Here is a 72,089-nt window from a genome sequence, read left to right as displayed (position 1 = left end):
AGGTTCCATTTCTGAAGCACCAGCATAATAAATGCACAGCATCTTCCAATAGAAGGCGATTTCAGAGATGTTTGCGTGGTTTTGGGTAGACAACATCAGAGACAGGTGGGTGCGTTTGTGTGTGTGTGTGTGTGTGTGTGTGTGTGTGTATGCATGTGTATGTGTATGCACGTGAGGGAGGTGTTGATTTCAGAAAGATCACCCTTGAGGGCCATAATACAATGAGTTACTAATGTTGCTCTTCCAGTCATTACAGTACCCAGAACGGAAATGCATGTCCTCATCGCATCACGCTGAAGTGACACGCTGCTTCAAATCACAGACCAAGATTTTAGGATTAATATTGAGATCGTTTGCTTGTTTCAATAAGGATGATCAAAGTTTGGAATACAGTTTCAGTTGAAATGCGTGAAGATATTACCCTGAAATCGTTGGGTTCCGCATTTGAAATAAAAACGTGCAGAGTATCACAGGCAACAGGTTCTTTGGGGGTGGGTTGGGGGCGATATTTTTGTTTTCATTCACCTGAAGTCAATTCTGGAGAGAAAATGTGCGTCACAAATCCGTACATTACCACTAGAGGGCAGAGTGATTCTGTGACAAATATTGAACGTGAGGGCGAAGTGACCTTACACACAGCGTGAGCAGCTGTTCTTGTCAAAGGCTTGGTACTGAAAATAAACTTCAAGACAAAACTTATTCCGCAACTTTGAAAGAGGGCAGCATTGTGGTTGACACGAAAACAGCGTTTTTCGAGTCGTTAAACCTTTTTTTCAACAAAACTCTTATGCCTTCATGTAGCTTGATGATTCCTCAAATTTACCGAGTTCTTTTCTTGCTTTCCTCTCTGATCCACATAGCAGAAACTAGAGAAGATGAAGTAAGGCAACTTGCACAGTGGACAATTGTTAAGGAGGCAGAAAAAGCTTCCATGGAGTGCTCCAAAATACCGACATCTGGCATAGTGCATTGGTACAGAGAGTTCCCGAACCAGCCAGCCCAGCATCTGGTGATAGCCAAAACAGAAGCTAATCAACATGTGAGAATCTCCGCGTCAAGCAGTACAGAACAACAAGCACAATGTCCTAAGTGTGAGAGACACCAGACTTAATGACACCGCCATCTATCTCTGCGCCAATGGGGGCACAGTTGTGACAAACAGAGGGAGAGTCTGAACAAAAACGTACACCGCGTGGGAAGGCCGTAGTGCTGAGTATTAATGATATTATTTCAAAGCCCCACAATTCGATGTTAAGGGGAATCCAGTAACAAAACAAGAATACAGCCGAGCAAGATGCAAAGAGTGCAAGGAGTGAAGAGAATTGGAAATCTGGGCGGCGACAAAGCATGCCTATACACGTATGCTTATATTAGTGATAGATGACAGAAAGAGCAGAAATAAAGGAATAACACGTGTAGAAGATAGAATGGTGACAAACCACTGAAAGATAAATGGAAAAATAAGGAGTGTCATGTATTGATGTGAAATATTACATCATTTTAAGTCATAAATCAACCACGAAGAGAAGTAAAGAGGCCTTTCTTTAAACATCATTCACATTTCAATGGCAGTTGCATAATACAGTCGTCTAAAAAGCTAACCTTACGGTATGACCCCATCAAAACAATTGTTCATTTCCGTGTGGTGCAACATTGTAATCTACCTCCTGCAGTCAAAGCTGTAGTCCCTGTCGTCATCATGTCTTCCTTCCAAAAATATTATAGTATTTGGGTACTGCAGGCAACTCTGGCATGCATCAATAATACACCTTGAAAATATGGCAGTGAACCATTTTGTCCAGGTGCTGCATTGTATCCAGTGTAGATACCGTGGGTACATTTGCTATGGGAAAATGGAAAATTAAAGAAATGTCGATAACTATGAATCCTACAAGAAAATACAGCCAAATCGACATTCCGCTCAACTATTTAAGTAATTGAAATGAACATTTTTAAAATGGACATCATCACTGTGTTCAAAACACTTAAAGACACTGACCCTCAGCCTGGACTAAAGAAAGTTCTCAAAACGCCAGCGAGCAGTTCTCTTCACTGCAGGACTCCCGTTTCTGACACTCGAACAATGTGGTCTGTGTTCCTTCTCTGACTTCGCCTAATGGCAAATAAAACTGCGAAATGTCATTATTGGTACAAAGCCTATGGAAGACCCCATTGTCTGGCTAATAAATTCACCAATTTCCTTTCTTTTGTAGCCATCTGAAATGAAGTTCAAGGAGCATGAAGCAGATTGGTTGAATTGATGAACACAGGGGTTTGACAATCATCGATTCACACCGGATGCCTTTGTCAACAATGAACCAATGGGCAGAGAACCGGAAATGTTAGCAATTCTTGACGAAAATTATTTCAGCTTCGATCTGTTCACATTCACTCTAACCTCTCGGTAACAATGACGCCTGGAGCATTGTGTTTCTTCATCACAGCTGCAGCTGTTCTAACCGGTAGGTTGATAAGTTGAGGATCCTTCTCTTTCAGATCCGCAGCGGCAATTACATTTTACCCAGCAGTTCCATCACGTTCAGGCAGCGACACATTGTCTCCGAATGAAAATAATTGTGAGGAGCCAAACCTTCCCAGCACCAGCACTATTTAGGATGAGTTAGCAAACGACCCATTTGAAAGACAGTGGAAGATTTAGGCTGGGAATTAAGAAGGACTGGGTCCGTTTGGATATTTCAGAGAAGCGAGAGCTATAAGCACATATACCGTCTGCATTTTAACCCTCAGGATCGGGAATGAAATGGAAAAATGACCTTGTTTGACGATGTGACCTGTGAACTGGAAGTTTTATTTAATCTGGCAAAGCCCTTTACCAACACAGCCGTCAAAGTGAGCATGAAATTAATTTTTGTTTATCTTCCCTAACGTATTTCGCAGATTATTGTTCAAGGTGACAGGATGACTGTGGCATGAGAATAATGAAGCGTTTTCCGTAATTTCCGAATTCTCGTGGAGTCTCTAACTTCAAGTGCTGATCTTGCTCATATTGACCTTTGTGACATAACCTGTATGCTTCTGTCTAAGTTTGTTCTTCTCATTCTATGATCTGTATATACTTCTTTACTATGATCGGCCTACACCTCTGGTAAAGAAAGCTTTTCAGTGCACTGAAAAGCATATGACACATAGTCCATCAATTAAGCAATCAAGTAAATCGATTAATTGATTTTGCAGGACTTTGTCGAGGTGATTCTGTCTCACAGACACCGGCTTCGATCGCAGTGATTGAGGGGGACAATGTCCAGTTGTTCTGTAATTATACTTCAACAAGCAACACACCTGACCTTTTCTGGTACCTACAACATTCCAATGGTTCCATGGAGTTTCTGCTCCGGAGAAGCAAATTTGAAGCAAACGCAGAAAGGTTTCAAGGAGACCGGTTTTCCTCGGAGCTCGATCATGTGAACCGCACCATCAACCTGAAAATGGTGAAAACAGACCTGGCAGACTCTGCAATGTATTACTGTGCACTGCGCCCCACGGAGACTCAGAACTGGGCTCACCCTGAACAAAAACTGTCAGGGAGTCACTGAACATAACACTGTGTCAGGCAAACGGTGAGATCAGGAGAGGACCTGAAATGGTTCCCGAATTCCTGGAAAATCTGATTTTTTTTTCATTTGAATACATAACTTTATTCGTTATAAATATATTACTGAAATAAGCTAAAGCTGTTAGTTTAGTGAATGAAAAGTGAATACGTGATTTCATACCTTTTGGAATTTCCCGAAGTGTTCCACGTTTACTGCAATGAGCGATGTCGAAAATGCAGCAACTCGTTACGTCCAACAAAATCCAAAGCATTTGGTGAGGGAAACAATGATCGGTCACGTGATTCTGATCGGCCACGTGCATCGCTGGAGCAACCTGAATAGCATCAAATATTTTGTGCTGTATTGATTACTGTCTCTGTAGCTGTATGTTAGAACTTTCAAAATGGGGCAGAGACCGATTCGTAAGGTCCAGGAAAACGCAGGCTTGCTTTCAAGCACCAAGAAAGTGGGATGTAACTCAGACCTGAACAACACTAACAAAATAAACACACCCAACAAAGGCTGATTAATTAGTCAAAGCCAGCAGTGAAAATCTCAGTCGCATGTGCTGACTGCTTACTGGGCTGTCTGGGAATGAACATTCTTCACCAAACGCCGAAGTTTGCTGTTTGTTCCCAATCGTTCACATCTCATTATGTCAATTGTATAAAGACGAGTGGATCCTATCCTCCCTCTTGCGACATTTAAGAGAAACGGAATACTATTATGGCTACAAATTTCATTGGGGAAGTTGAAGGTGATCTGCCTCTTGGACTGCTGAACGCCTTGAGATGGAAGGAAACTCACAGTGCTGCTAGCAAGGGAGGTCAAGAATTTTGACTAAGCAACTGTGAAAGAATATATACTGCTCTGGGTAAGATGGTGACTTACTTTGAGAGAAAGTTACAGGTGGTATTGTAATCCAAACGTTCGGAATTTTCGAATCGATTTAGTTTATTCTTGGACATATGCCTCCTCCATTATTCTGTTCATCTCACAGTCTGGACACTTATCAGTGACAGCAGGGGATTTCCCTTGGGGTCATTAAACTAATGGATTGATACTGATACAAAAACTGGAGTTGCTGGAAAAGCTCAGCCGGTCTGGTGGCATGTGTGAAGAAAAATTAAAATTTACATTTTGTGTCCTGTGCTCCTTCCTCAGAATTGAGACAACATTTTCAATACAACCCCTATTTGAAGACATTGCTTGCTTGGTGGTGGGAAGGGCAATACCATGCATGCATGGTGCGCGTATGTTACAATACACTGCCCTTGAATTGGCTGCCAAGGATTTGAGACTGACACACACCTCCTGTTGGAATGTGCCTTTGCCAAGTGAGAGTGGAGGAAAATGCAATAGTTTTGTTGAGGTACATCCTGAGCAGCTCCATATGCACGACAGTCTATTCCCTCGGACGAACACCTTTATATCAAAAACATCTTGGGGACCCTCAAAACATTGAAAGACACACTTTGGTGTGGCTAAACCTTGTTCATCTTCCAGAACAAGGAATTGACCCCGATCGAGGGTTCCAAATTGTGATATTCCAATGACCAGGAGTACATGCTATGGTCCACATTAAAGCTTGGAGCAGCTCCTGCCAAGACACAGTTAGGGAAAGACCAGCCTCTGAGGTCGTCCTGCTGAAGGTAAATGAGGGTCCATTCAGTTATCGGACTCTCCTAGAGTGGCAACTCTATATAGATTGTACTGTTGCATGTGCAAGAGAGGTCTTTTTTTTGTATATAATCAAACTCGAACGTTCTGTGTATTTACTTGATATGCAACTGTGCAGAACTGCTCTTTTTTTCATTGTATGAAGATGCACAAAGAGATCTGTTTTTTTGAATAAAATATATTTTTGAAATTGAAACACGTTTAACCGAGGCGTGATTAATGCTTATTTAAAAGTCTACCCTATACACTGATGTGACGACATGAACCAAGTCAAAAGTGTGGCACTGGAAAAGCACAGCAGGTCAGGCAGATCAGGAGAGTCAACGTTTCGAGATTAAGCTCTTTATCAGGAATGATGCACTCGTCACATTCTCCCCCGACTTGAAGTAAAGTCAATCATAGCAATGTTCGAAGGTCTCTGCAAAGACTGTTTTGCGTTCACAAAAAAAACAAGTGAATTTAAATCATAAAATGCTACCACTGCATCGGAATGGTACGATGATGTAATCGTTGAGAAATGTGAAATACAATCAGAAACTAAAGAAGCTACAGAGCTTCAGCAAATCTTGCAAGATCTGTCAAAAGAAAATAGTGTTAACGTTTTGAGTCTGATATGACTCCTCTTCAAAATGTTGCCTTTTCACCTTTTGTGGCAATGGTTGAGAGAACACATCGTTAACACCAAAGTTCTTCTTGCTACTGAGGTGCATTGGTGAAAATTAATTTCGTTTAATCTGATCTCCCAATTTTCACCATGTAGGTGCAAACTGAAAGACAGAGGTGTGACATTGGCAATCTCAATTTTATTGTTCCTCTCATCATTCTAAACTGTCCGCTTCTGAATTGACTACATTTTGCTCTTTCAGATCTATCCCCAAATTCGATCGGAAGATATCCCAGCTCAACCGTTCCAGAAATATTTCAAAGTGTTGAGTACATGAGTTGGGGGTCATGTTGCGGCTTTCCATGACATTGGTTAGGCAACTGGTGGAATATTGCGTGCAATTCTGGTCTCCTTCCTATCGGAAAGACGTTGTGAAAATTGAAAGGGTTCAGCAAAGATTTACAAGGATGTTGCCAGGGTTGGAGCGTTTGAGCTATAGGAAGAGGCTGGTCAGGCTGGGGCTATTTTCTCTGGAGCGTCAGAGGCTGAGGGGTGACCTTATATGTGTTTACACAAGTTTGAGGGGCATGGATAGTGTAAATAAGCATTTTCTTTTCCCAGGTGTCGTGGAGTCCAGAACTAGAGGGCATCGGTTTATGGTGAGAGGGGAAAGACATAAAAAAGATATAAAGGGCGACATTTTCACACAGAGGGTGGTACGTGTATGGAATGAGCTGCCAGAGGAAGTGGTGGAGGCTGGTACAATTGCAACAGTTAAGAGGCATTTGGATGGGTATATGAATAGGAAGTGTTTGCAAGGATACGGGCTGGGTGCTGGCAGGTGGGAATAGATTGAGTTGGAATATCTGGTCAGTATGGACGGTTCGGACCGAAGGGTCTGTTTCCATGCTGTACATCTCTATGACTCTAAATAGTTGCAATATGTAATAGCAATTTACAGTGGGCACTGAAGCATGTCCAGTGACAGTCCAAAGAATTGTAATAACCAGAGTGTAAATCTCTCAATGTCAAAGACATTTATATATATTAGGATCAAGGATCAACAATATTAAATGATGCCGTGACATTTTTATCAAGACAGGAAGCTAATTTACAAACATTAGTTCGGCAATAAACAATTGTAAGGAGAAGTGATCTGCAGGTTCCTGGAATAGCTTATGGATGATCAAAAATCAGACCGAGAACAAAAGCCAAATTGAAATTTATCAGGAAGAATGATAGGATTGCTTTTGGATATTGGACACATTACATAGCATTGATCGAAGTAAAGTTTCTGTTGTCATTTTATTCTGTGACACACATAGTTCTGAAGCTGATCTTTCATGATTTCTGGTGTGCACCTCCTTCACTGGCTGGAGCACAATGCCAGATATTTCTACGAGTAATTCTATTGCAAGCCCTCTCATTTGCACAATGGCATAAATTTGCCAAACGCATATTTGCTTTTTACTCAAATGTATTCAGCATAAATTGAGGAGAGAGATCCTTCACGGATGCTGTACCCATTGACCACTCTGTGCTCATTATTTCATTTTATATGAACTTGGCTCATTCTGATACAAAGGTCGGAAGTAAACTTTACTCTCGACTCGACGAGCCACACTTTGCACTTTGTTCCATTGGGGCGCTGTTCTTGTACGAGGTTCAGCCTGGTTTCTGTCACTGTGTCTCTCAGTCCGCAGTAATATCCTGCGCTGTCAGACACCTGCAGCTCATAAATGGTGAAATTCCCCTCATTTTTTGACTGGTCCAAAGATGCAGAAAATCGATCGGACACCCCTTCTCCTTTGATGATATTGCCAAAGTTGTCAACGTAGATTAAGAATGTTGGAGATTTCCCTGAGTTCTGACGGTACAGTTGCAACGTATACGTGTCAGCTGTGGTCGAATATTTGAAATGAATGGTTACTGAATCTCTTTCAAATTGTATTACTGTAACCGGCTTCTGTGAGATCGAATCGGCAGAATTAACACCTGTGCAAATATAGAAAGAAAGTCAAACTAAAATGATGATGATGATGATGAAGGCTCACGAGTCAACGCCTCTACCGTAATAGAAGGAAACACAGACAAATCGAAGATTGCTGTATACATTTTAACTAGAAGGGAATATTTTACAACTCAGAAACTTGCCTGTTAAGAGCGTTGCAGTCGTGAGAAATGAGTAAATAGTAAGAGTCGACATGTTTGCGGATCAGATGGCGGCTGAGCACAAAGAGAATTGAAGTTGATTCTTTTGAGCTGGCAGTCAATGGTGTGTCATATCCGGTCTCGCTGCCGAATGGTTCACCTCTGTCAGAGTCACCATATCGCACCCAATCAGCCAGCAGCCGCTTTATTCTCCAGTCCTTGACGTCAACGTGTTGACTGCATGAAATCCACTGGGAAATAGGGGAGGCTGTTTGCTCCGACCACCCTGCTCCACTAATGAACAATATGGTGTTTGATTCATGTAATTTCCAAATTCTGCCACACTATTCAAATCTCATCTGTCTTTTTGATGCATCAATCTCCCAATATCGACCCAAAATGTTCTCCACCCCAGGGGAAGAAATACTTGCTGATCACTGAATAAAGCTGATGGGAGCACTAACTTCAATTCTCCTCTTTAACAAAGTCAGACCTTGTCATTAATGGAAAATATTTAATACTGATTGAATTCAAGAGCAGTGAGGTTCTGCTGCAATTGTGCAAGGTGTTGGTGAGTCTATACCGGGAGTATTGTGATTAGTTCTGGACTCCTTATTTGAGGCTGAATTTACTGATTTTGAAGGCGGTGCAGAGGATGTTCGCCAGAATGATTGCACGGAAGAGGGGTTTACCCCAGGAGTGGGCGTTGATCCGCCTGGGACTGCACTCCCTCGAATTTAGAAGAATGAGAAGCGACTTTGTGGTACGGACAATATTATGAAAGGGATGCATATGATCGATGGAGACAAGTTATGTCCGCTGGTGGGTGAGACTAGGACTGGAGGACATGGCTGCAAGATTACTGGGAGTGGATGTAGGGTAGCATAAAGGGAGGAACTGCATTTCCCGAAGACAGTGGAATTCCCTGCCAATGGAAGCAGTACAAGCAGCTTCATAAAATTAATTCAAGACACGTTTGAATGAGTTTTCGCATGTTCAGGAAAATAAGGGTTATGGGGATATCCAAGGCAATGGATAGCTCTTCATGAATGGCGGAGCGGGCACGGTGGGGAAAATGGACATCTCTAGCTTCTATCACTTTCTGCTATCGGCTCCACAAAACGAGAGCTGCTTACTCATCACCAGCAACTGGCACAGCGATATAAGAAGTTTTCCTGTAGAAACGTGCAACATGTGAATTGCAGAAAGAGAGATTTTGGGACCATTGATGTTTGTTGTCTCGTTTTCAATGTCTTATCAGTTGACAATCCAGCGACATATCAGAAATGTGGCTTAGGATGCAGGTAGGGAATGGAGGGTCATGTGTGTGTCTGGCTAGTTTTTGTACGGACTGACTGCAACTCTTTATCAGCGTGAGACTCAGCGCACAGTGACAGATGGCAGAGTCAGATACAAGAGCAGCAGTGATATTTAAAGGAAATATTTTCTGCTTTTTGTCCAGAGTAGAAGAGAACCTGTCAGAGAAAGCTGGAGACGTTTGTCCATCTTCCTTGTTGAATCTTTTCAGTAAATATCCCGGAGCTTCCCCGGGATACTGGATGGACCGAAAGAGCACTGCAGGAGTGGACTGTGCTGAGTAATTACATTTGAGGATTATAGTCTCTCATTCTTGAACCGTTTTTTCAAGTGGATCCTGGGAAACTGAATCTTGGCCGCTCGCATCTGCAATAAAAACAATGAAGTTGTCTAAAATTTGAAGGTCGAACTGGTGAAGCGCATCTTGACGATTTTAGGTCAAACTTACCTGTCACCACTGACATAATTATCAGTGAAGCATATAAAAAGCACATATTTCAGGTTCGGCACTTCTCACAATATTGTGACCTTTTGATCTTACATGAGGGACTGAACCCCGATCAGAATCAATCTTCACTTTCTGGACAAGTGAGACATTTTTTCCCTTGATCCAATTGGCTGGTTTCTAGATGTGACGTCACCAGTCATATAACAAAAGAAAAGACTACAGCTGACTCTCTCCAATCTCTTCCCTGGCTGTCTTGATCACCCTGATACTCTTTCCCATGCATTCAGCCATTATATCTCCTTCCACCATTGCACTATACTTTCTGCAGCGATCGATCGGCCATGCTTCAGTGAGATAGATCTTGCCCTGTAGCTAAGATAAAAGTTGAAATAATTCAAAATTATTTTATTACTCAGGTATTAATCAATGTGTACAGTCAAGATCCATGGTTAATTGTTACAGCGTGAAGCTCAGCGGGGAAACGACAAGCAGTTACCTTTTTCGAAACTGAGTCGTGGTACCAGTGCGGCTCATTGTGTTATGACAGTTTGCTGACTTTAAACAGAAACAATTTTCATCCCTTGAATTTTGAAAGTTTCAACGCATCAAACACCCCACCAACCAGATTTCAGATTATATCAGTTTTCAAAGATACTTTGGCAGCCAATCTGGAACTTTTAGAAGTGAGAATTGATTAAGTTCCTTGCTGTAGACATCTTCACACGATCGTGATGAATTGCAACAGGATGACGGTATTTAATCTTTTGAAGGGTTTTTGCAAATCAATTTGATGCATCCAAAAAACGCAAGCACACACACGCACTCACACACACACACACACTCACACACACACACACTCACACACACACACATACACACAAACACACACACACAGACACACACACATACACACACACACACACACACACACACACACACACACACACACAGAGGCGATATGGAGAACGACAAATTCATCACTGAAGGTCGAACAGTACGAGTTGATCAGCAGGAGATGTACTTGGGCACCAAAAACCTTCGGCCATGTGACTTCCTAAGATGTGGAGACAATACCGAGGATTGTGAGAGCAAATCCCTCTTGATTGCATACAATGACGTGGCTGTCTCTGCTCAAACTGTCCTGCAGGTGTGACGGGACGTGCCCAGGGAGTGTGATCGTTGTGTCTCAGAAGTTGTCTATCAGATATGATTCCATAGTTATGAATTTCTCAGGTTGATGCTTGACTAGTCTGTAAGACAGCTCTCCAACCTTGGCACTACTTCCCCAGACGTTCGAAAGGCCAACTTTGCAGAGCCCACGTTACTCTTTTTGCTGTTATTTTTTTTTGGATGCCTCACTCGATTTCATGTGGATCATGCCATTGCATGCCTTTCTTGAGACTTCAAAGTGATCGGTGGACTTCGGTGGCACGATGGCTCAGTGTTACTGCTGCCTCACAGCACCAGGGACTGGAATTCAATTCTATCCTGGGCGCCCATCTGCGTAGAATTTGCACATTTCCCGTGTTTGCATGGTTTTCTTTCGGGTGCTCTGGCTTCCTGCCACGATCGAAATATGTGCAGAATAGATGAATTGGCCATGCCAAAAATTGTCCATTGTGCTCAAGGATGTGTCACGGGTGATGTAGAGTTATGGGGTAGAGTCTGGGCTGGTTACTTTTCAGAGGGTGGTGTGGATTTGTTGAGTCAAGTGGAGGGATTTGCACACTGCAAGGATTCCATGACATCTATAAAAAGAGTAGCTTCCTTGACCAGTTCTGTGGATCTGTAGTCACAGATGTGCCAGACCAGATGAGGACAGAGGATTCTCTGAAGTACAGAATTGAATTACATCTATCAATTGATAATGTTGGCATGGTCATTGTTAGACTCTCCCAATAAGATGTTCAATTTTACTCAATTCAAATTTTATCATCTGCTTTGGTGGGATTCGAATTCCGTTCCCCAGAACATTAATAGATTCTCTGCAATAATCATCTAGCTAGTTAACTTGTCCGACGTTTGTGAACTTTCTCCAAAGCTTTCCTTTTCAAAGATCCTTCCCATTTCCTTTTGAAAGTTCCCATTGAAGGTGTATTGATCATCATTTCAGGTAATGCATTCCAGCTCATTTTAATTCGTTGGAAGGAATGAGGCAAAACTCAAACATCAGTGTGTGGGATGCACGTAGCACAAAAAGAGGAAGTTCTTGGGTACAATGCATGGTCCTTCTTCATCTAATATTCAAACAATTATCATTATGAAGAAACTTTACAGATCCATTTCACTTACTCTTCCACCTGCAATTTTACTACAGATTTTAACTAATCAATTTCAGATGTGCTTTTGCACATAAAGCAGGAAGGTAATACAAACAGCTTCATATGTTGGAGAATTGTCAAGTGTCATTTTCAAACTAGAAAGTTAAAGCTGCCAGTTTACTTTAAGTCAGCAACAAATCACAAGCACGTCCGTCTATGTGTTTCAGATCTCCAGCATCCACAATTATGTTTCATATTATGAATGTGAACGCAGCCTTGCTGAGAAAGGAATTTTAACACATCGGGAAGTTTGACAAACATTCACAGCAGGGAGATACGATGGTCAACCTGTGAGTGGGCATGGATTCAATTGATCACCTCCTAGACAGACGCAAAGACGACGTTGTCAAAGAGGAACCATGAATATGTGAGGACTGTGGCAAGGTATTCAATTACCCATCCTAACTGGAAATCTGTTGACGAAATCTATGGGAGTTGAATTTCTGGAGTTCGCTCTGAACCTTTCTGAAGCAAAACGTTGAAGCACCAATTACAATCAGCTTGTTTTCGGAATAGCATTGGTTGAAGTCAGAGAAAAAACAATAAGGATGTACATGCCACCCAGCGTGTTTGAGTTGTTCGACACAGCAAAAGAACTGTGAGTCGACTCTTATAGGAAATGCTATTCGTTTATTGGACATAATTAACATGAGAACCACAAGCAAATGAAATAACACAACGACCTACTTCTGCTTTAATTTAACTTTGTATGCTCGTATACCACCACAATCAAACTTGGCCAGGCTCCGTGTGGTGATGATTCCCTTTTCTTCAGATCGTCTTGAAGGTGCGTTCCCTTTTGGTGGTCATTCTCGAGTTACCATCCTGAGTGGTGTTTTGTGGTGACTGCTCTCCTTCCGAGTCTTCGTGCTCTTTTGGACGGATTTTGAGGTTCTGCCAACGGATTGATCAGGTTCGATTAGCATGATTTGTCAGACCCAGACACGTGTTATCACGTTGATGGAAGGGTAGCCGTTAGCCGGCAAAACGGTAGTTGTTGGGTGCAAGTAACCTCCTCCAAATAAGGGTGCTAGGTGGCTCTCTGTATAGCGAAAGACTCACTGCTCCCAATTGTCCCGAGGGCGGCATTCCATTATCTTATCCAAATCCAACTTCAGGTGTGTATTGCAGTGTCTGCAGCTGTCAGGTTTGTTTGCAAACCTTCTATGGGCAGCTGCAGCGGGTATGGATTCTGCATCATGTGGATTAGCACTGTCACTTTAGTCAAGGCTTAGTTCGATTTCCCAGCACGTTTTAATCATTGTTAATCTTTTGTAACTGCATGCTAAGTGTATTAGTGTCATCATAAAGTCATTATTTCAGGTGGCGATTCCGGCCACAGTAACCTTGCTCGTCAGACGTCCTGTTGAATAGAGTTCATAATGTCGTGCAATTTTTAATCAAGATTCAAAGTGACATCATTCATACGGCAAATAGAGTCTCAAATCTGAACAATGGAAACTATGAAAATTGGAGTGGCAAATTGTTTATGATGGATTGCCAAAATACACAACATAATTTGCAAGTACACAGGCAGTACTGAGTGATTGAAGAGGTATTATATGATCTGTAATTATTATTTGTTCCACAAAAACAGCGATGTGCAGCTGGAGAAATAAATCAGCTATGGCTAGCGAAAGATTGAAGACATGTATACTGTATGGCTTACAAGGCAGCAAAAAAGTGAGAAGCCAAATGATTGAAAGCATTTTAGAATTCAATAAAGGATTGATCAAAAGACTGATTAAATGGCAAAGGAGATGTATGGAATCTCAGAAGAATCATAAATATGAACTGTATAAGTTGCTTAGATCGATGAAATGCCGAAAAGCACTAAACATGCTGGATTTTCACCGAGGCCATCAGGTCCAATATTCACTGCCTTTTCACGAATGCACAGTTGCAGAAGTGTGGCCGCAGTATGCACTACAGGAATTCGCCAAGTGTCCTGCAAAAGAGCATTCCCATGCCCTCACCACCTAGAAAGACAAAGACATGAGTTACAAAGGAAGACTTCAGGCCACACTCGGTCGTTACTTCGACCTAAGCCACATGCTTTCATGCCCGAAACGTCGATTCTCCTATTCCTTGAATGCTGCCTGACCTGCTGCGCTTTTCCAGCAACACATTTTCAGCTCTGATCTCTTGCATCTGCAGTCCTCACTTTCTCCTCCAAGACCCTGGAACACTCTTGCTTCCAACAATGTGGTGCCCCAACTCAGCAAGTAATGCAAACATTGAAGAAGGCAGGTGGCACCACCTCCTCTCTGGCAGACAGGTTTGGTCAAAGCTTCTGTCCCTGGTTCTCTGTGTTCCAAGTGATACAGTGCTACTCCCTGCTGGCGGCTACATGCCATTGCACAGGCAGAGTGTCAAAGTCGTTGGGCATTATGTCAGAGGAATGGCAGCAACACACTTAATTGTTCAAACGGACAACATCATCTGCTCACACACTTAGACATTGTGGGGATGACAGAATTGAAAAGTGTGAATCATTGCATGTCACCTCCAGCAAATGAATGTGCCTGGAAAAGACACACGAAGAAGCAGCAAGTCCTCCAACCAGCAGTGTCAACACAGCGAACACTGTGAACAGGAGACATGAAAATGCCAGCCCAGATTTCCCTGCTACCTGTAACACAAATGTTTTGTATGCTTGGTTTCTCTACATTCAAGGAATACAGGGTAGTAGTTGTTCAAGACAGTAAGAGTTGCAACCGATTGAGTTATATATGATGAGTTCATAATTGGTTACCTGCATCTGTAATATATTTATTTGTAATCAATACTAATTTATGTTAAGTACAGAATCTGGGCCGGGCTGTCTGCTAATGTGGGACTAAAGCACAGGTAAATCCGGAATTTTGTGAACTTTGATAAATTTTGAACATTATTCCCAATTTCCCTCACTGAAGAAGGCTAGTGTGCCGAAAACCTTTTCTCTGTCCTGTCTAACTGTGACTTTAAAAGAACCGTGCACCTGAACACCAAGGTCTGTCTGTTGCACTACACTCCTTAAGGCCCTACCATCCAGCATGAAGTTCTTGCTTTGAATTGACTTTCCAAAACGCAAGGCGTGACAGTTGTCTATATCAAATCCCATTTGCGATTTCTGGCCCAATTCCCAAACTGATCAAGGCCGTGTTGTAATTTCTGACAACCTTCTTCACTGTCCAAGAAAGTTCCGATGTTATTGTCATCTACAAACTTACTGTTAATGCCTTGTACATTCTCATCCTAAGCATTGATATCAGAACATAGGATAACTGTTTAAAAATGGATGAGTTTAATCTATAAATCCTCGTTCTAGTACACCATGAATAGTAAAAAGTAGCCCTTGAAAAATTTCCAATCTGAGCCCCCTTAAAAGAGTGTGATGGTTTTTGAAATGCCTGCTTCGACAGCAGGTGGAGGAACTACATAATATTATTCAGAAGACAGCAACCAGCAGAGAACTTCGACACTGTAATATTTTCAACATCAAGCCAGAAGTAATTTCCTTTGCACACTGAGATGGACACATCCATTCACACGCAAGTGCACACACACACACACATACACACGCACACACACACACAAAACACACACACACACACACACTGACACGCACAAAGACCCGCAGACAATGATAAATACAGACACTGAGGAGACATGCTGCTTCAAATCACAGACCAGAATTTTAGGATTAATGTTGAGGTGTTTTGCTTGATTGAGGCGAGGCTGCTCGAAGGATGGAGTACAGTCTCAATTGCAATGCGTGAAGAAAATGCCCCAAAATATTTGAATGCTGTATTTGCAATAAAATCTGGAGAGCAAACCAGGCAAAGATCTTTTGGTTGAGGGTAGGGAGGGGGCGGAGGATATTTTCGTTTTCATTGACCACGATCGTGATAACTCAATTGTGGTGAGAAAACTTCCGTAGCAATTTCCGAAGATAACCACTAGAGAGCAGAGTGAATCTGTCACATATATTAAATGAGAGGGCGGAGTGACATTACACACATTGTGAGCAGCTCTGTGTGCGAAAGGCCTGGAACGGAAAGATAAACTCGAAGACATAACTTATTTCACAACTTCTAAAGAAGGCAGCACTGTGTTCGTCACGGAAAGAGTGTTTTTCTCATTGTTATTTTTTTTTTCCAACAAAACTCTGCGGACCTGACGCTTCATGTAACTTGATGATGTCTCAAATTTACCGAGTTCTTTTCCTGCTTTCCTCTCTGATCTACAAGGTAGAAACTGGAGAAGATGAAGTCACGCAACGTGCTCAGTGGAAAGTTGTTAAGGAGGCAGAAAACGCTTCCATTGACTGCTCCACAACAAAAACATTTGACAGAGTGCACTGGTACAGACAGCTCCCGAACCAGCCGCCTCAGCATCTGGTGATGGCCAAAAGAGAAGCTGATCAACATGAGAGGATTTCTGCTTCAGTCAGTACAGACTACAAATACAGTGTCCTGAGTGTGAGAGACACCAGACTTAACGACACCGCCATCTATCTCTGTGCCAATGGGGGCACAGTGTTACAAGCAGAGGGAGAGTCTGAACAAAAACCTATACTGCACTGCTGAGCATCAATGCAATTATTTCAGGGCTGTATAATTCGATGTTAAGGGGACCACGGTAACAGAAAAAGAGAAAGAACATAAAGAGTGCACGAAGTGAAGAGAATTGGAAATCTGGGTGGAGACAAAGCAAGCATGTTCACATATGCTAACATCAGTGAAAGAAAAGATGAGGGAAAGAGCGGAAATAAAGTAACAACACATGAAGAAGATAAAATGATGATAAACTATTGAAAGATAAATGGAAAAATAACGAGTGTCATGCATAGACGTTAAATATGAAATCAGTTAAAGTCATAAATTAACCTTGAAAGAAAGTAATATGGCCTTTCTTTTAACATCATTCGTATTTCATTAACGCTTACACATTCCAGTTCTCAGAAATGATTCGAATAAGTTAATCATTCGACATCATCCCATCGACTCAGCTGTTCATTTCCTTGTGGTGCAGAATTCCTAGATACCTGCTCCCGTGGAAACTGTACTCCCACTCATTTGACCTCATTGTGTCCTTATCGCAGACACTTTGTGCCATCCTCACCACTTGCCTTGCCATTTACTTTTGCGTCTTTAGCAAAATACATTCTCTTCTGTCAGGATTTCTATTAACATGTACCTCTGCCCTCTCACCATTCCCATTCAGACATTCAGAGAAACTATGTCATCATGTCTTCCTTCAAAAAATATTGTAGTATTTGGGTGCTGCATGCAACTCTTGCATGCATCACTAACACACGTTGAAAATGTGGCAGTGAACTGTTTTGTATCCGGTGTAGATGGCACACTGTAAAATTAAAGAAATGTCGATTGTTATGAATCTTACCAGAAAATGCAGCTAAATCGACATTCCACCCAACTATTTAAGAAAATGAAAATGCACTTTTTTTCATGGACATCATCACTGTGTCCAAAAACCTCAAAAACACTGACCCTCAGCCTGGGCGAAAGGAAGTTCTCAAAACGCCAGAGAACAGTTCTCTTAACTGCAGAACTCCAGTTTCTGACACTCGAACAACGTGGACAGTGTTCCTTCTCTGACTTCGCCGACAGAGATTCCAGAACTGTCAAATATCAGTGTTGGCTCAAAGTCTGTGCAAGACCCCGTTGTCTGGCTCATAAATTCACGGTGTTCCTTTCTCTTGTGGCCATATGAAATGAAGTTCAAAGCGCGTGAAGCTGATTGTTTGAATTGATGAACAAAGGCGTTTGACACTCATTGGTTGTCACCTCATGCCTTTGTCAACAATGAACCAATGGGCAGAGATCAGGAATTGTTCGCAATTCTTGACGAAAATTATTTTAGCTTCGATTTGCTCACATTCGCTGTGGCCTCTCGATAACAATGACGGCTGGAGCATTGAGTTTATTCCTCACAGCTGTAGCAGTTCTAATGGGTAGGTTGATAAGTTGACGATCTTTTTCTTTCAGATCCACAGCTGCAATTACATTTAACCCAGCAGTTCCATCAAAGTAGAGGCAGCGATACATTGTCTCCAAATCAATATAATCACGTGGGGCCAAATTTATCCAACGCCTGCACTATTTGGGATGAGTTAGCAAACGGCCCGATTGAAAGACTGTTGAAGAGTTAGGCTGGGAATTGAGAAGGACGGGGTCTGTTCAGATACTTTGACAGAGGCGAGAGCTATAAACTAACATACCGTCTGCAGTTTTCCCTTCAGGATCGGGAACGAAATGGAAAATGACTTTGTTAGACTTTGTGACCCGTGTACTGAAGGAGGTTTTATTTCATCTGGCAAATCCCTTTACCAATACAGCTGCCGAGTTGCATGAGATTAGTTTTTGTTTTTCCCGAACTTATTTCGCAGGTTATTATTCAAGGTCACGGGATGACTGTGGCATCAGAATAATGAAATGTTTCCTGTGATTTTCGGATTCACCTGGAGTCTCTAACTTAAAGTGCTGATCTTGCTAATGTTGAGTTTTGCTACGTAACCTGTATGCCTCTGTCTAAGATTGTTCTTCTCATTCTATGATCTGTAAATCCTTTCTTACTCTGATCTGCCGACATCGTTGGTAAAGAAAGTTTTCCAGTGCACTGAGGTACACGTGACAAATAGTCAATCAATTAACCAATCAAGTAAATCGATCAATCAATTTTTGCAGGACTTTGCCGAGGAGATTCTGTCTCACAGACACCGGCTTCAATTGCAGTGAATGAGGAGGACAATGTCCAGTTGTTCTGTAATTATACGACAACAAGCAATATTCCTTACCTTTTCTGGTACCTACAACATTCCAATAGTTCCATGGAGTTTCTGCTCCGGAGAAACGAATTTGATGCGAACGCAGAAAGGTTTGAAGGAGACCGGTTGTCCTCAAAGCTCGATCATGTGAACAGCACCATCAACCTGAAATTGGTGAAAACAGAACCGGCAAACTCTGCAATGTATTACTGCGCACTGAGCCCCACGGAGACTCAGAACTGGGCTGACGCTGTAGAAAAACTGTGAGGGAGTCACTGAATGTGACAGTGTGTCAGGCAAATGGTGAGACCAGGACAGGATCTGAAATGGTTCCCGAATTCCCAGAAAATCTGATACTTCTTCCTTTGAATACATAACTTTATTCGTTATAAATTTATTATTGCCATAAACTAAAGCTGTGAGTTTAGCGAATGAAAAGTGAATACATGAATTCATACAGTTTGGAATGTCCCGAATAGTTCCACGTTGACTGTAATGAGCGATGTTGAAAATGCAGCAACCAGTTCCGTCCAACAAAATCCAAAGCATTTGGTGAGGGAAACAAAGATCGGTCACGTTATTCTGACCGGCCACGTGCATCGCTGGAGCAACCTGAATAACATTAATCATTTTGTGGTGTATTGAGTACTGCCTCTGCAGCTGCATGTTAACAGTTTCAAAATAGCGAGAGACGGATTCGTTGGCCCAGGATAACGCAGACTTGCTTTCAAATACCAACCAGCAAGTGGGATATGGCTCCGATCTGAACAACACTAATCAAATAAACACACTCAATAATAGCAGATTAATGAGGCAAGTGATTACTGGAAATCTTATTCGCATGTGGTTTTTGCTTGCTGGGCTCTCTGGAAATGAACATTCTTCAACAAACACTTAAATTTGTTGATTGTTCCCAATCGTTCACACCTGATTATGTCAATTGTGTTAAGACGAGAGGACCCTGTCCTCCCTCTGGCGATATTTAAGTTAAACCGAATACTATTACGACCATAAATTGCATTGGAGATGGTGGAGGTGATCTGCCTCTTGGACTGCTGAGCTCTTTGAGATGGAAGGAAACTCACAGTGCTGTGAACAAGGGACATCCAGAATTTTGACTCAGCGACAGTGAAATAATATATACACTGTTCTCGGTAAATTGGTGACCAAAAGTGGAGAGAAAGTTTCAGGTGGTACTGTAATCCAAACATTCGGAATTTTCGAATCGAGTTTGTTTAGTCCTGGATATATGACTCCGCTGGGATTCTGTGTATTTAACGGCCTGGACACTTATCCGTGATTGCAGAGGGTTTCACTTTGTATCAACAAACTAATGTATTGATACTGAAACAAAAACGGGGGTTGCTGGAAAACCTCAATAGGTCTGGTGGCATCTGTGAAGATAAATTAAAGCTTACGTTTTGTGTCTTGTGCCCTTTCCTCAGATTTTAGACAACATTTTCAACAAAACTCCTATTTGAAGACATCGTTTGGCTGGTGGTGGGAAATGCACTACCATACATGCGTGGTCCGCCTGTGTCACCACAAACTGCCCTTGAACTGGCGGCCGAGGGTTTGAGATTGTCACACATCTCTTTCTAGAATTTGCCTTTGCCAAGTAGGTATGGAGGAAAATGCAATAATTTTGTTGAGGGTCGTCCTGAGCAGCTTCATGTACGCTATGGTCTTTTCCTTCGGACACACGCCATTACAGGCATCAATTGCATCTTGAGGACCATCAAAGCATTGAAAGACACCATTTGGTCCGTCGAGCCTTGTTCATCTTCCAGAATGAGGAGTTGACCTCGATCGAATCTTGCAGATTGTGATATTCTAATGATTAGGTCTACACGCTGAAGTCCACATTAAAGATCGGGGCAGCTACTGCCAAGACACAGTGGGGAAAGACCATAGACTGAGGTAATCATGCTGAAGGCAAATGCGGGTACATTCAAGTATCGGACTTTCCTAGTGTGTTAAATATATGTAAATAGTAACATTGTATATTCAGCAGTGGTCTGTGACTTGTATTTAATCAAACTCGAACGTTCTGTGTGTTTACTTGATATGCAACTGTGTCGAACTGAACAGTTTTTAGGTCAATGTATATACATGAAGATATTGTTTTATGAGTAAACTATATTTTTGAAATTAAAAGAAGTTCAATCGAAGCGTGATTATCGCTTATTGAAAACTTCATCCAATACCTTGCTGTGGCGACGTGAAATGAAGTCAAAGGTGTGGCACTGGAGACGCACAGCAGGTCAGGCAGATCTGGAGAGTCAACGTTTCGAGCTAAAGCTCTTCATCAGGAATAGTGCAGTCCCCACTATCTCCCCCGACATGAAGTAAAGCCAATCATAGCAAATTTGAAGGTGTGAAAAGACTGCTTTTTATTCCCCCCTCCCCCAAAAAAATCAAGTTAAATCAAAAAATGATAACAGTGCAAAAGAATAGTACGGTAACATAATCGTTGAGAAAGATGCAATAACATCAGAAACAGCGACAGAGCTTCAACAGATCTGGCAATATCTGTCAAGAGTGAAACAATGTTAACTTTTATAGTCTGATATGAGTCCTCTTCAGAACGTTTTGTTCGAGTGATATGTTATCAGCTTTTGTCATAATGGTTGAGAGAACACACAGTTAACGCCATGCTCTCCATGCTACTGAAGTGCATTTGTGAAAATTGATTCCGAATAATCTGATCTCCCAATATTCACTGTGGAGGTGCAAGTTGAAAGCCAGAGGCGTGACATTGACAATCACAATTTTATTGTTCCTCTCACGACTCTAAACTGTCCGCTTCTGAAATTGTTGCATTTTGCCCTTTCATGTCTAACTCCAACTTCGAACGAAATATATCCCAGATCAGCCGTTCCAGAAATATTGCGTTCAAAGGAACAAACAGATGTGACATGAAATATCAATTTCCAATGTACACTGAAGCCCGTCTTGTGAAAGTCCACATAATTGTAGTAAACTGATTGCAGATTTCTCAATGTTAAAGACCTTTACATGTATTAGTATCAAGCATCTTCAATAGAAGATGGCGCCATGACATTGTTATTAAGACTGGAAGCTAATGAGCAAGTATCAGTACAACAATAACCAATCACAGAGGAATCGTAAGCTGCAGATACATGGAATAGCTAATGGATGATCAAAATCAGACCGAGGACAAACGCTAAATTGAAATATATCAGGAAGAATGACAGATTTGCTTTTGGATATTGGGCGCATCACATAGCATTGCTCTAAGTCAAGTTTCTGTTGTCACTTTATTCGGTGTCGCACGGAGTTCTGAAGCTGATGATTCGTGATTTCTGGTGTGCACCTCCTTCACTGGCTGGAGAACAATGCCAGATATTTCTAACAGTGATTCTATGGCAATCACTTTCATTTGCCCAATGGCATAAATTCTCTAATCGCATGTTTGCATCTTATTCGCTTGTATTAAACATAGAGTGAGAACACAGATCCCTCTCGGAGTCAGCACCCATTGACCTTTCGGTGTAAAATATATATATTTTTTAAATTTGAACTTGTTTCATTCTGGTATTAAGGTAGGAAGTAAATGTTACTCTCGACTTGACAAGCCTCATTTAGCTCTTGGTTCCATTTGGGCAGTGTTTTTGCACGAGGCTCAGCCTGGTTCCTGTCACTGTGTCTCTCAGTACGCAGTAATATACTGCGCTGTCAGACAGCTGCAGCTCATTGATGGTGAAATTCCCTTCACTTTTTGACTTGTCCAAAGAAGCAAAAAATCGATCCGACACCCCGTCTCCTTTCTTAGTGCTGCCATAGCTGGTAACGTAGATTAAGAATGTTGGAGATTTCCCTGCGTCCTGACGGTACAGTTGCAAAGTAGACATGCTATCTGTCGTCGAATATCTGAAATGAATGGTTACTGAATCTCTTTCTAATTGCATCGTCGTAACTGGCTTCTGTGAGATCGAATCGGCACAATGAACAACTGTGCAAACATAGAAAGAAAGTTAAATTAAAATGACGATCACTCAGAATGTTACCGAGTCAACGCATATACTGCAACAGAGGGAAACACAGACAAATCGAAAATTGGTATAGATAATTTAACACAAGAAAATATTTTACAACTCAGAAACTTGCCTTTTAAGAACATTGTAGTAGTGATTAAGGAATAAATAACAACAGTCGACATGTTTGCAAAGCAGATGGTGGGTGAGAACAAAGAAAATTCAAGCTGATTCTTTTCAGCTGGCAGTAAATGGACTGTCATATCCGGTCTCGCTGCTGAATGGTTCTGAATCACCATATGTCACCCAATCGGCTAACAGCTGCTTTGTTCTCCAATCCATGACGTCAACATGTTGACCATGGGAAGTCTGGTGCGAAATGAAGGAGGCCGTTTGCTCCGTTCAACCTGCTCCACTAGTGAACAATATGATCCACATCACTTCCAACTTCTGGTAGACTACTCAATTCACATCTGTCCTTATTGATCCATTAATCTATCAGTGTTGACCCAAACTATACTCCACGCCAGGGTTTGCTGATCACTGAATAACCCTGACAGCAGCACTAACTTCAATTCTCCTCTTTAACAAAAACAGCCCTGCACACTAGTGCTTAATATTTAATGCTGATTGCATTTAAGAGCAAGGAGGTTCTGTTGTAGTTGCACAAGGTGTTGGTGAGGCCGCAGCCGAAGTATTGTGCGCATTTCTGATCTCCTTACTTGAGGAAATATTTACTGGTTTTGGAGGCGGTGGCCTCAAGATGAGGGCAAGTGGATTTAGGATTGAGTAAAGGAGAAACCACTTTTCCCAGAGACAGTGGAATTGCCTGCCAACGAAAAGCAGTGGAGGCGGCTTCATTAAATTTATTCAAGACACATTTGAATGAGTTTGTGCATATTTGGGAAAATAAGGGTTATCGGGACAATGCAGGTCAGAAGAGCCGAGGCAATGGGGAGATCTTAATGAATGGCGAAGCGAGCTCGATGGGTCAAATGGTTCTCTGCTTCTTGTATTACGATGTGCCATCGGCGGGCACAGCGATATAAGAAGGTTTTATGTCGAAAAACGCCCAATGTCAATTGCAGAAAGAGTTATCTCGGGATTACAGATGTTTGTCATTTCGTTTCCAATATCTTATCAGTTGACAATTCAGCGACATATCAGAAATGTGGGTTAGGATACAGGTAGGGAAAGGAGGGTCATGAGTGTGTTTGGCTAGTTCTTGTATGGACTGACTGCAGCTCTTAATCAGCGTGAGACTCAGCGCACAGTGGTAGACGGCAGAGTCAGATACCTGAACAAAAGTGATATTTAAAGGACATGTTTTCTGTTTTTTGTCCAGACTAGAACAGAACCTGTCAGAGAAAGCTGGAGACGTCTGTCCTTCTTCCTTATTGAATCTTTTCAGTAAATATCCCGGAGCTTCCCCGGGATTTTGGATGTACCAAAACAGCACTGGAGCAGAGTACTGTGCTGTATAATTACAGTTGAGGATTACAGTCTCTCCTTCTTGAACCGTTTTCTCAAGTGGATCCTGGGAAACCGAATCTTGGCCGCTCGAACCTGCAACAGAAATAATGAAGTTAGCAAAAATGTAAAGGACGAACTGGTGAAGCGCACATTGATGATTTTATGTCAAACTTACCTGACACCACTGTCATTATTATCAGTAAAGCACATAAAAAACACATTTTTTAGGTTCGGCAGTAAACAACGCACTTTTCAAAATATTTTGACCTTCCGATCTTACATGCAGGACTGAACACTGATCAGAAACAACCTTCACTTTCTGGACAAGTGAAACATTTGTTCCCTTGATCCAACTGGGTGGTTGCTCATATCTGACGTCAACAGTGGACCAATCACAGTTAATACAGGAAGAAATAGAGCTGACTCTCTCCAATCTCTTCCCTGGCTGTCTTGCTCACGCCGTTGCTCATTCTCACACTTTGAGGCGTTATATCGTCTTCCACCATTACACTATATTTTCGGCAGCAATCGATCGGGCACTCTTCATAGAGGTAGATCTTTCTCTGTTGGTGAGATGAAAGCTGAAAAAGTTAAAAATTGTTTTATTACTCAGGTCTCAATCAATCTGCGCAGCCAATGTCCACAGTGAAGCTGAGCGAGGAAATGACAAGCAGTTATCTACCTCGAATCTGAGTTGTGGTGCTGATGGGGCTCATTATATTTTGGCAGTTTGCTGACTTCAAACAGAAACAATTTTCATCCCATGCAGTTGAAAATTTTCACTGCATCAAAAACTCTACCAACCAGATTCAGATGACATCAGTTTTCAAAAACAGATTGGCATCAGATCTGGAAGTTTCAGAAGTGAAAGTTGATTACGTTACTTACAGAGGACATGATGAATTGCAACACAATGACGTCATTCGCCCTTGCGAACTGCTTCGGTAAAACAGTTTGATGCAACCATAAGAACAGTGACACACACACACACACACACACACACACACACACACACACAGGCAATATGGAGTGATTCATCACTCAATGTAGTACAGTATGCGTTAATCAGCAGGAGAATACTTGGGCATGAATAACCTTAAGCCATGGGACTTGTTGATGTATGGAGACAATGCCGAGGATTGTGAGGGCAACTCCCTCCTGATTGCATGAAATGTCCTGCCCACCTCAGCTCAATCTGTCCTGCCGGTGGGATGGGACATACACAGGGATGGTGAATGTTGTGTCTCAGATGTCGTCTATCAGATGTGATTCTATAGTTATGAGTTTGTCAGGCTGTTGCTTGACTAGTCTGTAAGGCAGCTGTCCAACTTTGCCACCGCTTCCCAGATGTTCGTAAGGGCAACTTTGCAGAGTCCACATTACTTTTTCTGCAGTTATTATTTATTTCTTGCGCCATGTGGATCATACCATTGCATATCTTTGATGAGAATTCAGAGATTGATAGACGTGGGTGGCCCGGTGGCTCAGTGGTTCGCACTGCTGCCTCACAGCACCAGGGACCTTGGGTCTGATTGTAGCCTTGGGCGACTGTCTGTGTGGAGTTTGCTCATTCCCCTGTGTTTGCATGGGTTTCTTCCACGTGTTCTGGTTTCCTCCCAATATCCAAATATGTGCAGGCTAGGTGAATTAGTCATGCTAAAACTATACATATTGCTCAGGGAGTGCAGTTAAGGTTCGTCAGGGGATGTGAAGAGTTATGGGGTTGAGTCTGGGTGGGTAACTCTTTGGTGGGTGGTGTGGACTTGTTGGAGCAAATCGACCGTTTTCACACTGCAGCGATTCTATGATATCTACGAATAGAGTAAACTGTTACACTAGTGTTGTGGATCTGTAGTCGCATATGCGTCCGACCAGGAGAGGACAGAGGATTTCCGGAATTATATTATTGAATCACGTCAATCAATTGACAAGGTTGTCATGGTCATTGTTAGATTCTTAATTCCAGATGTTTAATTGTATTCATATCAAATTTCACCATCTACTTTGGTGGGATTCGAATCCCATTTCCCAGAACATTAACTGACTCTCTGGAATAATAACACAGCGATAATACTAATAGGTTTTCTCCAACTACTTTTGTAAACTTTCTCCAAAGTTTTCCTTTTCAAACATACTTCCCATTTTCTTTTGGACGTTCCCATTGAAGGTGTATTAGTCATCATTTCCGTTAATGCATTCCAGTTCATGTTAATTCATGAGAAGGAAAGAGCATATCTCAAAGGTCAGTGTGTCGGATGCACTTATCATGACAAGAGTAAATTCTTGGACACACCGCATATCCTTCTTTGTCTAGTATTCAAACTATTATCATTATTAAATAACTTCATGGATGCATTTCAATTGCACTTCCACCTGCAATTTTACGACAAAGTTCATCGAACTGCTTTCAATTGTGTTTTTGCCCATACATCAGGACGGTAATACAAACATGTGCAACTGTTGGAGAATGTTGTGAAACTTGAAAGGGTTCAGAAAAGATTTACATGGATGTTGCCAGGTTTAGAGAATTTGAGTTATAGGGAGAGACCAAACAGGCTGGGGTTGTTTTCACTGACGGGTCGGAGGCTGAGGGGTGACCTTATAGAGGTTTACAAAATTATGAGGGACATGGATAGGGTAAATAGGCAAAGTCATTTCCTTGCGGTATGGGAGTCCAGAACTTAAGGGCACAGGTTTAGGGTGAGAAAGGAAAGATATAAAAGAGACCTACGGGGCAACGTTTTGACACAGAGGATGGTACGTGTATGGAACGAGCTGCCAGAGGAAGCGGTGGAGGCGAGTACAATTTCAACATTTTAGAGGCATTTGGATTGGTGGATGAATAGTAAGGGTTTTTCGAGGGATATGGGCCGGGTGCTGGCAAGTGGGACTCGATTGCGATATCTGGTTAGCATGGACAGGTTGGACCGAAGGGCCTGTTTCCATGCAGTGCATCTCTATGACTCTATGATCATGACTCGAATTATGAAATGCCATTTTCAAACTGGAACCTTCGACCTGACACTTTATTTTCAGTGTGGAACAATTCACAAACACAACCATCCGTGTGTTTCAGATCTCCAGCATCCAAAATTATGTTTCATATTATGAATGCAATCACAGCCTTCCTGAGAAAGGAATTTAAACTCATCAAGAAGTTTGACAAGCATTCACAGCAGGGAGACACTATGCTCAACTTATGTGCAGTCATGGATTCAATCAATCACCTCCTGAGCAGACACAAAGACGACGTTATAAAGGAGGAATCATGAATATGTGAAGATTGTGGCAAGGGATTCAATTACCCATCCAAGCTGGAAATCCATTGACTAAATTTGTGGGAGATGAATATCTGGAGTTCGTTATGAACTTTCCTGAAGCAAACGGTTAAAGGACCAAATCAAAATCAGCTTGTTTTAGGTTCAGCATTGTTTAAAGACAGAGAGAAATTCATAATGTTGTACCTGCCATACAGTGTGTTGAAGTTCTTCTGTTCAGCAAAAGAACTGTGAGTCGACTCTTACAGAAAATGATATTCGTTTATTGGACACAATTAATATGAGAACCATAAACCATCAAAAGAAAAACAACGACATATTTTATGATTTAATTTCACTTTGTACATCCATATACCACCACATTAAAACTTGGCCAGGCTCCGTGTCATGATGCCTTCCTTCACTTCCGATGTCTTGAAGGTGTCTTCTCCTTCGGTAGTTATTCTCGAGTTACTATCCTGAGTGTGGTTTTGTGGTGACTGCTCTCCTTCCGGGTTTTCACGCCTTTTTGGGAGGGTGTGGAGGATCTTCCAATGGATTGATCAGGTTCGATTACCCTGAACGATCAGACCCAACCAGGTGCTGGCACGTTGATAGCAGGTTGGCCCATAGGCATCCAATAGAGTAAATGCTGGGTGCACGTAACTTCCTCCAAGTAAGTGTGCCAGGCGCCTCTCTCTCCAGCAAATCATTCACTACTTCAAATTGTCCCCGAGGGCGGCATTCAATTGTTGCATTCAACTCCAACTTCAGGTGTGTGTTGCAGGGTCTGCAGCTCTCAGGTTTGTATGAAAACCATCTGTGGGCACCTGTAACCTGTCTGGATTCTGCAACATGTGGATGAGCACCGTCACTTTAGTCAAGGCAGAGTTCGATTTCCCAGGATGCTTTAATCATTGTTCATCTTTTCTAACTCCATGTTAAATGCAATAGTGCCCATCCTAAGTTTATTATTTCAGGTGGCACTTCAGGCCGTAATAACTTTGCTCTTCAGAGGTGCTGTTGAATAAAGAACGTAATGTTGTACAATTTTTAATCAAGTCTCAAAGTGACATCATTCATTCTGTAAACCTGAACAATGGAAACTGTAAAAATTGGAGTCGGAAAATGCTAATCATGGATTTGCAAAATACACAGAATGATTTGGACGTACACAGGCAGTACTGAGTGGTTGAAGAGGTATTATATTGTCTGTAAATATCATTTGTTCCACGTAAACAGAAACATGTTGTTGGAAAATAATTCAACTGTGGCTAATGAAAGATTGAAAATACCCATGCTGTACGCTTTGCAAGGCCGCAAGAAACAGAGAAGTGAAAGGATTGAAAGGAATCTAAAATTAAAGGAAGTATGACTAAAAGACCGATTAAAGGGGAAAAGGGAAGATGCATGGAATCTCAGATGAATCATAAATTTGGACTGTAGATGTTTCTTACATCGATGAAGTGCAGAAAAACACAAAAACATACCGGACTGCATCAGCAGCAATATTCACTGTCTTATCACTAATGCACAGCTGCACAAGTGTCGCTGCAACATTGCATTGCAGTAGTTCGCCAAGTTTCCTGCAACAGAACATTCTCATTCCCTCTACCCCTTAGTAAGTCAAACACAGTAGATGCATGGGGCCACTTCACTCTCAGGTCATACACGGCATGACTTGGATCACTTGGTCAGGACCCTGGAAATCTCTTGCTAACAACAATGTAGGTGCCCCAACTCAGCAAGTAGTGTAGACATTCAAGAAGGCAGGTCACCATCACGTTCTACCAGACAGTTCAGTTTGGTCAAAGCAGCTCTCCCTGGTTCTCTGCGCTGAAAGTGACACAATGCCACCCTCTCCTGGCGGCTACACACCACTGCACAGACAGAGTGGAAAGATCGTTGGGGATTATGTCAGAGGAATGGCAGCAACGTATCGCATTTTTCAAATGTACAACAGCATCTGCTCACACACTTATTCAGTGTGTGCGCAACGGGCGTGATCAGTGTGAAACATTGTGCACCACCTTCAGCAAATGTGCCTGGAGAAGACAGATTAAGAAGCAACAAGTCCTACAATCACATGCGTCAAGACAGCAAACACTGTGAAAGGATCCATTAAAATGCCAGCCCAGTTCTGTATGCCTGGTTTCTCTGCACGAAAGGAATACAGGGTGGTAGTTGTTCATGGCAGTAAGACTCGCAACCGATTGAATTATATATCATCCTTTCATAAATTTTTAACCGGCGTCTGGAATATATTCATTTGTAATGAATACTCATTTAGGTTAAGCACAGAAACTCGGCCGAGCCCTCTGTTAATTTGGGAATAAAGGACAGGTAAATCTGCAATTTTGAGAACTTTGATACGCTATTGAACTTTTGGGATACCTCCAGGAACTGCAGGTCATACGGCTGTGCAGGGATTGCAATCATCCAGCTGTATTCGGAAATGTAAATATTTCAATTTATTCTGTCATGGAAATCCTTCTAAATTAGACCATTGAGTCCAGGCAACATGCGTGCAAATTTCTTCCTCACTGTTTCATTTTAATGAATCTGTATTTGCATCAGTATCCATAACAATTAAATTAGATTCCCGGTTTCCTAAATATACTGACTACGCTTCAAAAAGTCAGTTTTTGAGCGACACTCCAGCGCCTGGAATGAATTATCCTTCTGCATGAAAAGTACTTTGAAAGTATCCATCCCTCAGGTATGGTGAAGACATTCAGAATCAATTCGAGAAATCGCTCAAGTGAAGATCACTGCATTTTGAGGAAGGACATTCCCAAGTCTCACAATGCTCTGACAGACAACATTTCCCTCGTTTCTGATTGAAAAATGGAGAGAGTCATAGAGTCATCCAGCACAGAAATATGTCCTCTGACTGAAATGGTCCATGACGTCTGTCCATGCTAGCATCATTTTCCTGCACTTGGCCCCTATCCTTCTAACCCTTTCCTATTCATGCACTTATCTAAAGTCCCTTTAAATATTGTGAATGTACCTGCCTCAATCGCTTCCACTGGCATGTCATTCCACATGAGTACCACCATCTGTGAAAAATGTTGCCCGTAGGTTTCCCTTTTATTCTTTCTCCTTAAACTGACGCCCTCTAATTCTTGATTCCCCAAACGTGGGGAAAAGATTGAGTTCATTCAGACTGTTCATGCCTCTCGTGGTCTTATACACCTTTATAGGATCCACACGCTCATCCCCGTTCCCCTCAATCTCCTGCACACTAAAGATATAAGTCTTAGCTTGTCCAACCTGTCCTTCTAAATTGACCATTGTGACCTGGAAACATGCTTGTAAATTTCTTATGCACTCTATCCATTTCAATATATCCTCCACATAGCAAGGTGACCATACTGAGCACAATACCCAAAGTACGGCCTCACCATCACCTGTACTATCGCAACGTAACTTTACAACTTCTATTCTCAATTCGCTGACTGAAGAAGGCTGGTGAGCCAAAAGCTTTTTTTTTACTGTCGTGTCTAACTGGGAGTTTCAGTGAACCGTGCACTGGAACACAAATGTCCGTCTGTTGCATTACACTCCTTAAGGCACTTCCATCTTTCATGAAGCTCTTGCTTTTAATCAGCTTTCCAAAATGCAAGCCCTCATACTTACATGCACCAAATTCCATTTGCCATTTCGTGCCCAGTTCCCCAGCTGATCAAGGTTCTGCTGCAATTTCTTACAACCTTCCTCATTGTCCACCATACCTCCAATTTTAGCGTCATCGACAAACTTACTATTCATAACTTTGTACATTCTCATCCAAATCGTTGATATCAGAACATTGGATAGCTGTTGAAAAATGGATGCGCTTTAACTATAACCCCTCGTTCTAGTACGTCATGAATATTAGAAATTAGCCCTTGAAAAACTCCCAATCTGAGCCGTCTTTAAAAAAAAATGATGCTTTCTGAAATTCCTGTTGCTTTGATTCGAGAGCAGGTGGTGGAAATATACGGTCTTATTCAGACACATAGGCACCCAGAGACATGCACACACACACAGAAGCTCAAACGTAAAATTTAGTAAGTCCCCTTCTCGCTATAATTTTGCAAGTTATCTGTTGCTCCCCTTCTGTCCACATTTAGATCATAGAACATTACAGCGCGTTTCAGGCCTTCGGCCCTCAATGTTGCGATGACCTGTGGAACCAATCTGAAGCCCGCCTAATCTCCACTATTCTGTTATCATCCATATGACTACCTAATGACCATTTAAATGGCGTGGAAGTTGGCGATTCTACTACTGTTGCGGGAAGTGTGTTCCAGGCCCAATCTACTCTCTGAGTAACTAAACTACCTCTGATATCTGTCCTATATCTGTCACTCCTCTCTTTAAAAATATGCCCCATCGTGCTTGCCATCGCCATCTGAGGAAAGCAGCTCGCACTGACCACCGAAATTAACCCTCTAATTATCTTCTCTGTCTCGATTAAGTCAGCTTTCGACCTTCTTCTTTCGAACAAAAACAGCATCAAGTCCCTCAAACAATCTTCATCACGTCTTCACTCCATATCAGGCAACATCCTCGTAAATCTCATATAAACCCTTTCCAAAGCTTCCGCATCCTTCCTGTAATGTGGTGACCAGAACTGTACGCAATGCTTACAATTTCTGAAGCACCAGTATAATGAATGCACAGCATCTTCCAATAGAAGGAGATTTCAGAGGTGTTTCCACATTTATGGACAGGCGCATCAGAGAAAGGTGGGTGCAGGTGTGCGTTTTTATGCGTTGGCTTTGTGTGTGTGCTTTTTTATGCGTGTGTGTGTGTGTGTGTATGTATATGTGTGAATATGTGTGTGTTTGTGTGAGTGCGCACATGTGCATGCATGTGTATGAGTATGTAAGTGAGTGAGGGGTTGATTTCAAGAAGATCACCATTGAGGGTCATGACATGATGAGTCACCAATGTTGCTCTTCCTGTTAGTATAGTGCACAGAATGGAAATAAATGTTCACATCGAATCGTGCTGAGGTGACACGCTTCTTCAAATCACAGACCAAAATTAGAGGATTAATATTGAGAAATTTTGCTTGTTTCAATAAGGCTGATCAAAGTGTGGAATACAGTTTCAGTTGCAATGCGTGAAGAAAATACCCCGAACTCGTTGGCTGCTGCATTTGAAATAAAAAGTGCCGAATAGACAAGTGGCTTATTAGGGGAAGGATGGTATTTTTATTTTCGTTGATCATGAATCGTGTGAGCTCAATTGTTTTGAGAAAATTTCTGGACATAAACGCTAGAGGGCAGGGTGAATCTGTGTCATATATTGAATGTGAGTGCGGAGTGACATTTCACACCGTGTGAGCAGCTGTCAGTGTGAAAGACTTGGTACCGGAAGATAAACTCCAAGGTACAAAATATTCCACAACTTCGAAAGAAGGCAGCACTGTGTTCGACACGAAAAGAGTGTTTTTCTACTTATTAACTCCGTTTTTTCAACAAAACTCTGTCGACCTTACGTTACATGTGACTTGATGATATCTCAAATGTACCGAGTTCTTTTCCTGCTTTCCTCTCTGATCTACACGGTAGAAACTGGAGAAGACGAAGTTACGCAACTTGCTCAGTGGACAGTTGTTAAGGAGGCAGGAAACGTTTCCATGGAGTGCCCCGTAGCAACAGCATCTGGCACAGTGCATTGGTACAGACAGTTCCCGAACCAGCCGCCCCAGTATCTGGTGATGGCCAAAAGAGAGGCTGATCAACATGAGAGGATCTCCGCTTCAGTCAGTGCAGACTACAAACACACTGTCCTAAGTGTCAGAGACGCCAGACTTAACGACACCGCCATCTATCTCTGTGCCAATGGGGGCACAGTGTTATAAACAGAGGGAGAGTCTGAACAAAAACCTACACAGAATGGGTGGATCGTAGTGTTGAGTATCAAAGTTGTTATTTCAGGGCTCTAAAACTCGATGTTAATGGGAATGCCGTAACAAAAGAAGATAGTATTGCCCAGCGAGCTGTAAAGTGTGCAATTGGAAATCTGGGCGGAGACAAAGCAAGCATATACACGTATGCCTCCATCAGTGAAAGATGAGAGAAAGAGCAGAAATAAAGTACAATACTTGTAGAAGACATAATGGTCTTAAACTATTGAAAGATAAGTGGAAAAATAACGAGTGTGATGGATAGCCATGAAATATTAAATCAATTTAAGTTATAAATCAACCGTGAAGAGAAGTAAAGCGGCATTTATTTTAATATCATTCACATTTCATTAACAAGCACACAATCCAGTCGTCTCAACAATCATTCCGAAAACCTAATCATTCAATATCATCCCATTTGACTCAATAGTTCATTTCCTGGTGCTGTCATATTCCGACATAATCTGCCAGAGGAAGCGGCAGTCCCTCTCACTGAAACTCTTTATGTCCTTCTCGCAGACACTTTGAGCTATCCTCATCATTGCCTTGCCAGTTAGTTTATGTTTTTAGCAAAATACATTGCCTTCTGTGAAGATTTACAAAATCTGCTCTCTTGCCATTCCCATTCAGTCTCTCAGAGAAACTGCATCATCATGTCTTTCTTCAAAAACTATGTCGTACTTGGGAGCTGCGGGCAATACTGGCACGCATCACTAATATACCTTGAAAACGTGGCATGGTGCCATTTTCTCCAGGTGCTGCAATGTATCCGGTATAGGTACCATGGATACATTTGCTATAGCACAATGCAAAATTAAAGAAATGTCGACAGCTATGATTCTTCTCAGAAAATGCAGCAAAGTCAACATTCCAGTCTATCATTTCTGTAATTGAAAATGTGTTTTTTCTTTAACTTGATATCACTGAGTGCAAAAGCGTCAAACACACTGACCCTCAGGCTGGGCTAATGGAAGTTCTCAAAACATCAGAGAATAATTCTCCTAAGTGGAGAACTCCAGGTTCTGAAGCAAACAACATGAACTATGTTCCTTCTCTGACTTCGCCTGCAGACAAGCAAAACGGCCAAATGTCAATGTTGCTTCAAAGACATTGTAAAACCCTGTGGTCTGGCGAATAATTTCATCGTGTTCCTTTCTTTTGAGGTCATCTGAAATGAAGTTCAAGGAAGTTGAAGCTGATTGGTTGAATTGAAGAACAAAGGCGTTTCAACCTCACTGGTTGTCACCTAATGCCTTTGTCAGCAATGAACCAATGGGCAGAGATCCGGAAGTGAGAGCAATTCTTGACTAAAAGTATTTTAGTTTCGACCAGTTCTGCTCACATTCACTGCGATCCCTCTGTAACGATGTCGCCTGAAGCATTGCGGTTATACCTCACAATTGTTCGTGTTCTAACTGGAAGGTCGATAAACTTGAGGATCTCTCTGTTCCAGATCAGCAGCGGCAATTGCATTTACCCAAACAGTTCCATCAACACAGAGGCAGCGATACATTCTATCCAAATGAAAATACACGTGTGGAGTCAAAGTTTTCCAATACCAGCACTGTTTGGGATGAGTTAGCAAAAGACCGTGAGTGAAAGGCTGAGAGGTAAGCAGGATTGGGTCCGTTCAGATACTTTGACAGAGGTGTGCAATTTAAGCTCATGTGCCGTCTGCAGCTTTCCCTTCAGGATCGGGAACAAAATGGAAAATGACCTTATTAGACGGTGTGACCTGTTTATGAAGGAGGTTTTATTTAATCCTTCGAAACCCTTTGTCAATGCATCTGCTGAGTTCCTTGAAGTAAATTCTTTGTTATCTTCCCGAACTTATTTCTCAGATTATTGTTCAAGATGACAGGATGACTGTGGCCTCAGAATAATGAGGTGTTATCTGTAATTTCCGGATTCTCCTGGAGTCTCAAACTTCAAGTGCGGATCTTCTTAATGTTGACCTTTGCAACAAAACTGTATGCATCTGTCTAAGTCTGTTCTTTCGTCCTATGATCTGTACTCGATATCCTTCTTTACTATGATCTGCCTATACCACTCGTAAACAAAGCTTTTCATTGCACTGAGGTACACATGACAAATTGTCCATCAATTAACCAATCAAATAAATCGATCAATCAATAATACAGGACCTTGTCGAGGAGATTCTTTCTCACAATCGCTGGCTTCGGTCGCAGTGAATGAGGAGCACAGTATCCAGTTCTTCCGTAATTATACTACAACAAGCAACACTCCTTTCCTGTTCTGGTCCGGTCAACATTCCAGTGGTCCCATGGAGCTCCTGCTATGTAGAAGCAAATTTCGCCGGAACACATCGAAGTTTCACAGAGACTGGCTGTCCTCAGAGCTCGATCATGTGAACCACACCATCAACATGAAAGCGGTCAAAATAGAACTGGCAGACTCTGTACTGTACTACTGCGCACTGAGACCCACAGAGTCTCAGAACTGGGTTGACCCTGTGCAATCACTTTCAGAGAGGCACTAAGCATGACAGTGCGTGTCACGCAATGTTGAGATCAAGAGTGGATCTGAAATGGTTCCAGAATTCTCGGTGATTTCTGATATTTTTCATTTGAATGTAAAACTTTATTCGTTATAAATATATTATTGAAATAAACTAAAGCTGTCTGTTTAGTGAATGAAAAGTGAGCACATAATTTCAAGCCTTTTCTAAAGTCACAAAGTATGCCACGTTTACAGCAATGAGCGATGTAGAAAATGCAGCAACTATTTGCATCTAACAAAATTGAAATAATTTGTTTGGAGAAACAATGATCGATCATGTGATTCTGATCGGTCACATGAATCGCTGGAGCAACCTGAACACCATAAAACATTTTGTGCGATAATGAGTACTGCCCCTAAAGCTGAATGTTAACACTTTCAAAATAACAGCGGACAGATTCGTTGGTCCAGGATAATGCAGGCTTGCTTTCAAATACTAATTAGAAAGTGGGATGTAACTCACATCTGAACAACATTAACCAATTAAGCAAACGCAATACTGGCTGATTAATGAGTCAAAGTCATCAGTGAAATTCTCAGTCGCCAAAATTATCCATAGTGCTCATGATGCGTCACGGGCCATGTAGAGATATTGAGTTGAGTCTGGGTCAGTTACCTTTCAGAGGGTGGTGTGGATTTGTTGAGACAAATGACCTCTTTTCACACTGCAGGGATTCCGTGACGTTTGTAAAAAGTGGAGCTTTCTCGACCAGTGCTGTGGATATGTAGTCACAGATGGGCCAGACCATGTGAGGACAGAGGATTTTCCAAAGTACATCATTGAATCAAGTCAATCAATTGACAATGTTATCATGGTCATTTTTAGACACTCACATCCAGATGCTTAATTTTGTTCAATTCAGTTTTCATTATCTGCTTTGGTGAGATTCGAGTCCGGCTTCCCAGAACGTTAACTGACTTTCTGCAATAATCATCTAGCGATAATACTTATCAGTTGTCAACTCCCACTTTTGCGAACTTTCTCCAAAGTTTTCCTTTTCAAACATGTTTTCTGTTTCCTTTTGAAAGTTCCCATTGAATGTTTATTGATCAACATTTCAGGTAATGCATTCGAGCACATTTTAATTCGATACGAGGAATGAGGCATATCTCAAAAGCCAGTGTGTGGGATGCACATATCACAAGTGGAAATTCTTGGGCATAATACACGTCCTTCTTTATCGAGTATTCAAAGTATTATCATTATGAAGAATCTTTACCGATCCATTTCACTTCCACTTCCACTTGCAATTTTACTACAGATTTTAACTAATTACTTTCAAATGTGCGTTTGCCCATAAATCAGAATGGTAACACAAACAGGTTCAGATGTTGGAGAATTATCAAGTGCTATTTTCAAACTGGAAAGTTAAACCTATCACTTAACTTTCAGTCAGGAAGAAATCATAAACACAACCGTCTGTATGTTTCAGAGCTCCAACATTCACATTATGAATGTGATCACAACCTTGCTGAGAAAGGAATTTTAACTCATCAAGATGTTTGACAAACATTCACAGCAGGGCTCAGCATGTGCACGGTCATGGATTCAGTTGAGCACCTCCTAGATAGAAACAAAGACAATGTTGTCAAGGAGGAATCATGAAGATGTGACGACTATGTTAAAGGAGTTAATTCCCCATTCTGGCTGGAAATCCATTGACGAATGCCGGGAGTGGGGGGTGGGGGGGGATGAATGTTTGAAGTTCGTTGTGAACTTTTCTGAAGCAAAACGTTGAAGGACCAAATTTAAATCAGCTCATATTAGAATTAGCTTTGGTTAACGTGAGAGGGCAATTAGTAATGTTATACTTGACAGAAATGTCGTTGTGTACTTACATACCGCATAAGAACAATGAGTTGACTCTTATAGACAATAATATTCGTGTATTAGATGAAATTAGTATAAGAACTGTAAACTAACGAAACAAACACTGCGAAGTATCTTAATTTAACTGTGTATATGTGTGTATATATATATTTATACAAACACACACACATACACACACACATGTATATATGTATATACCATCACACTCGAAGTTGGCCAGGCAGTATGTGTTGACATTTTAGTTTTCTTCCGATGGTCTGAAGGTATGTTCTCCTTTGGTGGATATTCCCGAGTTACCATCTGACTGGGATTGTGCGTTGACTTTTATCCTTTTGAGTCGTCGCGCTTTTTTGGGAGAGTTTTGATGATCTGCCAACGGATTGATTAAGTTTTATTAACCTGACCATTCAGACGCAATCATGTGTTGGCACGTCTATGGCAAGGTGGCCCCTAGGCTTCCAATAGGGTAGGTGTTGGGTACACGTAACCACCTCCAAATAAGGGGGTAAGCCGCATCTCTGTCTCACGAATAAGTCACTGCTCCCAATTGTCCAGAGGGTGACATTCCATGGTGCCATTCAGGTCCAACTTCAGGTGTGTATTTCAGGGTCTGCAGCTGTCAGGTTTGTTTACAAACTGTCTGTGGGCAGCTGGAACTTGTCTGGATTCTGCCGCATATGGATGAGCGCAATCAATTTGGTCATGGCTAAGTTCGATTTCTCAGCATGCTTTAATCATTGTTCATTTTTTCTAATTCAATGGTAAGTTTATAACTGCCCATCTTAAGTTCATTATTTTAGCTGATGCTTCCGGCCATAGTAACCTTCCTCTGCAGAAGTCCTGTTGAGTAGAGAATATAATGTTGTGCAATTTTTAATCAAGATTCAAAGCGGCATAATTCAAACTGGAAATAGAGTCTGAACCCTGAACAATGCAATGTATGAAAATTGGAATCGCAAATTGATTATGAAGGATTGCCAAAATGAACAAAATGATTTGGTGGCACACAGGAGTTACTGAGAGTTTGAAGAGGTACTTTATGGTCTGTAATTATTACTTATTCCTCGAAAACAGAAGCATGTCGCTGGTTATATAATTCAACTGGCTAACTAAAGTTTGAAGATACCTATGTTGCATGGTTTGAAAAGCTACAAGAAAGAGCAAGAGGCGAAAGCATTGAAAGCAATTTCAAACTCAACAAAGGATAACCAAAAGACCGATTAAAGGCGGAAAGAGATGATGAATGGCATCTCAGACGAAGCATAAATGTGGACTGTAGAAATTGCTTACAGAGTTGAAATGAAGAAAAGCACAAAAACATACTGGATTGTTACCTATGCCATCAGCTCCAATAATCACAGCCTTATCACTAATGTGCAGTTGCAGAAGCGTGGCCGTAATATGTATTTCACAACTTTGCCAAGTGTCCTGCAACAGAACATTTTCATTCCCTCTACCACGTACATAGTAGTTGCATGGGAACACTTCACTCACAAGCCATATTTGGCTGTGTCTTGGACCTACATCGCACTCTTTCATGTTCACTTGGTCAAGACCCTAGAACTCTCTTGCTAACAACAATCTGCGTGCCCCAACTCATCAAGAGTTGCAGACATTCAAGAAGGCAGGTCAACACCACATTCTCCCAGTGAGTTCGGTTTGGTCAAAGCTGCTCTCCCTGGTTCTCTGTGCTGAAAGTGAGACATTGCCACCCTCTGCTCGTGGCTACACAGGCGATGTGTAATAATCTTTAGGGATTATGTCAGAGGAATGGCAGCAACGCACTGCATTGTACAAACGTACAACAGCATCTGCTTACACACTTAATCAGTATGGGAATGATAGTTTTGAGGAGTGTGAAACATTGTGTGCCATCTACAGCAAATGAATGTGCCTCGAAAAGACAGATTAAAAAACAGGAAGTCGTATCACAAGAAGCGTCAACACAGCAAACACTATGAACAGGAGACATCGAAATGCCAGCCCAGTTTTCTCTGTCAACCATAATACAAATGTTTTGTATGTCTAGTTTCTCAGCATTCAAGGAATACAGGTGGTAATTGTTCATCACAGTAAGAGTTGCAATCGATTGAGTTATATAACATCAGTTCATAATTGTTAACCTGCATCTCGAATATATTCATTTGCAGTGAAAACTTATTTATGTTAAGTACAAAAAGCCTGAGGCGGCCTCTTTGCGAATTTGGGACTAAAGGGCATGTAAATCCGGAATTTTGGGAACTTTGATAAATTCTTTGACGTTTCCGATACCTACATGAACTGCAGATGTTGCGACTATTCCGGCATTCCAATCATCCAGCTGTATTCGCAAGCATAAATACTTAAATTTCTTCTGTCATAGGAGATTTTTCTCGAGCTCTGTATTTGCATCATTATCCCTGACAATTAAATGAGATTCCCTGTTTCCAAAATGCACTGACTTCGCTTCAAAAAGTCGGGTTTGAAAGATGCTCCAGCGCCTAGATCGTATTATCCTGCTGCATGAAAAGTTTGAAATGTCCATCCCTCAGTTCCAGTCAAGATATTCAAAATCAGTTGGAGATATCTCTCAATGAAGACTGCTGCCTTTTGAGGAAGGACATTCTAAGTCTCACAATATTCTGTCAGATTAGTTATCCCTCATCGCTGTTTAAATGGATAGATTCATAGAGTTCTACAGCACGGAATAGGCTCTGTCTCACATTACCCACGCTGTCTGTCAACACTAACGCAATTTTCCTGCACTTGGTCCACATCTTTCTAATCCTTTCCTATCCATGAAAGTGTCTAAATGATTTTAAATGTTGCTAATGTACCCATCTACCATCTACATTGGCAGTTCATTCCACGTGAGTCCTACCCTCTGTGTTAAAAAGGTGGCCCTTCAGTTCATTGTTATTATTTACCCTTTTAACTAATAACCTCTAGTTCTTGATTCCCCAACCCTGAGAAAAAGACTGAGTGAATTCACGCTATCCACGCTTCTCATGGTCTGATGCACCTCCATAAGATCCGCCCACGCTCCCCTCAGTCTCCTACAATTTAAAGTCCTAGTTTGTCCAACCTCTCATTATAAACAGACCATTGAGTCCAGACAATATGCTTGTAAATTTCTTCTGCACTCTCTCCATTTTAATAAATCATTCATATAGCAAGATGACCAAACTGAACACAATGCTCCAAGTGCGGCATCACCAACGTCCTTCACAATTGCAACATAAATTCCCAATTTTCACTCAATTTCCTGACCGATGAAGGCTAGTGTGCCAAAAGTCATTTAATTGTCCTATCTAATTGTGACTTTCAGAGAACCGTGCATCTGAACACCAAACCCCGACGGTTGCACAGCCCCCGTTAAGGCCCGACCATCCATCATGAAGCTCTTGCATTGAATTGACTTTCCAAAATGCAAGACGTCACACATATGTGTATCAAATTCCATTTGCCATTTCTGGCCCAGTTCCCCAGCTGATCAAGGTCCTGCTGCAATTTCTGATAACCTCTTTCACTGTCCATGATACCACCGATTTTTTTGTCATCTACAAACGTAGTGTTCATGCCTTGTATATTCTCATTCAAATCATTGATTATAGGAACATTGCATGACGTTTCCAAAATGGATGCATTTAAACGAAACCCTATTATTACGTCATGAGTATTCGAAAATAGCCCTTGAGGAATTCCCAATCTGAGCCCCCTTAAGAAAATGTGATGCTTTCTGAAATGCCTGCTGCTTCATTCGACAGCAGGTGGAGCTGTATGATCTTCTTCAGAAGACAGGAACAAGCAGAGAACTTCGACACTGTAATTCTTTCAACAGCAAGCCAGAAGTAATTTCCATTGCACACGGGGATGGACACATGTATCCACATGCACAGACAAACACACACACACACACACACACACACACACACGCACAAGCGCGTGCACACCAACAGACAAAGATAAACACAGACACATACACACACATGTAAAACACACACAAAGGCATGCATATGAACACACAGAAAAGCACTTTGGTAGCCACCTAAAAGTACACCTATACACAGACAGCAACGAACATAAGTAGATGTGCAGACAGAACTCTGCATGGAAAGACACACACAGACACCCAGAGGCATGCACACACACACAAAAAAGCACAAACCTGAAGTATAGTACGACCCCTGCTCAATTTCATTTTCCCGCTATCAGTTGATCAGTTCTGACAGCATTTAGAACAGAGAACATAGAACATTGCAGTGCAGTACAGGCCCTTCGGCCCTCGATGTTGCGCCGACCTGTGAAACCAATCTGAAGCCAATATAACCGATACTATTCCGTTCTCATCCATATGCCTATCCAATTACCATTTATATGCCTTAAGGTTGGCAAGTCTTCTACTGTCGCCGGCAGTGCGTTCCACGCACCTTCTCCTCTCTTAGTGAAGAACCTACTTCTGTTATGTGTTCTTTATCAATCATTCCTCAGTTTGATGCCACGTTCCGTCGTGCTAGCCATATGGTTCCAAGGAAAAAGCTTAGATTAGATTACTTACAGTGTGGAAACAGGCCCTTCGGCCCAACAAGTCCACACCGCCCCGCCGAAGCGCAACCCACCTATACCCTTAACCTAACACTACAGGCAATTTAGCATGGCCAATTCACCTGACCTGCGCATCTTTGGACTGTGGGAGGAAACCGGAGCACCCGGAGTAAACCTACGCAGACACGGGGAGAACGTGCAAACTCCACACAGTTAGTCACCTGAGGCGGGAATTGAACCCGGATCTCTAGTGCTGTGAGGCAGCAGTGCTAACCACTGTGCCACTGTGCCATCGTGTTCCGCATTTGAAATAAAAACGTGCAGAGTATCACAGGCAACAGTTTCTTTGGGGGTGGGGTGGGGGCGATATATTTGTTTTCATTCAGCTGAAGCTCTCACTATCCACCCTCTCTAACCGTCTGCTTACCTTCTATGTCTCAATACGGGGTAGACCATTTAGGACAGAGATGAGGAGAAACTTCTTCACCCAGAGAGTGGTGGCTGTGTGGAATGCTCTGCCCCAGAGGGCAGTGGAGGCCCAGTATCTGGATTAATTTAAGAAAGAGTTGATTAGAGCTCTCAAAGATAGTGGAATCAAGGGTTATGGAGATAGGTCAGGAAGAAGATACTGATTAGGAATGATCAGCCATGATCATATTAAATGGCGGTGCAGGCTCGAAGGGCTGAATGGCCTAGTCCTGCATCTCTTGTCTATAGTCCATGTCGATTGTCATAATTAAGTCACCCCTCAAACTTCTTCTTTCAAACGAAAACAGTCTCAAGGCTCCCAGGCCTATACCCGTCAAACATCCCAACAAATCTTGTCTGATCTCTTTCCAAAGCTTCCACATCCTTCCTACAATACGGTACTAGAAGAACACGCAACACTCCAAGTGCAGCCATACCATTCAGGTTCCATTTCTGAAGCACCAGCATAATAAATGCACAGCATCTTCCAATAGAAGGCGATTTCAGAGATGCTTGCGTGGTTTTGGGTAGACAACATCAGTGACAGGTGGGTGCGTTTGAGTGTGTGTGTGTGTGTGTGTGTATGCATGTGTATGTGTATGCACGTGAGGGAGGTATTGATTTCAGAAAGATCACCCTTGAGGGCCATAATACAATGAGTTACTAATGTTGCTCTTCCAGTCATTACAGTACCCAGAACGGAAATGCATGTTCTCATCGCATCACGCTGAAGTGACACGCTGCTTCAAATCACAGACCAAGATTTTAGGATTAATATTGAGATCGTTTGCTTGTTTCAATAAGGCTGATCAAAGTTTGGAATACAGTTTCAGTTGAAATGCGTGAAGATATTACCCTGAAACCGTTGGGTTCCGCATTTGAAATAAAAACGTGCAGAGTATCACAGGCAACAGGTTCTTTGGGGGTGGGGTGGGGGCGATATTTTTGTTTTCATTCACCTGAAGTCAATTCTGGAGAGAAAATGTGCGTCACAAATCCGTACATTACCACTAGAGGGCAGAGTGATTCTGTGACAAATATTGAACGTGAGGGCGAAGTGACCTTACACACAGCGTGAGCAGCTGTTCTTGTCAAAGGCTTGGTACTGAAAATAAACTTCAAGACAAAACTTATTCCGCAACTTTGAAAGAGGGCAGCATTGTGGTTGACACGAAAACAGCGTTCTTGGAGTCGTTAAACCTTTTTTTCAACAAAACTCTTATGCCTTCATGTAGCTTGATGATGCCTCAAATTTACCGAGTTCTTTTCTTGCTTTCCTCTCTGATCCACATAGTAGAAACTAGAGAAGATGAAGTAAGGCAACTTGCACAGTGGACAATTGTTAAGGAGGCAGAAAAAGCTTCCATGGAGTGCTCCAAAATACCGACATCTGGCATAGTGCATTGGTGCAGACAGTTCCCGAACCAGCCACCCCAGCATCTGGTGATAGCCAAAACAGAAGCTAATCAACATGAGAGAATCTCCGCGTCAAGCAGTACAGAACAACAAGCACAATGTCCTAAGTGTGAGAGACACCAGACTTAATGACACCGCCATCTATCTCTGTGCCAATGGGGGCACAGTTGTTACAAACAGAGGGAGAGTCTGAACAAAAACGTACACCGCGTGGGAAGGCCGTAGTGCTGAGTATTAATGATATTATTTCAAAGCCCCACAATTCGATGTTAAGGGGAATCTGAAAGAGAAGGATCCTCAACTTATCAACCTACCAGTTATAACAGCTGCAGCTTTGATGAAGAAACACAATGCTCCAGGCGTCATTGTTACCGAGAGGTTATAGTGAATGTGAGCAGATCGAAGTTGAAATAATTTTCCTCAAGAATTGCTAACATTTCCGGTTCTCTGCCCATTGGTTCATTGTTGACAAAGGCATCCGGTGCGAATCAATGATTGTCAAACCCCTGTGTTCATCAGTACAACCAATCTGCTTCACGCTCCTTGAACTTCATTTCAGTTGGCCACAAAAGAAAGGAAATCGGTGAATATATTAGCCAGACAATGGGGTCTTGATAGGCTTTGAATCAATAATGACATTTGGCAGTTTTATTTGTCATTAGGCGAAGTCAGAGAAGGAACACAGACCACATTGTTCGAGTGTCAGAAACGGGAGTCCTGCAGTTAAGAGAACTGCTCGCTGTCGTTTTGAGAACTTTCTTTAGCCCAGGCTGAGGGTCAGTGTCTTTAAGTGTTTTGAACACAGTGATGATCTCCATTTTAAAAATGTGCATTTCAATTACTTAAATAGTTGAGTGGAATGTCGATTTGGCTGTATTATCTGGTAGGATTAATAGTTATCGACATTTATTTAATTTTACATTGTCCCATAGCAAATGTATCCACGGTATCTACACTGGATACATTGCAGCACCTGGACAAAATGGTTCACTGCCATATTTTCAAGGTGTATTATTGATGCATGCCAGAGTTGCCTGCAGCACCCAAATACTATAATATTTTTGGAAGGAAGACATGATGACGACAGGGACTACAGCTTTGACTGCAGGAGGTAGATAAGAATGTTGCACCACACGGAAATGAACAATTGTCTTGATGGGGTAATACCGTAAGGTGATTCTGTCTCACAGACACCGGCTTCGATCGCAGTGATTGAGGGGGACAATGTCCAGTTGTTCTGTAATTATACTACAACAGGCAACACACCTTACCTTTTCTGGTACCTACAGCATTCCAATGGTTCCATGGAGTTTCTGCTCCGGAGAAGCAAATTTGAAGCAAACGCAGAAAGGTTTCAAGGAGACCGGTTTTCCTCGGAGCTCGATGATGTGAACCGCACCATCAACCTGAAAGTGGTGAAAACAGAACTGGCAGACTCTGCAATGTATTACTGCGCACTGCGCCCCACGGAGACTCAGAACTGGGCTCACCCTGAACAAAAACTGTCAGGGAGTCACTGAACATGACAGTGTGTCAGGAAAACGGTGAGATCAGGAGAGGACCTGAAATGGTTCCCGAATTCCTGGAAAATCTGATTTTTTTTTCATTTGAATACATAACTTTATTCGTTATAAATATATTACTGAAATAAGCTAAAGCTGTTAGTTTAGTGAATGAAAAGTGAATACATGATTTCATACCTTTTGGAATGTCCCGAAGTGTTCCACGTTTACTGCAATGAGCTATGTCGAAAATGCAGCAACTAGTTCCATTAAACAAAATCCAAAGCATTTAGTGAGGGAAACAATGATCGGTCACGTGATTCTGACCGGCCACGTGCATCGCTGGAGCAACCTGAATACCATCAAATATTTTGTGCTGTATAGATTACTGTCTCTGTATTGTATGTTAGAACTTTCAAAATGGGGCAGACACCGATTCGTAAGGTCCAGGATAACGCAGGCTTGCTTTCAAGCACCAAGAAAGGGGGATGTAACTCAGACCTGAACAACACTAACAAAATAAACACACCGAATAAAGGCTGATTAATGAGTCAAAGCCACCAGTGAAAATCTCAGTTGCATGTGCTGACTGCTTACTGGGCTGTCTGGGAATGAACATTCTTCGCCAAACACCTAAGTTTGCTGATTGTTCCCAATCGTTCACATCTCATTATGTCAATTGTTTAAAGACGAGAGGATCCTATCCTCCCTCTGGCGACATTGAAGAGAAACCGAATACTATTATGACTACAAATTTCATTGGAGAAGTTGAAGTTGATCTGCCTCTTGGACTGCTGAACGCCTTGAGATGGAAGGAAACTCACAGTGCTGCTAGCAAGAGAGTTCAAGAATTTTGACTCAGCAACTGTGAAAGAATATATACTGCTCTGGGTAAGAAGGTGACTAACTTTGAGCGAAAGTTACAGGTGGTATTGTAATCCAAACATTCGCAATTTTCGAATCGATTTAGTGTATTCTTGGACATATGCCTCCTCCAGGGTTCTGTTCATCTCACAGTCTGGACACTTATCAGTGACAGCAGGGGATTTCCCTTGGGGTCATTAAACTAATGGATTGATACTGATACAAAAGCTTGATTTGCTGGAAAACCTCAACCGGTCTGGTGGCATGTGTGAAGAAAAATTAAAATTTACATTTTGTGTCCTGTGCTCCTTCCTCAGAATTGAGACAACATTTTCAATACAACCCCTATTTGAAGACATTGCTTGGTTGGTGGTGGGAAGGGCAATTCCATGCATGCATGGTCCGCGTACGTTACCATACACTAGCCTTGAATTGGCTGCTGAGGATTTGAGACTGTCACACATCTCCTGTTGGAATGTGCCTTTGCCAACTGAGAGTGGAGGAAAATGCAAAAGTTTTGTTGAGGTTTGTCCTGAGCAGCTCCATATGCACTACAGTCTATTCCCTCAGACGAACACCTTTATATCAAAAACATCTTGGGGACCCTCAAAACATTGAAAGACACACTTTGGTGTGGCCAAACCTTGCTCGTCATCCAGAACAAGGAATTGACCCCGATCGAGGTTTCCAAATTGTGATATTCCAATGACCAGGAATACATGCTACGATCCACATTAAAGATTGGAGGAGCTACTGCCAAGACACAGTCAGGAAAGACCAGCGTCTGAGGTCATCCTGCTGAAGGTAAATGAGGGTCCATTCAGTTATCGTACTCTCCGAGTGTGTCAACTATATGTAGATTGTACTGTTGCATGTGCAAGAGAGGTCTTTGATTTTGTATATAATCAAACACGATTGTTGTATGTATTAACTTGATTTGCAACTGTGCAGAACTGAACGTTTTTTTTGGTTCAATTTATATGCACAAAGAGATCTGTTTCATGAATAAACTATATTTTTGAAATTAAAAGAAGTTAAATCAAAGCGTGATTATTGCTTATTGAGAATTTCACCGAACACCCTGCTGTGGCGACATGAACCAAAGTCAAAAGTGTGGCACGAGAAAAGCACAGCAGGTCAGGCAGATCAGGAGAGTCAACGTTTCGAGCGAAAGCTCTTCATCAGGAATGATGCTTTCACGTCCGACTTGAAGTAAAGTCAGACATGGCAATGATCGAAGGTCTCTGCAAAGACTGTTTTATATTCACAAATAAACAGGTGAAGTTAAATCATAAAGTGCTACCATTGCATAGGAATGGTACGATCATGTAATCGTTGAGAAATGGGAAATAAAATCAGAAAGAATAGAAGCTATAGAGCTTCAGCAAATCTTGCAAGATCTGTCAAAAGAAAGTAGTGTTAACGTTTTGAGTCTGATATGACTCCTCTTCAAAATGTTTCCTTCTCAACTTTTGCGGCAATGGTTGGGAGAACGCATCGTTAACACCAATGTTCTCCATGCTACTGAGGTGCATTGGTGAAAATTAATTCCGTATAATCTGATCTCCCAACCTTCACTCTGTCGGTGTAAACTGAAAGCCAGAGGTGTGACATTGACAATCTCAATTTTATTATTCCTCTCATCATTCTCAACTGTTCGCGTCTGAATTGGATGCATTTTGCTCTTTCAAGTCTATCCCCAACTTCGAGCGGATATATCCCTGTCCAACCATTCCAGAAATATTTCATTCAAAGTATTGAGTACAGGAGTTGGGGGGTCATGTTGCGGCTTTACATGACATTGGTTAGGACACTGTTGGAATATTGCATGCAATTCTGGTCTCCTTCCTATCGGAAAGACGTTGCGAAATGTGAAAGGGTTCAGCAAAGATTTACGACGATGTTGCCAGGGTTGGAGGATTTGAGCTACAGGAAAAGGCTGATCAGGCTGGGGCTTTTTTTGCCTGGAGCGTCAGAGGCGGAGGGGTGCACTTATAGATGATTACACAATTATGAGGGATATGGATAGGGTAAACAGGCAAAGTTTTGTTTTCGCTGGGGTCGGGGAGGCCAGAACTAGAAGGCATAGGTTTAGGTCGAGAGGGGAAAGATATAAAAAAGACCTAAAGGGCAACTTTTTTCATACAGAGGGTGGTACGTGTATGGAATGAGCTGCCAGAGGAAGTGGTGGAGGCTGGTACAATTGCAACTTTTAAGAGGCATTTGGATGGTAGACGAATAGGAAGGGTTTGGAATGATATTGGTTGGGAGCTGGCAGGTGGGACTAGATTAGGTTGGGATATCTGGTGAGTATAGATGGTTTGGACCGCAGGGTCTGTTTCCATGCTGTACATCTCTAGGACTCTAAATAGTTGTAATATGAAATACCAATTTACAGTGGCACTGAAGCATGTGCAGTGACTGTCGAAACCATTGTAGGAACCAGAGTTTACATCTCTCAATGTCAAAGACATTTACATACATTAGGACAAATATCTACAATATTAAATTCTGCCGTGAGATTATTATCAAGACAGGAAGCTAATGAACAAACATTAGTTCGGCAATACTCTATTGCACGGGAGAAGTGAGCTGCAGGTTCCTGGAATAGCTAATGGATGAACAAAAACCAGACCGAGGACAAAAGCCAAATTGAAATATATCAGGAAGAATGATAGGATTGCTTTTGGATATTGGACGCATCATACAACACTGATCGAAGTCAAGTTTCTGCTGTCATTTTATTGTGTGCCGCAAATAGTTCAGAAGCTGATCTTTCATGATTTCTGGTGTGCACCTCCTTCACTGGCTGGAGCACAATGCCAGATATTTCTAACAGTAATTCTATTGCAAGCCCTTTCATTTGCACAATGGCATAAATTCTCTGAAGGCATGTTTGCTTTTTACTCAAATGTATTCAGCAAAAATTGAGGGGCGAGATCCTTCACGGATGCTGTACCCATTGACCACTCTGTGTTAATTTCGTTTTATATGAACTTGGCTCATTCTGGTATAAAGGCAGGTCGTAAATGCTACTCTCGACTCGACTAGTCACACTTTGCACTTTATTCCATTGGGCCGCTGTTATTGAACGAGGCTCAGCCTGGTTCCTGTCACTGTGTCTCTCAGTCCGCAGTAATATACTGCGCTGTCAGACACCTGCAGCTCATAGATGGAAAAATTCCCCTCATTTTTTGACTTGTCCAAAGATGCAGAAAATCGATCGGACACCCCTTCTCCTCTGATGATCCTGTCAAAGTTGTCAACGTAGATTAAGAATATTGGAGATTTCCCTGGGTTCAGACGGTACACTTGCAAAGTATACGTGATATCTGTGGTCGAATATCTGAAGTGAATGGTTACTGAATCTCTTTCAAATTGTATCACTGTAACAGGCTTCTGTGAGATCGAATCGGCATAATTAACACCTGTGCAAATATAGAAAGAAAGTGACATTAAAATGAAGATCACTGTGAATGTTATCGAGTCAACGCACATACTGTAATAGAGGAAAATACAGAGAATTCGAAGATTGCTATATACATTTTACCGAGAAGGGAATATTTTACAACTCAGAAACGTGCCTGTTAAGAGCGTTGCAGTAGTGAGAAATGAGTAAATAGTAAGAGTCGACATATTTGCGGAGCAGATGGCAGGTGAGCTCAAAGAGAATTCAAGTTGATTCTTTTGAGCTGGCGGTCAATGGTGTGTCATATCCGGTCTCGCTGCCGAATGGTTCACCTCTGTCAGAGTCACCATATCGCACCCAATCGGCCAGCAACCGCTTTATTCTCCAGTCCATGACGTCCAAGTGTTGACTGCATGAAATCCACTGGGAAATAGGGGAGGCCGTTTGCTCCGTCCAACCTGCTCCACTAATGAACAATATGGTGTTTGATTCATGTAATTTCCAAATTCTGGCAGCCTACTCAAATCTCATCTGTCTTTTTGATGCATCAATATACCAATATTGAACCAAAATGTCCTCCACCCCAGGGCAAGAAATACTTGCTGATCACTGAATAAAGCTGATGGGAGCACTAACTTCAATTCTCCTCTTTAACAAAGTCAGTCCTTGTCACTAATGGTAAATATTTAATACTGATTGAATTCAAGATCAGGTAGTTCTGCTGTAATTGTGCAAGGTGTTGGTGAGTCCATACCGGGAGTATTGTGCGCAGTTCTGGACTCCATATTTGAGGCTTAATTTACTAATTTTGGAGACGGTGCAGAGGATGTTCGCCAGAATGATTGCACGGAGAGGGGGGTTACCCGAGGAAGAGACGTTGATCCGCCTGGGACTGCACTCGCTCGAATTTTGAAGAATGAGAAGCGACCTTGTGGAACGTATAAATTTATGAAAGGGATACATGTGTTAGATGGAGACAAGTCATGTCCTCTGGTGGGTGAGACGAGGACGAGAGGACTTGGCCTCAAGATTACTGGGAGTGGATGTAGGGGAGCTTAAAGGGAGGAACTGCATTTACATTTTAAAAGTTTCAACGCATCAAACACCCCACCAACCATATTTCAGATTATATCAGTTTTCAAAGATACTCTGGCAGCAATTGTGAAACTTTTAGCAGTGAGAATTGATTAAGTTACTTGCTGTAGACATCTTCTCACGATCGTGATGAATTGTAACAGGATGACAGCATTCACCCTTTCGAACCGTATTTGCAAATCAATTTGATGCATCCAAAACACACACACACAGTGGCAATATGGAGAACGACAAATGCATCACTGAAGGTCGGACAGTATGCGTTGATCAGCAGGAGATGTACTTGGGCACCAATAATCTTAGGCCATGTGACTTCCTAAGATGTGGAGACAATACCGAGGATTGTGAGAGCAAATCCCTCTTGATTGCATACAATGGCGTGGCTACCTCTGCTCAAACTGTCCTGCAGGTGTGACGGGACATGCCCAGGGAGTGTGATCATTGTGTCTCAGATGTTGTCTATCAGATATGTTTCCACAGTTATGAATCTGTCAGGCTAATGCTTGACTAGTCTGTAAGACAGCTCTCCAACTTTGGCACTACTTCCCCAGACGTTCGAAAGGACGACTTTGCAGAGCCCACATTACTCTTTTTGCTGTTTTTTTTTTCGGATGCCTCACTCGATTTCATGTGGATCATGCCATTGCATGCCTTTCTTGAGACTTCAAAGAGATCGATAGATTTTGGTGGCATGATGGCTCAGTGTTACTGCTGCCTCACAGCACCAGTGACTGGCATTCAATTATATCCTCGGGCGCCCGTCTGCATAGAATTTCCCGTGTTTGTGTGGTTTTCTTCCGGGTGCTCTGGCTTCCTGCCACGATCGAAATATGTGCAGATTCGGTGAATTGGACATGCCAAAAATTGTCCATTGTGCTCAAGGATGTGTCACGGGTGATGTAGAGTTATGGGGTAGAGTCTGGGTTGGTTACTTTTCAGAGGGTGGTGTGGATTTGTTGAGTCAAATGGAGGGATTTGCACACTGCAGGGATTCCATGACATCTATAAAAAGAGTAGCTTCCTAGACCAGTGCTGTGGATCTGTAGTCACAGATGTGCCAGACCAGATGAGGACAGAGGATGCTCTGAAGTACATTATTGAATTACATATATCAATTGACAATGTTGGCATGGTCATTGTTAGAGTCTCCCATACAGATGTTCAATTTTACTCAATTCAAATTTTATCATCTGCTTTGGTGGGATTCGAATCCCGTTTCCCAGAACATTAACAGATTCTCTGCAATAATCATCTAGCTATAATACTAATAGGTTAACTAATCCCACGTTTGTGAACTTTGTCCAACGCTTTCCTTTTCAAAGATCCTTCCCATTTCCTTTTGAAAGTTCCCATTGAAGGTGTATTGATCATCATTTCAGGTAATGCATTCCAGCTCATTTTAATTCGTTGGAAGGAATGGGGCAAAACTCAAAATTTAGTGTGTGGGATGCACATAGCACAAAAAGAGGAAGTTCTTGGGTACAGTGCAGGTCCTTCTTCATCGAATATTCAAACAATTATCATTGTGAAGAAACTTTACAGATCCATTTCACTTACACTTCCACCTGCAATTTTACTACAGATTTTAACTAATCACTTTCAGATGTGCTTTTGCACACAGAGCAGGAAGGTAATACAAACAGGTTCATGTGTTGGAGAATTGTCAAGTGTCATTTTCAAACTGGAAAGTTAAGCAGCCACTTTACTTTAAGTCAGGAACAAATCACAAACACAACTGTCTATGTGTTTCAGATCTCCAGCATCCAGAATTATGTTTCATATTATGAATGTGAATGCAGCCTACCTGAGAAAGGAATTTTAACACATCGGGACGTTTGACAAACATTCACAGCAAGGAGATACGATGGTCAACCTGTGCGTGGTCATGGATTCAATTGATCACCTCCAAGACAGACACAAAGACGATTTTGTCAAAGAGGAACCAGGAATATGTGAGGACTGTGGCAAGGGATTCAATTACCCATCCTCGCTGGAAATCTATTGACGAAATCTATGGGAGAAAAATTTCTCGAGTTCGCTCTGAACCTTTCTGAAGCAAAACGTTGAAGCATCAATTACAATCAGCTTGTTTTAGGAATAACATTGGTTGAAGTAAGAGAAAAAAAATAATAAGGTTGTACCTGCCAAACAGCGTGTTTGAGTTCTCGTGTACAGCAAAAGAACTGTGAGTCGACTCTTATAGAAAATGGTATTCGTTTATTGGACATAATTACCATGAGAACCACAAGCAAATGAAATAACACAATGTCCTATCTTATGCTTTAATTTAAATTTGTATGCTCGCATACCACCACAATCAAACTTGGCCAGGCTCCATGTGGTGATGATTCCGTTTTCTTCAGATGGTCTTTTAGATGCATTCCCTTTTGGTGGTTATTCTCGAGTTACCATCCTGAGTGGGGTTTTGTGGTGACTGCTCTCCTTCCGAGTCTTCGCGCTCTTTTGGGCGGATGTTGAGGATCTGCCAATGGATTCGTCAGGTTCGATGAGCCTGATTGGTCAGACCCAGACACTTGTGTTCACGTTGATGGCAGGGTAGCCCTGAGGCGTCCAATGCCGTAGTTGTTGGGTGCACGTTACCTCCTCCAAATAAGGGTGCTGGGTGCCTCTCTGTTTAGCGAAAGACTCACTGCTCCCAATTGTCCCGAGGGCGGCATTCCATTATCTTATCCAAATCCAACTTCAGTTGTGTATTGCAGTGTCTGCAGCTGTCAGGTTTGTTTTCAAAACTTCTGTGGGTAGCTGCAGCTGGTATGAATTCTGCATCATGTGGTTTAGCACCGTCACTTTAGTCAAGGCTCAGTTCGATTTCCCAGCACGCTTTAATCATTGTTAATCTTTTGTAACTCCATGCTCAGTGTATTAGTGTCATCATCAGTTCATGATTTCAGGTGGCGCTTCCGGCCACAGTAACCTTGCTCATCAGACGTCCTGTTGAATAGAGTTCATAATGTCGTGCAATTTTTAATCAAGATTCAAAGTGACATCATTCCTACGGCAAATAGAATCTCAAATCTGAACAATGGAAACTATGAAAATTGGAGTGGCAAATTGTTTATGATGGATTGCCAAAATACGCAAATTATTTGCAAGTACACAGGCAGTACTGAGTGATTGAAGAGGTATTCTATGATCTGTAATTATTATTTGTTCCACAAAAACAGCGATGTGCAGCTGGAAAATTAAATCAGCTATGGCTAGCGAAAGATTGAAGATATGTATACAAGGCTGCAAAAAAGTGAGACGCCAAATGATTGAAAATAATTTAGAATTCAATAAACGATTGACCAAAAGACTGATTAAATGGCAAAGGAGATGTATGGAATCTCAGAAGAATCATAAAAATGATCGATATAAATTGCTTACATAGATGAAATGCAGAACAGCACTAAAACATGGTGGATTTTCACCGAGGCCATCAGGTCCAATATTCACTGCCTTTTCACGAATGCACAGTTGCAGAAGTGTGGCCGCAGTAATTCGCCAAGTGTCCTGCAAAAGAGCATTCCCATGCTCTCACCACTTAGAAAGACAAAGACATGAGATACAAAGGAACAGTTCAGGCCACACTCGGTCGTTACTTACACCTAAGTCACATGCTTTCATGTCCGAAACGTCGATTCTCCTGTTCCTTGAATGCTGCCTGACCTGCTGCGCTTTTCCAGCAACACATTTCCAGCTCTGATCTCCAGCATCTGCAGTCCTCACTTTCTCCTCCAAGACCCTGGAACACTCTTGCTTCCAACAATGTGGGTGCCCCAACTCAGGAAGTAATGCAAACATTGAAGAAGGCAGGTCGCACCACCTCCTCCCCAGCAGACAGGTTTGGTCAAAGCTTCTGTCCCTGGTTCTCTGTGTTCCAAGTGATACAGTGCTACACCCTGCTGGTGGCTACATGCCATTGCACAGGCAGAGTGTCAAAGTCGTTGGGGATTATGTCAGAGGAATGGCAGCAACACACTTAATTGTTCAAACGGACAACATCATCTGCTCATACACTTAGACATTGTGGGAATGACAGAATTGATCAGTGTGAATCATTGCGTGCCACCTCCAGCAAATGAATGTGCCTGGAAAAGACAGACTAAGAAGTTGCAAGTCCTCCAACCAGCAGTGTCAACACATGGAACACTGTGAACAGGAGACATTAAATGCCAGCCCAGATTTCCCTGTCACCTGTAACACAAATGTTTTGTAAGCTTGGTTTCTCTGCATTCAAGGAATACAGGGTAGTAGTTGTTCAAAACAGTAAGAGTTGCAACCGATTGAGTTATATAAGATGAGTTCATAATTGTTTACCTGCATCTGGAATATACTTATTTGTAATCAAAACTAATTTATGTTAAGTACAGAATCCGGGTCCGGGCTGTCTGCTAATTTGGGACTAAAGCACAGGTAAATCCGGAATTTTGTGAACTTTGATAAATTTTGAACATTATTCCCATTTTTCCTGACTGAAGAAGGCTAGTGTGCCGAAAACGTTTTCACTGTCCTGTCTAACTGTGACTTTAAAAGAACCGTGCACCTGAACACCAAAGTCTGTCTGTTGCACTACACCCCTTAAGGCCCTACAATCCAGTATGAAGTACTTGCTTTGAATTGACTTTCCAAAACGCAAGGCGTCACAGTTGTCTATATCAGATCCCATTTGCGATTTCTGGCCCCATTCCCCAACTGATCAAGGTCCTGTTGTAATTTCTGACAACCTTCTTCACTGTCCATGAAAGTTCCGATGTTAGTGTCATCTACAAACTTACTGTTAATGCCTTGTACATTCTCATCCTAATCATTGATGTCAGAACGTTGGATAGCTGTTTAAAAATGGCTGGGTTTAATCTATAAATCCTCGTTCGAGTACGCCATGAATAGTAAAAGGTAGCCCTTGAAAAACTTCCAGTTTGAGCCCTCTTAAAAGAATGTGATGGTTTTTGAAAGGCCTGATTCGAGAGCGGATGGTGGAATAATATGATCTTATTCAAGAGACAGCAACAAGCAGAGAACTTCGACACGGTAATATTTTCAACTTCAAACCAGAAGTAATTTCCTTCACACACTGAGATCGACACATCTATTCACACGCAAGTGCACACACACTCATGCACACACACAACACACACACACAGGCACGCACAAAGACCATCATACAAAGATAAATACAGACACACACACAAGTAAACACAAATACATGCACATTAACACACAGAAATTAATTGGTAGCCACATAAAAGCACACATATACACAGGCAGCAACATACATAAATAGATGCGCAGTCAGGAAAACGCATCCAAAGACAAACACATAGACACCCAGAGGCACGCACACACACACACAAAAGCACAAACCTGAAATTTAGCAAGTTCCCTGCTCCCTTCCATTTTGCACGCTCTCTGTCACTCCACTTCTGTCCACAACTAGAACAGAGAACATTCCAGCGGAGTGCAGGCCCTTCGGCCCTCGATGTTGTGCCGACCTGTGAAACCAATCTGAAGCCCGTCTAACCTACATTATTCCGTTCTCGTCCACATGTCTCTCCAATGACCATTTAAATGCCCTTAAAGTTGGCGAGTCCACCACTGTTGCAGGAAGTGCGTTCCATGCCCCTCCTACTCTCTGCGTAAAGAAACAACCTCTGATTTCTGTTCCATATCTATACACTCCTCAGTTTAAAGCCACGTGCCGTTGTGTAGCCATCACCATCTGAGGAAAAAGGCTCTGACTGTCCACCGCATCTAACCCTCTGGTTATCTTCTATGAATCAATTAATTCATCTCTTAACCTTCTTCTCTCCGATGAAAATAGCCTCAAGTTCTTCAGCCTATCCACGTAAGACCTCCCATCCGTAACACGCAACATCCCAATAAACCTCCTCTGAACTATTTCCAAAGCTTCCACACCCTTCCTAATGTGGTGACCGGAACTATGTGCAATACTCCAAGTGCGGCTGCACCATTTAGTTTCAACTTCTGAAGCACCAGCATAATGAATGGACAACATCTTCCAATAGAATGAGATTTCAGAGATACTTGCCTGGTTTTGGGCTGACTGTGTGTGTGTGTGTTTGTGTGTGTGGTGCGTGCGCGCGTGTGTGCGTGCAAGTTTACGTGATTGCAAGTGAGAGATGGGTTGATTTCAGAAAGATCACCTTTGAGGATCATAATAATATAATGAGTTACCAATGCAGCTCTTTCTGTTAGTATGGTGCACGGAATGGAAATGATTGTTCATATTGCATTACACTGAGGAGACGTGCTGCTTCAAATCACAGGCCAAAATTTTAGGATTAATGTTGAGGTGTTTTGCTTGATTCAGTGACGCTGCTCAAAGTATGGAGTACAGTCTCAATTGCAATGCGTGAAGAAAATTCCCCAAAGTCTTTGAATGCTGCATTTGCAATAAAACCTGCAGAGAAAACCAGGCAAAGATCTTTTGTTCGGGGGTGGGGAGGGGGAGGAGGATATTTTCGTTTTCATTGACCACGATCGTGTGAACTCAATTGTGGTGAGAAAAGTTACGTCGCAATTTCCGAAGATAACCACTAGAGAGCAGAGTGAATCTGTGACAGATATTAAAAGAGAGGGCGGAGTGACCTTACACACAATGTGAGCAGCTCTGTGTGCGAAAGGCCTGGTACGGAAAGATAAACTCGAAGACATAACTTATTTCGCAACTTCTAAAAAAGGCAGCACTGTGTTCGTCACGAAAAGAGTGTTTTCTCATTGTTAACCTTTTTTTTTCCAAAAAAACTTTGCCGTCCTTACGCTTCATGTAACTTGATGATGTCTCAAACTTACCGAGTTCTTTTCCTGCTTTCCTCTCTGATCTACAAGGTAGAAACTGGAGAAGATGAAGTCACGCAACGTGCTCAGTGGAAAGTTGTTAAGGAGGCAGAAAACGCTTCCATTGACTGCTCCACAGCAAAAACATTTGACACAGTGCACTGGTATAGACAGCTCCCGAACCAGCCGCCCCAGCATCTGGTAATGGCCAAAAGAGAAGCTGATCAACATGAGAGGATTTCCGCTTCAGTCAGTACAGACTACAAATACAGTGTCCTGAGTGTGAAAGACATCAGACTTAACGACACCGCCATCTATCCCTGTGCCAATAGGGGCACAGTGTTACAAGCAGAGGGAGAGTCTGAACAAAAACCTATACTGCACTGCTGAGCATCAATACAATTATTTCAGGGCTGTATAATTCGATGTTAAGGGGACCACGGCAACTGAAAAAGAGATAGAACAGTCGAGCAAGACGTAAAGAGTGCACGAAGTGAAGAGACTTGGAAATCTGGGTGGAGACAAAGCAAGCATCTTCCCATATGCTAACATCAGTGAAAGAAAAGATGAGCAAAAGAGCGGAAATAAAGTAACAACACACGTAGAAGATAAAATGATGATAATCTATTGAAAGATAAATGGAAAAATAACGAGTGTCATGCATAGACCGTTAAATATTAAATCAGTTTAAGTCATAAATTAACCTTGAAAGAAAGTAATATGGCCTTTCTTTTAACATCATTCGCATTTCATTAACGCTTACACATTCCAATTCTCAGAAATGATTCGAATAATCTAATCATTCGACATCATCCATCGACTCAGCTGTTCATTTCCTTGTGGTGCAGAGTTCCTTCATACCTGCTCCCGTGGAAACTGTACTCCCAGTCATTTGAACTCTTTGTCTCCTTATCGCAGACACTTTGTGCCATCCTCACCACTTGCCTTGCCATTTACTTTTGCGTCTTTAGCAAAATACATTCTCTTCTGTCAGAATTTCTATTAACATGTACCTCTGCTCTCTCACCATTCCCATTCAGACTTTCAGAGAAACTATGTCATCATGTCTTCCTTCAAAAAATATTATAGTGTTTGGGTGCTGCATGCAACTCTTGCATGCATCACTAACACACGTTGAAAATGTGTCAGTAAACCGTTTTGTATCCGGTATAGATGGCACATTGTAAAATTAAAGAAATGTAGATTGTTTTGAATCTTACCAGAAAATGCAGCAAAATCGACATTCCACTCAACTATTTAGGAAAATGAAAATGCACTTTTTTTAATGGACATCATCACTGTGTCCAAAAACTTCAAACACACTGACCCTCAGCCTGGGCGAAAGGAAGTTCTCAAAACGCCAGAGAACAGATCTCTTAACGGCAGAACTCCAGTTTCTGACACTTGAACAACGTGGACTGTGTTCGTTCTCTGACTTCGCCTGTAGAGAATCTAAAACTGCTGAGTTTCAGTATTGCCTCAAAGTCTGTGCAAGACCGCGTTGTCTGGCTAATAAATTCACGGTGTTCCTTTCTCTGATGGCCATATGAAATGAAGTTCAAAGCGCGTGAAGCTGATTGTTTGAATTGATGAACAAAGGCGTTTGACGCTCATTGGTTGTCACCTCATGCCTTTGTCAACAATGAACCAATGGGCAGAGATCAGGAATTGTTCGCAATTCTTGACGAAAATTATTTTAGCTTCGATTTGCTCACATTCGCTGTGATCTCTCGGTAACAATGACGCCTGGAGCATTGAGTTTATTCCTCACAGCTGTAGCAGTTCTAATGGGTAGGTTGATAAGTTGACGATCTTTTTCTTTCAGATCCACAGCTGCAATTACATTTAACCCAGCAGTTCCATCAAAGTAGAGGCAGCGATACATTGTCTCCAAAAAAATATAATCACGTTGGCCCAAATTTATCCAACGCCTGCACTGTTTGGGATGAGTTAGCAAACGACCCAATTGAAAGACTGTTTAAGAGTTAGGCTGGGAATTGAGAAGGACGGGGTCTGTTCAGATACTTTGACATAGGCGAGAGCTATAAACTAACATACCGTCTGCAGTTTTCCCTTCAGGATCGGGAACGAAATGGAAAATGACTTTGTTAGACGGTGTGACCCGTGTACTGAAGGAGGTTTTATTTCATCTGGCAAATCCCTTTACCAATACAGCTGCCGAGTTGCATGAGATTATTTTTTGTTTTTCCCGAACTTATTTCGCAGGTTATTATTCAAGGTCACGGGATGACTGTGGCATCAGAATAATGAAACGTTTTCTGTGATTTTCGGATTCTCCTGGAGTCTCTAACTTAAAGTGCTGATCTTGCTAATGTTGACTTTTGCGACGTAACCTGTATGCCTGTCTAAGATTGTTCTTCTCATTCTATGATCTGTAAATCCTTTCTTACTCTGATCTGCCGACATCGCTGGTGAAGAAAGTTTTCCAGTGCACTGAGGTACACGTAACAAATAGTCAATCAATTAACCAATCAAGTAAATCGATCAATCAATTTTTGCAGGACTTTGCCGAGGAGATTCTGTCTCACAGACACCGGCTTCAATTGCAGTGAATGAGGAGGACAATGTCCAGTTGTTCTGTAATTATACGACAACAAGCGATATTCCTTACCTTTTCTGGTACCTACAACATTCCACTGGTTCCATGGAGTTTCTGCTACGGAGAAGCGAATTTGAAGCGAACGCAGAAAGGTTTCAAGGAGACCGGTTGTCCTCAAAGCTCGATCATGTGAACAGCACCATCAACCTGAAAGTGGTGAAAACAGAACCGGCAGACTCTGCAATATATTACTGCGCACTCAGCCTCACAGAATCTCCTCGGCAAAGTCCTGCAAAAATTGATTGATCGATTTACTTGATTGGTTAATTGATTGACAATTTTTTTTTCCTTTTTTTTTCATTTTTTAAAATTTTTTTTTGAGTGCGAGCAGCAGCTAAGGTAAGACTGTTTGTTTTAAAAGTACTTACCGGTAGCGGGCAGCGGTGTTTTTTTTCACTCTGTTCACAGAAAGAGCGGGAGCAGCAGGGGGAAGTGACGACGACCAGAGAGGCAGCCGGGAAGGAAAGCAGTGAGTATAAATACTCACCCTTCGACGCTAACGGTCATTTTGAGTGCGAGCAGCAGCTAAGGTAAGACTGTTTGTTCTAAAAGTACTTACCGGTAGCGGGCAGCGGTGTTTTTTTCACTCTCTTCACAGAAAGAGCGGGAGCAGCAGGGGGAAGTGACGACGACCAGAGAGGCAGCCGAGACCCGGAAGCAGGCAGTGCGTAAGCTTACCTGGGTAGGTTTGTTTCCCCTTTAAAAGCGCGCAGCTGAAGAACCCGAGGCACTACGGAGGTAGTGCCTCCCACCCGCCCTCCTCCTCTAACCTAATAATAAGATCCGTTGTGGTAAGGAGGTAAGTGCCGAATTTTGCTTGTTGTATTCTTTAGACCCAGTTTTTTGTTTAAAATAAAGGTTAGCTTTAGAGGGATGGCAGTGAAGGCAGTGCAATGTTCCTCCTGCAACATGTATGAGGTGAGGGATGCCATGGACGTCCCTGCTGATTACACTTGCAGGAAGTGCACCCATCTCCAGCTCCTCCAAGACCGTGTTAGGGAACTGGAGCTGGAGTTGGATGAACTTCGGATCATTCGGGAGGCAGAGGGGGTCATAGATCGGAGCTATAGGGAAGTAGTAACTCCAAAGATGGCAGATAGATGGGTGACAGTGAGGGGGACTGGGAGGAAGCAGCCAGTGCAGGGACCCCCTGTGGTCGTTCCCCTCAAGAACAAGTATACCGTTTTGGATACTTGTGGGGGGGACGACTTACCAGGGGTAAGTAACGGGGCTCAGGCCTCTGGCACGGAGCCTGTCCCCGCTACTCAGAAGGGAAGGGTGGAGAAGAGCAGAGCAATAATAATTGGGGACTCGATAGTTCGGGGCACAGATAGGCGGTTTTGTGGGAACGAGAGAGACTCACGTTTGGTATGTTGCCTCCCAGGTGCAAGGGTACGTGATGTCTCTGATCGTGTTTTCCGGGTCCTTAAGGGGGAGGGGGAGCAGCCTGAAGTCGTGGTCCATATTGGCACCAATGACATAGGTAGGAGGAGTGCTGAGGATGTTAGACAGGCTTTTAGGGAGCGAGGTTGGAAGCTCAGAGTTAGAACGAACAGAGTTGTTGTCTCTGGTTTGTTACCCGTGCCACGTGATAGAGAGTCGAGGAATAGGGAGAGAGAAGAGTTAAATGCGTGGCTACAGGGATGGTGCAGGAGGGAGGGATTTCGGTACTTGGATAACTGGGGTTCTTTCTGGGGAAGGTGGGACCTCTATAAACAGGATGGTCTGCACCTGAACCTGAGGGGCACCAGTATCCTTGGGGGGAGGTTTGCTAGTGCTCTTGGGTGGGGTTTAAACTAACTCTGCAGTGGCATGGGAACCCAGACTGTAGCTTTAGGGTGCAGGAACTGGAGTGTAGGGAGGTTAGGAATATGGCATCAATCTTAAAGGAGGGTGCCTGTAAACAGAAGAGTGGCTTGAAGTGTGTGTACTTTAATGCCAGAAGTATACGAAATAAGGTAGGTGAACTCGCAGCGTGGGTTGGTACCTGGGACTTCGATGTTGTGGCTATTACGGAGACATGGCTAGATCAGGGACAGGATTGGCTGTTGCAGGTTCCAGGGTTTAAATGTTTTAGTAGGGTCAGAGGTGGGGGCAAAAGAGGGGGGTGTGTGGCTTTGCTTGTCAAAGATAGTATTACAGCGGTGGAAAGGAAGATGGACGAAGATTTGCCATCTGAGGTAGTTTGGGTTGAGGTTAGGAATAGGAGAGGTGAGGTCACCCTGTTAGGAGTCTTTTGCAGGCCTCCTAATAGTCCTAGAATCGTTGAAGAAAGGATTGCGAAGATGATTCAGGAGAAGAGTGACAGTAATAGGGTGATTGTTATGGGAGACTTTAACTTTCCTGATATTGATTGGGAAAGCTATAGCTCAAGTTCGTTAGATGGGTCAGTGTTTGTGCAATGTGTGCAGGAGAGTTTCCTGACACAATATGTAGATAAGCCAACAAGAGGTGAGGCCATACTGGATTTGGTTCTGGGTAACGAACCAGGCCAGGTATTAGAACTAGAGGTAGGTGAGCACTTTGGGGACAGTGACCAAAATTCGGTGATTTTTACTCGAGTGATGGAGAGGGATAAGTGTGTACTACAGGGCAAGAGTTATAGCTGGGGGCAGGGAAATTATGATGCGTTGAGGCATGACTTAGGATGTGTGGATTGGAAAAGTAGATTCCAAGGCAAGAGCGTAATTGATATGTGGAACTTGTTCAAGGAGCAACTATTGAGTGTCCTTGATAAGTACGTACCTATCAGGCAGGGAGGAAAGGGTCGTGTGAGGGAGCCGTGGTTTAATAAGGAGTTGGAATCCCTGGTTAAATGGAAGAGGGCGGCCTTTGTAAAGATGAGGCGTGAAGGTTCAATAGGGGCAATTGAGAGTTATAAGGTAGCCCGGAAGGACCTGAAGAGAGAGCTAAGAGCAGCAAGGAGGGGACATGAAAGGTCCTTAGTTGGTAGGATTAGGGAAAACCCTAAGGCTTTCTATAGGTATGTTAGGAATAAAAGAATGACTAGGGAAGGAATAGGTCCAATCAAGGATAGTAATGGGAAGTTGCGTGTGGAGGCTGAAGAGATTGGGGAGGCGCTGAATGAATACTTTTCGTCAGTATTCACTCAGGAACAGGACATTGTTGTCGATATAAATACTGAGGCACGAATAAGTAGAATGGATGGCTTTGAGATATGTAGAGAAGAGGTGTTGGAAATTCTGGCAAGGGTGAAAATAGATAAGTCCCCTGGGCCTGATGGCATTTATCCTAGGATTCTCTGGGAAGCAAGGGAGGAGATTGCAGAGCCATTGGCCTTGATTTTTGTGTCCTCTTTGTCGACAGGAGTAGTGCCAGAGGACTGGAGGCTAGCAAACGTGGTTCCCTTGTTCAAGAAGGGGAGTAGGGATAATCCTAGTAACTATAGGCCAGTGAGTCTCACTTCTGTTGTGGGCAAAGTCTTAGAGAGAATTGTAAGGGATAGGATTTATGCACATCTGGATAAGAATGATGTGATCAAGGATAGTCAGCATGGTTTTGTGAAGGGCAGGTCGTGCCTCACAAACCTTATTGAATTCTTTGAGAAGGTGACTAAGGAGGTAGATGAGGGGAAAGCGGTAGATGTGGTATATATGGATTTTAGTAAGGCGTTTGATAAGGTCCCCCATGGTAGGCTACTGCAGAAAATACAGAGATATTGCATTGAGGGTGAGTTGGAGGTTTGGATTAGGAATTGGCTCTCTGGAAGAAGACAGAGGGTAGTAGTTGATGGCAAAGGTTCATCTTGGAGTGCCGTCACTAGCGGTGTTCCGCAAGGATCTGTTTTGGGACCATTGCTGTTTGTCATTTTTATAAATGACCTGGAGGAAGGGTTAGAAGGTTGGGTGAGCAAGTTTGCGGATGATACGAAAGTCGGAGGAGTTGTAGACAGTGAGGAAGGATATGGCAGGTTACAGCGGGATATAGAGAAGCTGCAGAGCTGGGCAGAAAGGTGGCAAATGGAGTTCAATGTAGCTAAGTGTGAAGTGATTCACTTTGGTAAGAGTAATAAAAAGATGGATTACTGGGCTAATGGTAGACTACTTGGTAGTGTGGAAGAGCAGAGGGATCTTGGTGTCCATGTACACAGATCTCTGAAAGTTGCCACCCAGGTAAATAGTGCAGTGAAGAAGGCATATGGCGTACTGGCTTTTATTGGTAGAGGAATTGAGTTCCAGAGTCCTGAGGTTATGCTGCAGTTGTATAAGACTCTGGTGCGGCCGCATCTGGAATATTGTGTGCAGTTTTGGTCGCCATACTATAGGAAGGATGTGGAGGCACTGGAACGGGTGCAGAGGAAGTTTACCAGGATGTTGCCTGGTATGGTAGGAAAATCCAATGAGGAAAGGCTGAGGCACTTGGGGTTGTTTTCATTGGAGAAAAGAAGGTTTAGGGGTGATTTGATAGAGGTGTACAAGATGATTAGGGGGTTAGATCGGGTTGACAGTGAGAACCTTTTTCCACGTATGGAGTCAGCTATTACAAGGGGGCATAGCTTTAAATTAAGGGGGGGTAGATATAGGACTGATGTTAGGGGTAGGTTCTTCACTCAGCGAGTCGTAAGTTCATGGAATGCCCTGCCAGTAGCAGTAGTGGACTCTCCCTCTTTATGGGTATTTAAGCGGGCATTGGATAGGTATATGGAGGATAGTGGGTTAGTGTAGGTTAGGTGGGCTTTGATCGGCGCAACATCGAGGGCTGAAGGGCCTGTACTGCGCTGTATTCTTCTATGTTCTATGAGACTCAGAACTGGGCTGACGCTGGACAAAAACTGTCAGGGAGTCACTGAATATGACAGTGTGTCAGGCAAACGGTGAGATCAGGAGAGGATCTGAAATGGTTCCCGAATTCCCAGAAAATCTGATACTTTTTCGTTTGAATACATAACATTATTCGTTATAAATTTATTATTGCCATAAACTAAAGCTGTAAGTTTAGTGAATGAAAAGTATTTACATGATTTCATACCTTTTGGAATGTCCCGAAATGTTCCACGTTTACTGCAATGAGCGATGTTGAAAATGCAGCAACTAATTATGTCCAACAAACTTCAAAGCATTTGGTGAGGGAAACAATGATCGGTCACATGATTCTGATCTGCCACGTGCATCACTGCTGCAACCTGAATAACATTAATCATTTTGTGGTGTATTGAGTACTGCCTCTGAAGCTGCATGTTAACAGTTTCAAAATAGCGAGCGACAGATTCGTTGGTCGAGGATAACGCAGACTTGCTTTCAAATACCAACCAGCAAGTGGGATACAGCTCCGATCTGAACAACACGAATCAAATAAACACACTCAATAATAGCAGATTAATGAGGCAAAGTGATTAGTGGAAGTCTTATTCGCATGTGGGTTTTGCTTGCTGGGCTGTCTGGAAATTAACATTCTTCAACAAACACATAAATTTGTTGATTGTTCCCAATCGTTCACATCTCATTATGTCAATTGTGTAAAGACGAGAGGATCCTGTCCTCCCTCTGGCGACATTTATGTGAAACCGAATACTATTACGACCACAAATTGCATTGGAGAAGGTGGAGGTGATCTGCCTCTTGGACTGCTGAGCTCTTTGAGATGGAAGGAAACTCACAGTGCTGTGAACAAGGGAGATCCAGAATTTTGACTCAGCGACAGTGAAATAACATATATATTGTTCTCGGTAAATTGGTGACCGAAAATTGAGAGAAAGTTACAGGTGGTATTGTAATCCAAACATTCAGAATTTTCGAATCGATTTTGTTTTGTCTTGGATTTATGACTCCGCTGGTATTCTGTTTATTAAACTGCATGGAAACTTATCCGTGATTGCAGAGGGTTTACCTTTGGGTCATTAAACGAATGGACTGATACTGATACGAAAACGGGGGTTGATGGAAAATCTCAATAGGTCTGGTTACATCTGTGAAGAGAAATTAAAGTTTACGCTTTGTGTCTTGTGCCCTTTCCTCAGATTTGAGACAATATTTTCAATACAACATCTATTTGTAGACATCGTTTGTTTGGTGGTGGGAAATGCACTACCATACATGCGTGGTCCGCCTGTGTCACTACAAACTGCTCTTGAAGTAGCTGCCGAGGGTTTGAGATTGTCACACATCTCCTTCTAGAATTTGCCTTTGCCAAGTAGGTATGGAGGAAAATGCAATAATTTTGTTGAGGGTCGTCCTGAGCAGCTTAATGTACGCTATGGTCTTTTCCCTCGGACACACGCCATTGCAGGCATCAATTGCATCTTGAGGACCATCAAAGCATTGAAAGACACCATTTGGTCCGTCGAGCCTTGTTCATCTTCCAGAATGAGGAGTTGACCTCGATCGAATCTTGCAGATTGAGATATTCTAATGATCAGGTCTACATGCTGAAGTCCACATTAAAGGTCGGGGCAGCTACTGCCAAGACACAGTGGGGAAAGACCATAGACTGAGGTCATCATGCTGAAGGCAAATCCGGGTACATTCAATTATCGGACTTTCCTAGTGTGTCAAATATATGTAAATAGTAACATTGTATGTGCAGGAGAGGTCTGTGGCTTGTATTTAATCAAACTCGAACGTTCTGTGTGTTTACTTGATATGCAACTGTGTAGAACTGAACAGTTTTTAGGTCAATGTATATACATGAAGATATTGTTTTATGAGTAAACTATATTTTTGAAATTAAAAGAAGTTCAATCGAAGCGTGATTATCGCTTATTGAAAACCTCACCCAATACCTTGCCGTGGCGACGTGAAATAAAGTCAAAAGTGTGGCACTGGAGACGCACAGCAGGTCAGGCAGATCTGGAGAGTCAACGTTTCGAGCTTAAGCTCTTCATCAGAAATAGTGCAGTCCTCACTATCTCCCCCGACATGAAGTAAAGCCAATCATAGCAATTTTGAAGGTCTCTGCAAAGACTGCTTTTTATTCCCCCCTCCCAAAAAAAATGAAGTTAAATCAAAAAATGGTAACACTGCAAAGGAATAGTACGGTGACGTAATCGTTGAGAAAGATGCAATAACATCAGAAACAGCGACAGAGCTTCAACAGATCTGGCAATATCTGTCAAGAGTGAAACAATGTTAACTTTTCGAGTCTGAGATATCTCCTCTTCAGAACGTTTTGTTCGAGTGATATGTTCTCAGCTTTTGTCATAATGGTTGAGAGAACACACAGTTAACGCCACGCTCTCCATGCTACTGAGGTGCATTTGTGAAAATTGATTCCGAATAATCTGATGTCCCAATATTCACTGTGCAGGTGCAAGTTTAAAGCCAGAGGCGTGACATTGACAATCACAATTTTATTGTTCCTCTCACGACTCTAAACTGTCCGCTTCTGAAATTGTTGCATTTTGCCCTTTCATGTCTAACTCCAACTTCGAACGAAATATATCCCAGATCAACCGTTCCAGAAATATTGCATTCAAAGGAACAAATAGATGTGACATGAAATATCAATTTACAATGTACACTAAAGCCTGTCTTGTGAAAGTCCAAATAATTGTAGTCAACTGATTGCAGATTTCTCAATGTTAAAAACATTTACATGTATTAGTATCAAGCATCTACAATATCAGATGGGGCCATGACATTGTTATTAAGACTGGAAGCTAATGAGCAAGCATCAGTACAACAATAAACAAACACAGAGGAATCGTAAGCTGCAGATACATGGAATAGCGAATGGATGATCAAAATCAGACCGAGGACAAACGCTAAATTGAAATATATCAGGAAGAATTACAGATTTGCTTTTGGATATTGGACGCATCACATAGCATTGCTCTAAGTCAAGTTTCTGTTGTCACTTTATTCGGTTTGGCACGAAGGTCTGAAGCTGATGATTCGTGATTTCTGATGTGCACCTCCTTCACTGGCTGGGGCACAACACCAGATATTTCTAACAGTAATTCTATGGCAATCACTTTCATTTGCCCAATGGCATAAATTCTCTCATCGGATGTTTGCATCTTATTCACTTGTATTAAACATAGAGTGAGAACACAGATCCCTCTCGGAGTCAGCACCCATTGACATTTCGGTGTGAAATATATATTTTTTAATTTGAACTTGGTTCATTCTGGTATTAAGGTAGGAAGTAAATGTTACTCTCAACTTGACTAACCACATTTAGCTCTTGCTTCCATTTGAGCAGTGTTTTTGCACGGGGCTCAGCCTGGTTCCTGTCACTGTGTCTCTCAGTCCGCAGTAATATACCGCGCTGTCAGACAGCTGCAGCTCATTGATGGTGAAATTCCCTTCATTTTTTGACTTGTCCAAAGAAGCAAAAAATCGATCCGTCTCCCCGTCTCCTTTGATGGTGTTGCCATAGCTGGTAACGTAGATTAAGAATGTTGGAGATTTCCCTGCGTCCTGACGGAACAGTTGCAAAGTATACGTGCTATCTGTCGTCGAATATCTGAAATGAATGGTTACTGAATCTCTTTCTAATTGCATCGTTGTATCTGGCTTCTGTGAGATCGAATCGGCACAATGAACAACTGTGCAAATATAGAAAGAAAGTGACATTAAAATGACGATCACTAAGAATGTTACCAAGTCAACGCATATACTGCAATAGAGGGAAACACAGACAAATCGAAAATTGCTATAGATATTTTAACACAAGAAAATATTTTACAACTCAGAAACTTGCCTTTTAGGAACATTGTAGTAGTGAGTAAGGTATAAATAACAACAGTCGACATGTTTGCAAAGCAGATGGTGGGTGAGAACAAAGAAAATTGAAGCTGATTCTTTTCAACTGGCAGTAAATGGCCTGTCATATCCGGTCTCGCTGCTGAATGGTTCTGAATCACCATATATCACCCAATCGGCGAACAAATGCTTTGTTCTCCAGTCCATGACGTCAACATGTTGACCATGGGGATGTCCGGTGCGAAATGAAGGAGGCCGTTTGCTCCGTTCAACCTGCTCCACTAGTGAACAATATGATCCACATCACTTCCAACTTCTGGTAGACTACTCAATTCACATCTGTCCTTATTGATCCATTAATCTATCAATGCCGAACCAAAATATACTCCATGCCAGGGTTTGCTGATCACTGAATAAACCTGACAGCAGCACTAACTTCAATTCTCCTCTTGAACAAAGACAGCCCTGCACACTAGTGCTTAATATTTAATGCTGATTGCGTTTAAGAGCAAGGAGGTTCTGCTGTAATTGTAGAAGGTGTTGGTGAGGCCACACCTGGAGTATTGTGCACATTTCTGATCTCCTTACTTGAGGAAATATTTACTGGCTTTGGAGGCGGTGGCCTCAAGATTAGGGCAAGTGGATTTAGGATTGAGTAACGGAGAAACCGCTTTTCTCAGAGACAGTGGAATTCCCCCCCAACGGAAGCAGTGGAGGCGGCTTCATTAAATTTATTCAAGACTCATTTGAATGAGTTTTTGCATATTTGGGAAAATAAGGGTCATCGGGACAATGCAGGTCAGAAGAGCCGAGACAATGGATAGATCACAATGAATGGCGAAGCGAGCTCGATGGGTCAAATGGCCCTCTGCTTCTTCTATTACTATGTGCCATCGGCGAGCACAGCGATATAAGAAGGTTTTATGTAGAAAAACGCCCAATGTGAATTGCAGAAAGAGTTATCTTGGGATTACAGATGTTTGTCGTTTCGTTTCCAATATCTTATCAGTTGACAATTCAGCGACATATCAGAAATGTGGCTTAGGATACAGGTAGGGAAAGGAGGGTCATGAGTGTGTCTGGCTAGTTCTTGTATGGACTGACTGCAGCTCTTTGTCAGCGTGAGACTCAGCGCACAGTGGTAGACGGCAGAGTCAGATACATGAGCAACAGTGATATTTAAAGGACATGTTTTCTGTTTTTTGTACAGACGAGAAGAGAACCTGTCAGAGAAAGCTGGAGACGTCTGTCCTTCTTCCTTGTTGAATCTTTTCAGTAAATATCCCGGAGCTTCCCCGGGATTTTGGATGTACCAAAAGAGCACTGGAGCAGTGGACTCTGCTGTGTAATTACAGTTGAGGATTACAGTCTCTCCTTCTTGAACCGTTTTCTCAAGTGGATCCTGGGAAACCGAATCTTCGACGCTCGAACCTGCAACAGAAATAATGAAGTTGTCAAAAATGTGAAGGACGAACTGGTGAAGCGCACATTGATGATTTTAGGTCAAACTTACCTGACATCATTGTCATTATTATCAGTAAAGCACATAAAGAACACATTTTTAGGTTCGGCAGTAAACGACGCACTTTTCAAAATATTTTGACCTTCCGATCTTACATGCGGGACTGAACCCTAATCAGAAACAACCTTCACTTTCTGGACAAGTGAGACATTTGTTCCCTTGATCCAACTGGGTGGTTTCTCATATCTGACGTCAACAGTGGACCAATCACAGTTAATACAGGACCATATAGAGCTGACTCTCTCCAATCTCTTCCCTGGCTGCCTTGCTCACGCTGTTGCTCATTCTCACACTTTCAGGCGTGATACCGTCTTCCACCATTACACTATATTTTCGGCAGCAATCGATCAGGCACTCTTCATAGAGGTAGATCTTTCTCTGTAGGCGAGATGAAACCTGAAGAAGTTCAAAATTGTTTTATTACTCAGGTCTCAATCAATCTGCGCAGCCAATGTCCACAGTGAAGCTGAGCGAAGTAATCACAAGCAGTTATCTACCTCGAATCTGAGTTGTGGTACTAATGGGGCTCATTATATTTTGGCAGTTTGCTGACTTCGAACAGAAACAATTTTCATCCCATGCAGTTTAAAATTTTCACTGCATCAAAAACACGATCAAACAGATTCAGATGACATCAGTTTTCAAAGACAGATTGGCATCAGATCTGGAAGTTTCAGAAGTGAAAATTGATTACGTTACTTAAAGAGGATATGAAGAATTGCAACAGAATGACGTCATTCGCCCTTGCGAACTGCTTCCGAAAGACAATTTGATGCAACCATAAGAACAGTGACACACACACACACACACGCAAACAAACAGGCAACATGGAGTGATTCATCACTCAAGCTGGTACAGTATGCGTTAATCAGCAGGAGAATACTTGGGCATGAATAACCTTAAGCCATGGGACTTCATGATGTATGGAGACAATGCCGAGGATTGTGAGGGCAACTCCCTCCTGATTGCATGCAATGACCTGACTACCTCAGCTCAATCTGTCCTGCCGTTGGGATGGGACATACACAGGGATGGTGAATGTTGTGTCTCAGATGTTGTCTATCAGATATGATTCTATAGTTATGAGTTTGTCAGGCTGTTGCTTGACTAGTCTGTAAGGCAGCTGTCCAACTTTGGCACCGCTTCCAAGATGTTCGTAAGGGCAACTTTGCAGAGTCCACATTACTTTTTCTGCAGTTATTTGTTTTTTTCTGACGCCATGTGGATCATACCATTGCATATCTTTGATGAGAATTCAGAGATTGATAGACGTGGGTGGCCCTGTGGCTCAGTGGTTCGCACTGCTGCCTGGCAGCACCAGGGACCTTGGGCCTGATTGTAGCCTTGGGCAACTGTCTGTGTGGAGTTTGCAAATTC

At 42.3% G+C, this 72,089-nt stretch overlaps 3 gene segments (V, D, J or C); 2 read left to right on the top strand and 1 right to left on the bottom strand.

The window, feature by feature from the left end:
• The first annotated feature begins 2,410 nt into the window (after positions 1-2,410).
• LOC140461097 (T cell receptor alpha variable 16-like) lies at positions 2,411-3,554 on the top strand. The segment is given in 2 exon segments: positions 2,411-2,462; positions 3,196-3,554. Coding segments are annotated over 2 exon segments (411 nt in total).
• A 32,210-nt stretch (positions 3,555-35,764) lies between these two features.
• On the top strand, positions 35,765-45,759 carry LOC140461096 (T cell receptor alpha variable 19-like). The segment is given in 2 exon segments: positions 35,765-35,899; positions 45,430-45,759. Coding segments are annotated over 2 exon segments (465 nt in total).
• Positions 45,760-49,689: 3,930 nt separating this feature from the next.
• On the bottom strand, positions 49,690-50,407 carry LOC140461095 (T cell receptor alpha variable 19-like). The segment is given in 2 exon segments: positions 49,690-50,033; positions 50,347-50,407. Coding segments are annotated over 2 exon segments (405 nt in total).
• Between the last annotated feature and the right edge of the window lie 21,682 nt (positions 50,408-72,089).

This window comes from Chiloscyllium punctatum, chromosome 36, assembly GCF_047496795.1.
Source record: "Chiloscyllium punctatum isolate Juve2018m chromosome 36, sChiPun1.3, whole genome shotgun sequence".
Lineage (NCBI taxonomy): Eukaryota > Metazoa > Chordata > Chondrichthyes > Orectolobiformes > Hemiscylliidae > Chiloscyllium > Chiloscyllium punctatum.
The sequence above is the reverse complement of the archived record's forward strand: the minus strand, read 5'-3'. Positions and strand labels throughout refer to the sequence as shown.